The sequence below is a fragment of the Gossypium arboreum genome, chromosome 12 (genome assembly GCF_025698485.1).
Source record: "Gossypium arboreum isolate Shixiya-1 chromosome 12, ASM2569848v2, whole genome shotgun sequence".
NCBI classification, from domain to species: domain Eukaryota; kingdom Viridiplantae; phylum Streptophyta; class Magnoliopsida; order Malvales; family Malvaceae; genus Gossypium; species Gossypium arboreum.
In genome coordinates this window covers 91,395,103-91,467,191 of record NC_069081.1, presented here as the reverse complement: position 1 = coordinate 91,467,191, position 72,089 = coordinate 91,395,103, and the positions used below count along the sequence as shown (strand labels likewise).

The following is a 72,089-nucleotide window of genomic DNA, read 5'->3' as shown; positions in this document are numbered from 1 at the left end:
AATGCTGGTATTTTGAGGGCTTGCGAGTGTGCGAATACTCGTAAGAAAGACTGATTAACGTATTTGGTAAATTCAAGTGTTAAGACTATAGAATACGATATTTTGTGCATTATGACGTTTTGGGCTTAATGGGCCTAAACTGGGCCAATGGGCCAACAGGCCCACTTTGGTTAAAAGACGAGGTAAGTGCTTTTGAATACTTGGTGAATGCTAGAACGAGCATGAAACCCTAGCCATAGGTAATAATTACTGAAATACCCTTTTGCATGCAAAATTACCATTATACCCCTAGATGTAAATTGACCATTATACCCTTAGGGTTATTTTTGACTAAAAAGCATGATGACCTGATTCTGTATGATGTATGCCATGATTGTGAATCTGTTGCATGGGGACATGGGTTATATTATGGAGGAAGCGTCTTGGTGGCTATGCCACAAATTATCTGATCTGGTGGCTCTGCCACATATATCTGTTCCGGTGGCTTTGCCACGATTATCTCATATCTGGTGACTCTGTCACATTATACATTTTAGCGACCATCTTTGCATATTTTCGGCGTGTAGCGGTTGGGTGGGTCGGCGGTCTCCTACATAGTGAAAGGTTGGTAAGGGGTGTATGTGGTTGGTTATGGGTTGGGTTACGCATATACATGAAATATCGATCGATCATTATGGGCCTATGGGCTTAATTCTATATCTTGCTCAGGCTAAGGCCAATTTATTCTTTTTCTGTGGTTTAAGCAGATATGGGCTATGGTTGGGTTAATTTTACATACTGAGTTTCCCCAAACTCATCCCCTATCTTCATCCATGCAGGTAATCCCCAACCATAGTGGGCTTGGAGCTGCGAGGGATTCGAAGTGGCCACTCGTTCTGCAATATGGTTTTCTTCTGGTGAATTGGACTTCATTTTTCATTTACTTTGATGATTTGGGTTTTATTATGTAATAAGGCCGTTCTATTATTTTTTTTATGGGTTTGGTTTATATTTTATTATGATGAACTTATTTTGTATTAACTATCAAAATGGGCTAGATCTAGGGTTCGTTTTCAAAAACATAAATTGATTTCAAAGTAACACGATCTCAAACAAGGCTTCTACTTTGATAACGTTTCCAAAATTAATATGCTTTTTTATTAAAATGAACATAATTACAATGGTAACCTAAAGAAATACACAATGTTAAAGTGTGGCAATGGCGGTGTGCATGTCTAGGATTGGATCCGAAAGAGCTTGGTACTTAAGCAGTCTGATGGACTCACCTCCTCTTTTCCGGTTTTCTACCTGGTGCACAACTTTCATTCCCTTTAACCCTTAATGAATTAGCCCTTTGAACATCAAGTACGATTTCTTGGACTAAAAATGGATAAATGTTTTTTTACGTTTCGATGTGGAACGTCAGATCTGGTCATAACTTCTAGGCCGGGTTTGGGGTGTTATATTTAGTGGTATCAGAGCCATGTTGCAACAACTCGACTGTGGAATGGGTTTATAAAAACAAAGATTTTCAAAAAAAATTGAAAGAAATTCTCGGTTTTTAAATTTTGGATTTTCTGAAGGTGGCATTTCGAATCTCCATCCCAAGCCTGTAAGAATCATTTTGAATTTCTCTGAATATTTTCCTGGATTGTCTATCTGTACTAAAACTCTGCTAGGATACCCTAGATAGGGTGATACTAAAACCATAGGAAAATTTGATAAGAGACTGAAACTATAGCTAGACTTCGGTTCTGCGAAAAAAATATCTGAAATACTGTCTGATTCATAAAACATCTGTAATAAACATTAGAATGATATTAATGCATAAAATTCATAATTAGATAATACGATATGAGTACAAGAGCCACTCGTGGAAGAGGCCGTGGACATGACCGTGGAAGGGCTCAAGCGGGATCTTCGTCTTCGAGACATATGCTGGCAGCAGATGCACCGGTACCATCGGCAACGGAAGTGGAGTCTAATGATCGTGGTGCCGGGATGGCATACTGTCGCGAGCAATGCTTCGTGTTCGGAAAGGGTTAAAGGGCAAAATCTGAAGCGGAGTTCGGGATCCATTTACGAACGACTCCGCCAACGAGTGGAGATCTTTAGGGGTGTGTCGGTATCGCCCGAATGTGGCGAATATTGGTTGGAGGCCACAGAGCGAATTATGGATGACTTGGATTGCTCTATGAAGCGGAAGTGAAGGAGCCGTATCGTTACTTACGGGACGAGGCTTACCGGTGGTGGCTCCTTTGTGAGAGAAGGAACCTCGGTGATAGGGTAACTTGGGAAGCTATTTAAGACGACTTTTAAAGGCAAGTATGTTGGGGCAAGTTATGTGGACGCTCAGTGGAAGGAATTCTTGAATCGGTGCAAGGAGGTAAAAGCGATTCTTAGCACGAGGCCGAGTTTCTGAGGTTGAGCTGGTATGCCGTGGGCATAGTTGCTTCGGAATATGAGCGAAGTGTGCATTTCGAGGATGGCCTTAGGGATGACCTGAGGGTGTTGATTGCTTCGCAGAGAGAGCGGGACTTTGCGGTCTTGGTGGGGAAGGCAAAGATGGCAGAGGAGGTTAAGCGGGCTGAAAAGTAGAATCAGGAGAAGGATCAAAACCATTTTCGGAGGGATTCAGGACCCTCGGGTGGTGCTAATAGGAATGTTAAGAGAGCAAGAGTGGAGGAACCAGTTCAAGCAGTGCCGATGAATGTGGTTAGACCACCAATCTGTGGAGACTGTGGTAAGGTACATTTGGACGAGTGTAGGAAACACTCTGGTGCTTGATTCTGATGTGGATCTATGGAGCATAGAGTTAAGGACTGTCCTCAGAGAGCTGATCAGGCTCAGGTTGCTGTACAAAGGGTTGTTCAACCCATGAGAGGTGGACCACAACCACCGAGAGGACGTAGGCAAGGTAGGGATGGAAATGGAAATGGTCGAGGTCGAGGGGCACCTGGTCGGGGTACCGGAAATGCTGAAGCTCGACAACTAGCATTGGTGTATGCAACTCGACATCGAGAGGAGGCCGATGTACCTGACGTCATAACTGGTACGTTTTTGGTTTCTGGCATGCCATATACTGCTTTGGTGGATATTGGATCTACTTATTCCTATGTTGCATGTGCCATATCTGGGTCGTTGGGTGTGCACTCTGAGAAGATTGTGAGTGGGGTATCTGTGTTAAGTCCTTTAGGTCATTCGGTTAGGGTAGACAAACTGTATAGGGATGTACCCTTAGAAACTCAAGGTAGGATTTTCCTTGGAGATCTGATGGAGTTACCGTTTGGAGAGTTTGATCTCATTCTGGGAATGGACTGGCTTGTTAAGCATAAAGCGACTTTAGATTGTGCTGCTAAGCGAATGGTGTTAAGGACTACGGAAGATAAGAAGGTCACGGTGATAGGTGAGCGAAGGAATTACTTGTCCAATGTGGTGTCGGTATTAAGAGCCAAAAGGTGGATTCAGAAGGGTTGTAAGGCCTATTTGGCATTTGTAGCCAGTTGGAAGAGGAGGGATTGACAGTGGATAAGGTTAAGACCGTAAAGGAATTCCAAGATGTTTTTTTGGAGGAGTTCTCAGGATTGCCTCCGAACCGAGAGGTTGAGTTTGGAATTGACTTATTGCCTGGAACAGCACCAGTGTCCATCGCACCGTATAGATGGCACCGAAGGAGTTGGTGGAGCTGAAAGCTCAAATTTAAGAGTTGTTGGATAGGGGCTTCATTAGGCCAAGCGTGTCTCCATGGGGAGCACCGGTGCTATTCGTGAAGAAGAAGGATGGTACAATGCGGATGTGCATTGATTATCGCCAGTTGAACAAACTGACAATTAAGAATAAGTATCCACTACCAAGGATTGACAATCTGTTTGACCAACTTAGAGGGGCTTCTGTATTTTCCAAGATCGACCTTCGATCTAGATATCATCAGTTAAGGGTCAAGGAGGCAGATATCCATAAGACGGCGTTCAGGACTCGGTATGGTCATTACGAGTTTCTGGTTATGCCATTTGGGCTGACGACCGCTCCTGCAACATTTATGGATCTGATAAATTGTGTGTTCCAACCATTTTTGGATCAGTTCGTAGTCGTCTTTATTAACGATATTCTGGTATATTCTGAAACTGAAGCAAAGCATGATGAGCATCTCCGTGTAGTGCTACAGTTGTTAAGGGAGAAGGAACTTTATGCGAAGTTCAGCAAGTGTGAATTTTGGTTGAGGGAGGTAACTTTCTTAGGACATGTGGTCTCTGCCGAGGGGATTAAGGTCGACCCTTAAAAAATTGAAGCGGTTTTGGAGTGGAAACCGCCTAAGTCGATGTCAGAAATACGAAGTTTCCTAGGTTTGGCAGGATACTACAAAAGGTTTGTAGAAGGTTTTTCTGTGTTGGCTGCACCTCTGAAAAAACTCATAAGGAAAGGAGAACCGTTTGTATAGACTGAAAAGCAGCAGGAAGCTTTTGAGAAGTTGAAGAAAGTTACATTGAGCGCTGCGTTAATTGACTAGAGTGCAGGAAGGATTTTCTTGTGTGCAAGTGACGCATCACATGTAGGTTTGGGCTGCGTGTTAATGCAGGAGGGTAAGGTGGTTGCATATGTATCACGACAGCTTAAGCCTTATGAAGGGAACTATCCTACTCATGATTTGGAGTTGGCGGCAGTGATATTTGTACTTAAGATTTGGAGACATTACTTGTACGGGGAGATGTGTATTATATACACAGACCACAAGAGTCTTAAGTATTTGTTGACTCGAAGGAGCTGAACCTTAGGCAAAGGAGATGGATTGAGTTGCTTGAGATTATGGTATTCGATCGAGCATCACCCGAGCAAGGCTAATGTGGTAGCCGATACTTTGAGTCGTAGAAGCAGTATCTCGAACCGAGAGCAATGTTTGCTCGTTTGAGTCTCAGATGATGATGGCGGTTTGTTGGTGAATTGCAAGTAAGGCCAACCTGGTGGACCAGATTAAGGAAGCGGTTGGAAGATGAGTCTTTGGTCGCTCGTTTTCAACAAGTTAAGGAAGGGGAAACTTCTGAGTTCGGTTTAAATAGTGATGGAGTTCTGTGTTTCCGAGGAAGAATTTGTGCTCCGAAGGACTCTAATTTAAGGCAGACAATATTGAAGGAAACTCATGGGGGACTTTGTGCCATGCATCCTGGAGGGAATAAGTTGTATCACGACTTGCGAGAATTGTACTGGTGGCCTGGGCTTAAAGAAGAAGTAACGAAATTTGTGGGGAAATGTCTAACATGCCAGCAAGTGAAAGCTGAGCATCAATTACCTTCTGGATTGTTGCAGCCAGTGAAAATACCACTTTGGAAATGGGAGAGGGTAACCATGGACTTTGTGAGTGGGTTGCCTTTGACACCATCGAAGAAAGACTCGATTTGGGTGATTGTGGATAGGTTGACCAAATCGGCCCATTTCATACCAGTACGTACTGACTTTTTGCTTCAAAGGTTAGCCAAGTTGTATGTGGCAGAGATTGTACGACTTCATGGAGTCCCAGTTTCGATTATCTCTGACCGAGATCCCAGATTCACATCTCGGTTTTGGCAAAGGTTGCATGAGGCGTTGGGGATACGGTTGAACTTCAGTACGGCTTTTCATCCCCAAACTGATGGTCAGTTGGAAAGGGTCAATCAGATTCTGGATGACATGTTAAGGGGATGCGTGATTGACTTTTGAGGTAGTTGGGAGGATTACTTGCCATTGGAAAAATTTGCGTACAATAACAGTTATCAGGCAAGTATTCGAATGGCACCGTATGAAACACTGTATGGACGAAGGTGTCGTACACCTAGTTGTTGGACAGAGCTAGGGGAGAGACAAGTTCTTGGACCGAAATTGGTGGCAGATACTGAGGATAAGGTCAGAATAATTAGGGATCGTTTAAAAAAAGCATCTGATAGGCAAAAATCGTATGCAGATTTGAAGGCTAAGGAGATTGAGTACTCAGTAGGGGATATGGTCTTCTTAAAGGTTTCTCCTTGGAAGAAGATATTAAGGTTTCGTAAGAAAGGCAAGTTGAGTCCGCGGTTCATTGGGCCTTATCGGGTTTTGAAGCGAGTAGGCCCAGTGGCTTATCAGTTGGAATTACCTCCAGAACTAGACAGGATTCACGATGTTTTTCAAGTCTCCATGTTACGACGCTATCGTTCTGATCCTGCTCATATCGTGCCAGTTGCAGAAATCGACGTTCAAACTGATTTAACCTTTAAGGAGGAGCCTATGCAAATATTGGCTCGAGATGTTAAGGTCCTCAGAAGGAAATCTGTCCCATTAGTAAAAGTGCTTTGGCGTAATCATGGCAGAGAGGAAGCTACGTGGGAGCCAGAAGAGGCGATGCAACAGCAATACCTTCATCTGTTTGAACCAGGTAAAATTTCGAGGACGAAATTTCTTTAAGGAGGGTAGAGTTGTAATGCCCCAGTTTTCGAGATTTCTGGGATTTCTGTGGTTTTCAATGAATTTTGAAATTTTTGTGTTTTGACTGTTTGGCGTAGGTTTAATTATGTTAGTGGGCCTCTAGAAGGCCCAAGCTTAAGCTAAAACCCAGTAATTTTAAGTAATTTTAGTCTATAGGGAAAAGAGGTTTTGGTTAACTGGGCTTTTAAGTATTAACTGGGTAAAATAAGACATAAGGAAGCAAGTGGCAAAGTGGCATGTGGCGCCACTGGGAAGGCTATAAAAGTGGCGTGTAGAAGTGTAGGAAGAGCCCAAGTTCGGGCCGCAGGACAAGCAAATAAGGTGTTTATTTTTGTGTACAAAAAGGGGAGGTGATGGAACTTAAGGGGAAACTCTGTTAGGGAGAGTTTAAGATGATAAGGGGATTGAGTAAGGATAAAGATAAGGGAGGAAATCTAGGAGCTGATCAAGGAGCAAGAGGTGGCCAGCCAAGGGACATTAGCATGGGAAATTCGGCTAGGTATTGTAGTAGTAGGAATTTCGGCATTTGGGTATGTTGTGCCGTTTCTCTGACCATCCTTCCTTCTCCTTCTTTCTTTTCTTTTTCCCCCCATCTACCTTCTCCTCTTCTTTTCTCCATAGCCGAATCCTTCTACCACTTTACTCTTCACCACTTCTTTATTCTTTTTATTTTTAAGCCTTACAGCCGAATATCACAAAAGCCAAAAACCCGAAGGTTCATATTGTCTGTGCCGAATTCTCTTAGCAAACCTATTGATTTCTTTTCGTCTTTCTTCATCCTTTATGATCAATTCTTTCGTTTTCTGAACCCCAAACCTCTGTCGACAAAGCCACTACAAAACCCTCATCTCTTTTTCACTGTTACTAAAAGCAGAAAACCCTATATTTTAGGGGCATAGCCGAATTCTTAGATCATTAAAGGACCGACTTCTGCTAGGATTTGAGGGTTAGATCTACATCAGAATCAAAGAAAAGCTTAAGCGAAATCGTTGGCTGAAGAAACTGGCGGTAAGTTCTCGAATCTATTCTTTATTATGGGATTTAGAAAAGCCGAAATCCCTAAAGGCTTAGGGAGGCTGTCAATTGGGCTTTAAGGCTCTAAGGGTTTTGACAATTGTTTATTATGATAGTGCGATTCAGAGGCTGCTGATCAGAGGCTTGGACAAGGGGAAATGACTGAATCTAAAAACAAATTCTAGTTTCGGCAAAGGTAGGTTCGCTAGTGCCATGGTGCTTTGGGCCGAATGTGGTAAGGGGTTAGTTATAGTTCGTTTTTAGTAGTTAGATTAATGTGTTAATAATCTAATTGTAGGCAATTTGTGTGTGGATCTCGTCAGCATATCGTCACAAATCAGGTGTGTAACTGACACCCTCTCATAAACTAGATCGGCAAAAGCTGAAAAGCGAAATCTTAGAAATGAAAAATTCGGTATTTTGGGGGCTTGCGAGTGTACGAATGCTTGTAAGAAAGACTGATTAACGTATTTGGTAAATTCAAGTGTTAAGACTGTAGAATGCGATATTTTATGCATTATGACGTTTTGGGCTTAATGGGCCTAAACTGGGCTAATGGGCCAACAGACCCACTTTGGTTAAAAGACGAGGTAAGTGCTTCCGAATACTTGGTGAATGCTAAAACGAGCATGAAACCCTAGCCATAGGTTATAATTACTGAAATACCCTTATGCATGCAAAATTACCATTATACCCTTAGATGTAAATTGACCATTATACCCTTAGGGTTATTTTTGACTAAAAAGCATGATGACCTGATTCTGTATGATGTATGCAATGATTGTGAATCTGTTGCATGGGGACATGGGTTATGTTATGGAGGAAGCGTCCTGGTGGCTATGCCACAAATTATCGATCGGTGGCTCGCCACATATATCTGATACGGTGGCTCTGCAATGATTATCATGTCTGGTGACTCTGTCACATTATTCGATTCAGCGACCATCTTGCATATTTCGAGCGTGTAGCGGTTGGGTGGGTCGAGTAGTCTCCCACATGGTGAAAGGTTGGTAAGGGGTGTATGTGGTTGGTTATGGGTTGGGTTACGCATATACATGAAATATTTGATCGATCATTATGGGCCTATGGGCTTAATTTCATATCTTGTTCGGGCTAAGGCCAATTTATTACATTTACGTGGTTTGAGCGAATATGGGCTATGGTTGGGTTAATTTTACACTGATTTTCCCCAAACTCATCCCTATCTTCATCCATGCGGTAATCCCCAACCATAGTGGGCTTGGAGCTGCGAGGATTGAGTGGCCACTCATTACGCAATATGGTTTTCTTACGGTGAATTGGACTTCATTTTCATTTACTTTGATGATTTGGGTTTTATTATGTACTAAGGCCGCTCTATTATTTTTTTATGGGTTTGGTTTATATTTTATTATGATGAACTTATTTTGTATTAACTATCAAAATGGGCTAGATCTAGGGTTCGTTTTCAAAAACATAAATTGATTTCAAAGTAACACGATTTCAAACAAGGCTTCTACTTTGATAACATTTCCAAAATTAAATATGTTTTTTATTAAAATGAAAATAATTACAATGGTAACCTAAAGAAATACACGATGTTAGAGTGTGGAAATGGCGGTGTGCATGTCTAGGATTGGATCCGAAAGAGCTTGGTACTTAAGCAGTCCGATGGACTCACCTCCTCTTTTCTGGTTTCCTACCTAGTGCACAACTTCCATTCACTTTAACCCTTAATGAATTAGCCCTTTGAACATCACTTTAACCCTGGACTAAGAGTGGATAAATGGTTTTTCACGTTTCGATGTGGCACGTCGGATCCGGTCATAACGTCTAGGCCAGGTTTGGAGTGTTACACCCACACTTAAGCGTTTGCTTGTCCTCAAGCGAAATCCTCAACTCACAATTCAAATTAAACTTTCTCAATTCATAATTCTCATCAATAATGTTTTATCATAATTTACAGATAATCACACATCGGTAATTCAACTAAAAGAGCACTAAATGCACAAGCAATCCAAGTTGAGCATTTTTAAAGCATGAAAACATAGGCATTTCCCCTTATTTAAATATTTACCTTTAATTTGAAACTAACAAGATTTGACCTCCTCACTAAAGATTCACTCAAATCATTCAAAGTGTTTAAGGTTCAAAAATTAAGCATCAAAAGTCAAACAAGAAAAGTTATTACCATAGGCTTGCATGAAAATCAATTATCCACCACTGTAAAATGAGATGATATACAAATTAAAAGGTCTTTAAAGGGTTGTAATGGGGCTTGGGTTAAAGGTGTGGATAAAGGCTGGACAAGAAGGTTAGAATCAAGATTGAATTGATAAATTACCTAACTAGAAAAACTAAACTAATATTGAATAATTACATCAATCGAAATAATTCAAGAATAAAACGAGTTTCTTCTCAGAATATGAAATTAACTACTTAAGCTCAAACCAAAGAACTAAAAATAATCAACATAAATGTATAATAATTATTTTTTTGACGTTTTTTTGAATGAATAATAAGAGAAAATCAAACAACTGATGTAAAAGAACATAGTTAAGCAACTAACCATATCAAATCTCGACAAAAAAGGGAGTCAATAAAATAGGGAAAATTTTCAACAAATGAAAAATGAGTTATGGGTTAATATTAATGGTAAATGAAGAAACAGTTTGCTAGGCTCAAAGGGGTTAACTAAGGGTTAATTATGAAGGTAGGCTTTTTATAGGATAAGCGAGTTAAAACCTAGGTGCCTTTATCATCTTAGTATATCAAATCTAAGGTGTGGTCTCAACATGTATAATCGAAGCAAGATCTAGAATAACAATTCAATATTGACACACTCATAACCAATAATAAAGTGAGCAAGAAAAATGTATACTCTAAAGGCTCAAAATCTCACAAAAATTATGGTTTTTGATGTCAATCTTACAAATTTAAAACTTCAAGGTAATACCTCAATTTAGGGAAACAACTTAAAAATTTTACTTCTGAAAATAGACTTCTCATGCTTGATTCTCTAATGTCTTAAAGTTTAAATAATCAATGCACAATTACCTATCAATTTAATCTAAAACATATCAATGATAATCATAAATCGATAATAATTCATTCTAATAGTAATATGAGAAAATTACTTAAACACAAGGCATAATTCAGGGATTTTCAAATAATCATATAAATAACCTCCCCACACTAAAGATGTACATTGTCTCTAATGTACAAAAATAGATAATCATAATAGGAATAGAATATCATAATCTCCAATGTACAAAAATAGATAATCATAATAGGAATAGAATATCATAAGAGAGGGAGATAATTGAAACTGCCCTGACTGTTGGATGAAATTTCTAGAATAGTGAAAAGCAGAATTGTAGATGAGTGTAGGTGCAGTGCAAAATTCTGAGCAACTAATAAGAAAATAAACACAATGGTAAAGAGGATTAAAGGGTTACTAACTTGATTAGAACAACCATAAGAAATAATAAATAGTTCAAATATAAAAGCGGTAAAGAAGTCTAGAAAATAGAAATAAACAGAAAAATAAAAATAAAATAAAATAATGAAAAATAAAAGGAAATAAAATAAAATAGACTCAGTGGTCTTTATCATCAGAGAAGTCAGCATTGTGAGTCGTCAGTGCTGAAGATGAAATATGAAGGTGTTGACATATCGGCTACAGAGTGGCATCAATGTTGTCGAACCTTTAAAAATAGTGCTGCTCAAATCGAGTAAATTGCTCCGAGAGGTCCGCAAGGGTAGCAGCAGAATAAGTAGTGCGAAGAGTCGAAGGTTTGGTGGAGATGGATCCTCGTGGTAGGGAGGAACATCATCAGTGAAGTCCTCTAGGTCATGTTGAACGTTAGAATGAATTAGTCTGTATTGAGGGGTCCACTCCACGTCGCCACTCGATCATCCTCTTGTGGATCACGCTGGAGATGCCTTGAAGGGAAATCTGACTGATGAGAGTAAGTGCCAAGAACTGTTTTGGTGTGTCGAGTAAACCAAAATGTTGAGCGAGGCGAGTCACATAAGGGCTGAGATAGATGGGGCCCCTCCTATGACAGTCGGTCTGATGGCGGAAAGATAGCGCGATGAAGTACGCCAAATCAATAATATAGCCGCAGCTCATGCTCTAAAGATAATAGACATCATGACTGCTGATGACTCCGGTGCTCTCTCTCCGTCCTGTCAAGGTGTGAGCAAGGAGTGTGTGGATGTACCATAAAGCTGGAGGGAGAGAAGTCACCTTCGAGCGACTCGCGTCATATAGTGATTGGCGACTGGTAAGATCAGTCCAACAACACGAGGTCGAGTAGTGGATATGTTGATAAAGCTGAAAGAAGTCCTCAGCGCTCATGAACTCCTCTCTGTAAAGTCCCAACGTAACACCCCAAACCCGGCCCAGACGTTACGGCCGAATCCGACGTGCCACATTGAAGTTAAAAATCCACGTTTCGTTTTAGCGCTTTAAAACCAACTTTTGTTAAGCTTAACCAAGTGAATGGAAGCTGAGCACTAGGTAGGAATCCGTAACAGAGGAGGTGAGCCATGAAGGCTGCTTATGTACCAAGCTCTTCGATTGGATCCAATCCTAGACATGCCCACTACCATTGCCACACTTGGTTATAACGAGTTAGAATTTCTTTGAGTAGATATCTTTGATAAATCGAATAACCATGACGTTGTGTTATTTTGAAAACAAGTATCATTTGGAAAACGCGTCCTAAGTCTAGCCCATTTAAATTATTATCAATCGGATTAAAGTTATTAGAAATAAAATAGTTCCAGAAAAGAAAGAAAAAAATAATAAAGTTAAAATGGCCTTATTACAACCCAAAAGTAAGTAATAAATAAAATAAACTAAAGAAAACCAATTACTTGTTTTGAAAGCCCAGAAGCGATCACTGTGGCCACTCTGAATCCCCTCCGGCTCCAAGTCCCCAAATCAAGGCTCACCTGCAAGGTTAAGGAAGGGGGTGAGTTTGGAAACTCAGTGTGCAACAAGCCCTTTTCAGAGCCCAAAACAATATCAGCCTACTGGGCCTAAGCCCAAATTCAATCTCAGCATATACTGGGCCGAAGCCTTTACATTATTCATATCACTGGGCCGAAACCTTTTCACTATTCATATCACTAGGCCGAAGCCTTTTCATTATTCATATCACTGTGCTGAAGCCTTTACTGTAACAATATAGCCCATAGGCCCATTTCAATAATACATGCAGCATCAATGAACATATGCAAGCCCATTTGGGGAGACTACTCAACCCACCAACCGCTACTCTCCACTCGTACAAACCAAGCTCTCCATGTGGGGAATAACTCAACCCACCTAACCAAACTCTCCACTGGCAGCATAGCTGCTTTATCATACAACTGGAGGCCTAGCCTTTTTGATAAACTGGGGCAAAGCCCTTTTCGATAAACTGGGGCAAAGCCCTTTTCGGTAATTGGGGCATAGCCCTTTTGCACTTCCTCCATCCATATAAACCCAACCCATGCATAAATGAATACATCATGTGCATATCATACATATCATGTGCATATCATATCAAATCATATATACATCAAAATCTCATGCATCAAACTCATAATTAAACCTTAGGGGTAGAATGGTCATTTTTACCTAGGGGAAAAACAGTCATTTCCATATTATAAGGGTAATTTCATAATTGTACCAAATATTAGGGTTTTCCATGTTCATTATCAATTACTAACAATTTCATGCGTTTTGACAGCGATTTTAGCCCATTCTTAGCGAAACCGAGTTATTGGGCCAAAAACCCTTAATGGGCCCTACATAGCCGAATTAGTCATCTAGGCCCATTTATCCCATGTACCATAATGGTCTTAGCCGTATTAACGCGCAATCTGACAGGATTCCATTTTTTACCAAATTTAACCAAATGGGCCTGGAAGCCCATTGGGCTCGATTCCAGCCCCTCGAGGCCCAACTTACCATCGTGCACCAAGTCGTGCCATTACTTGTTCCAACAATCCCGATCATGGAACTTAGCGAATCTAACTAACCTAGGAGCGTTCGTATGCTCACGAGTCCTCGAAATGCCAGAATTTCGGTATTTCAGCTTTTCGGCAAATATCGAGTTAAGCTACGAAAGAGGGTTCGATACACATCTGATTTGCGATATTCCTCGACAAGATCTCCTACATGATTCCTCCTATAATCAACCGCTTATAGATTAGATCATGCTAGTGATTAAACCAAATCGAAGACCCCTATTACCAACACTTACATATTCGGCCACCATCCACAATGGCCTTAAAATTCATACCTTTGCCGAAATTGATGACTAGATTTAGTCACTCCGATGATCCAAGCTAATCCAAGTCGACACCCTTCGCCTTGCTGCTCCTCCACTATACAAACCATAAAAGATTAAAAGAAGAAACCCAATAAAGCCTATACCCACATTCGGCCACCTCTCTAAACTATAGGGGTTTCGGCTTTTGTCAATAGTTACTATAGAAATCGTTTTAGAGTTTGGGCACTTACCACAATCTCTCTTGTTAAATCCGTTTAAGCCTAGCAGATAAGGGAATTGGCCACCAAAAAGTGAAAAGAAAAAGAGGGTTGCTGGTCAATCAAGAAATCGGCACTATAGGTTTTGGCTTTTGTGACTTTTCGGCAAAAGTAACGATAAGGAAAAAGTGGTAGATGAACGGAAGGGAATAATGAACAGGTTACGAAAGAAAATAAGAAGGAAAGGTGGATGGAAGGGTGGTGGCTCGGCTAGAGGAGAAGAAAGAAAAAGAAGAAAAGAGTAAAACCAGGGTTACAGAAGAAAACGGCACAGCTAAACTCCTAAATGCCGAAATACCCACTTAATATCCTCTCTGCCGAAATCCCCTCTCCATACCCCCCAAACCGGTTAACTCTATCTCCTTCTCAATCCCTAAAATCCCTCCCCTTATCCCTCCTTAATCCATGCATTTGATTGATTCAAGCTCCCTCCCACAGAGTTCCATTCGGCTATAACTCCTACATGCTCAAAGCATAAAAATTAGCATCACATTTGCCATCACAGGGAATTGAACCCAGGTCTTCCCCCAACCACTTACACGCCACCTTTTTAACTCCTTAGTGGCGTCACTTAGCCATTTTACCAGAGGCTCATTCGTGATACATTTTATCCACAATTTTTAATAAGACCTCTTGTCCAAAACCCCTAACTTCTTAAGTCCAAAATTCAAAAATTCCACCAGGTTTTGCCAACACATGGGCCTTCCATAAGCCCATTTACACCCTTCAATTATGAATTTCACAACCAAATACCTAATTTTAAACACTTTACCAAAATTTTGAGAATCACGACAAAACCCAAAAATCAGGATATTATAACTCTACCCTCCTTAAAGAAATTTCGGCCTCAAAATTTTTACCTGCTCCAAACAGTTGAGGGTATTGCTGAGCATTACTTCTTTGGTCTCCCAAGTAGCTTCTTATTTGCCATGGTTTCTCCAAAGTACCTTCACTAATGGGGCTGACTTCCTTCTCAGCATCTTGACATCGTGATCAAGTATTTGCACAGGTTCTTCTTCGAAGGTCAAATCCGACTGCACTTCGATTTCTGCAATTGGCACAATATGAGTTAGGTCAGAACGATATCGCCTTAGCATGGACACATGAAAAATGTTGTGAATACGATCCAACTCTGGAGGTAACTCTACCTGATAAGCCACCGACCCTATCCGCTTAACAATTCGATAAGGCCCAATAAACCGTGGACTCAACTTGCCCTTCTTACCAAATCTCAATATCTTCTTCCAAGGCGAAACTTTCAAAAAGACCATGTCCCCAACCGCATATTCAATATCCTTACGCTTCAGATCGGCATAAGACTTTTGTCGATCCGCTGCCTCCTTTAACCGATTCTTGATCACCTTAATTTTGTCTTCAGTATCTGCTACCAACTCTGGACCAAGTACTTGCCTTTCCCCCAATTCTACCCAACACGTAGGCAAACGACACCTTCGTCTATATAGTGCCTCATAAGGAGCCATCTGAATACTTGCTTGGTAACTGTTGTTATACGCGAACTCCTACAATGGCAAATAGTCTTCCCAACTGCCTCTAAATTCAATTAAATAACACAACCTCTCAACATATCTTCTATGATCTGAATGACCCTCTCCGACTGCCTATCCGTCTGAGGGTGAAAGGCCGTACTGAAATCCAATCGTGTTCCCAATACCTCATGCAATTTCTACCAAAACCGAGATGTAAACCTTGGGTCTCGGTCAGAAATTATCGATACTGGCACCCCATGCAACCGCACTATCTCCGCCACATACAACTTGGCCAAGTGAGTAGTCAGTTCGGACAGGTATGAAATGGGCAGATTTCGTGAGCCTATCCACAATTACCCAAACTGAATCCTTCTTGGAAGGTGTCAATGGCAACCCACTTACAAAATCCATAGTTACCCTTTTCCACTTCCAAAGTGGTATCTTTACTGGCTGTAACAATTCTGAAGGCAGTTGATGCTCGGCCTTTACTTGTTGACACGTTAAACATTTCCCCACAAATTCGGCCACTTTTCGCTTAAGTCCAGGCCACCAATATAGCTCCCGCAAGTCTCGATACAACTTACTTCCTCCTGGATGCATAGCACAAGGTCCATTATGTACCTCTTTTAAAATCATTAATCTCAAGTCAGAGTCCCTCGGCATACAAATTCTTCCTCGAAAACAAAGAACCCCATCATTATTTAACCCAAAATCTGGATTCTCCCCTTCTCAACTTCTTCAAACCAGAAACCAACGACTCATCCTCCAACTTGCTTCTTAATCTGCTCCACCCAAGTCGGTCTCACTTGTAACTCTACCAATAAGCTTCCATCGTCATACAAACTTAAGCGAACAAACATTGCCTTCAATTCCGCTCTGATCCTTCGACTTAACGTATCGCCCACGACATTTGCCTTACGGATGGTACTCAATCGAACGATCATAGTCCTTTAACAACTCTATCCACCTTCATTGTCTAAGATTCAGCTCCTTTTGAGTTAACAAGTACTTAAGACTCTTGTGATCCGTATAAATAATGCATCTCTCCCCATACAAGTAGTGCCTCCATATTTTAAGCGCAAAAATCACTGCTGCCAACTCCAAGTCATGCGTAGGGTAGTTTACCTCGTAAGGCTTAAGCTGTCGTGAAGCATAAGCGACCATTTTACCCTCTTGCATCAACATGCAGCCCAAACCTACATGTGACGCATCACTGTACACAGTGAAATCCTTGCCAGACTCTGGCTGAATCAACACAGGCGCTTTTGTTAAAACCTTCTTCAGTTTCTCAAAAGCCTCTTGCTGCTTATTCATCCAAACAAAAGGTGCTCCCTTCCTTATAAGTTTCGTTAACGGTGCTGCCAACACAGAAAACCCCTCCACAAATCTCTGATAATAACCTGTCAACCTCAGAAAACTTTAGATTTCTGTTACTGACCTCGGTGGCATCCTTTCCAAAATTGCCTCAATCTTTCGAGGGTCCACCTTGATTCCCTCACCAGACACAACATGCCCCAAGAAAGTGACTTCCTTCAGCCAAAACTCGCACTTACTAAACTTTGCATAAAGTTGCTTTTCACTTAGCACTTGCAGCACAACATGAAGATGCTCATCGTGCTTCTCTTCCGTTTTCGAATACACCAAGATATCATCGATAAAAACGACCACAAACCGATCCAAGTACGGCTGAAACACTCGATTCATTAAATCCATGAATGCTGCCGGTGCATTAGTAAAACCAAAGGGCATAACCAGAAACTCGTAATGACCATATCGAGTCCTAAATGCAGTCTTACGAATATCCACTTCTTTAACTCTCAACTAATGATATCCTGATCGAAGGTCGATTTTAAAAAATACCGAGGCTCCTCTTACTTGGTCGAACAAATCGTTGATTCTTGGCAGAGGATACTTGTTCTTGATCGTCAATTTATTCAACTGTCGATAGTCAATACACATTCGCATGGTCCCATCTTTCTTCTTTACGAACAACACTAGTGCGCCCCATGGGGAAACACTTGGTCTTATAAACCCTCTATCCAACTGTTCCTGAATCTGAGCTTTCAATTCTACCAACTCCTTTGGTGCCATCCTATAAGGCGCAATGGACATAGGAGCCGTTCCAGGTAACAAGTCGATTCCAAACTTGACTTCTCTGTTCGGAGGTAAGCCAGGAAGTTCCTCCGAAAATATATCTTGAAACTCTTTAATGGTCCTAACCGACTCCACAGTTATCCCTTCAGGTTCAACTTGACTTACAAATGCCAAGTACGCCTCACAACCTTTCCGAATCAACTTCTCGGCTCTTAAAGCCGAAACAATATTGGACAAATAATTCCTTCGTTCCCCTGTGACCATTATCTCCTAATCTTCGGCAGTTCTTAGTACCATTCTCTTAGCAGCACAATCCAACGTCGCCCTATGCTTAGCTAGCCAGTCCATTCCCAAGATAAGATCAAAATCCCCAAATGGTAGCTCCATCAAATCTCCCACAAATATCTTATCTTGTGTCTCTAAAGGCACCGGTCTAAAGAGTTTATCTACCTTAACTGAGTGTCCTAAAGGGCTTATCACCGATACCCCACTCACCGTCTCCTCGGGAAGCACCCCCAAAGCCCCAGATACATCACAAGCAACATACGATTGAGTGGAACCCACATCAATCAAAGCTGTGTAAGGCGTGCTATGAATGAAGAACGTATCGGTTATAACATTAGGAGCGTCACTCTTTTCACGGCGTCGTGCAGCATAAACCAACGCCAGCTATCGAGCTTCAGCATTCCCAGCACCCCTACCAAGTGCCCCATGTCCTTGTCCATTTCTATTGCCACCTCTACCTTGCCCACGACCTCTCTGTGGTGGTGGTTCTCCTCGCTATGGTTGAACATCCCTTTGTTCCGCAGCTAGTTCCTGAGCTGCTCTCTGAGGACATTCCTTGAACTTATGCTCCTTTTACCCACATCGAAAACATGCTCTAGTACGTTTCTAGCACTCCCCCATATGCACCCTACCATAGTCCCTGCAAGCCTGCGGTCTAAAAGTATTCACTGGAACTGTTCGAATCGGTCCCTCCATTCTAGCTCTTTTAACATACCTACTTGCAGCACTCGAGGGTCCAGAATCCCTCCTAAGTCTGGGTCGATCCTTCTCACGATTCTGCCATTCAGTTCTCTTTACTTCCTCGGCTATCTTAGCCTTTTCTACCAACGCAGCGAAATCACGCTCCCTCTGTGGAGCTATCAGTATCCTAAACTCATCACGGAGGCCATCCTCAAATTGAACACTGCGCTCATATTTAGTCGCAACTATTCCGCTAGCGTATCGACTCAGCCTGAAGAATTCCACCTCATACTCCGCAACAGTCTTATTTCCCTGAGTCAGATTCAAAAATTCCTTTCGACGGGCATCCACATAACTAGCTCCAACATACTTCCCTTTAAAAGCAGTCTTGAATAATTCCCTGGTTACTCGTTCAATCGGGGTACTCTCCCTCACGATGATCCACTACCGGTATTCCTCGTCTCGTAGCAACAACACAGCCCCCTTCAACTTTTGCTCCACAGAGCAATCTAAATCATCTATAATCCGCTCTGTTGCCTCTAGCCAATATTCGGCCACATTTGGTGCTACTCTAGATACGCCCCTAAAAACTTCTGCTCCGTTAGCCCGGAGTTGCTCCGAGATGGATCCCCTATTTACTGTCCCGATGCTAGCTCCAACAACTCTTTCTAAAACCGAAAACATTGCTTGGGATAAAGCATCATCCCCCGCAGCCCGATCATAAGACCCAATCTCTGTTGCTTGTGGCACGGATGCCTCCTCAACTGGCCTATGCCTTGAGAGTGAAGATTCAGCTTGCACCCTTCCGTGACCACATCCATGGCCTCGTCCACGAGTTCCTCTTGTACTCATATCGAATTATATGATTACGAATTTTATGATATTAGTATAATGTTCAATTATTTATTGCGAGATGTCTTATAGAAATATAACAGTTGAAGGATTGTTTTCGCAATGTCGTAGCCTAGCTACAGTTCTTACTCCTACCGTTTTACAGTTCTACCCTATCTAAAGTATCATAGTAGGGTCTCAATTCTATTCATAACAGCATATAAATATCACATAACGTAAAAGAGAGTATACTTACAGACTTGGTGCTAGGGATTCAGTGTGCCACTTCTTTCTCCAAACCATTTGAAACCACAAACCATGTATTTAGTCACGAAAAATAGAACTTCTTAAAATTTGAAAAAATACCTTTGTTTTGAAATTCTCGATTTTAGACTCGTAAAAAAATAGAAAAAACCTAAACCATTTTATCATAAATACCTTGTAAAATATTTTTGAAAAGAACTTTTCAAAACCATTTCCAAAAATACCCTTCTTGGTCTAAGTTTGAATTTTTTTCGAAAAGTTTTTCGGACCCGATCCATAGCTGAGTTGTTGCAACCGAGCTCTGATACCATTAAATGTAACACCCCAAACCTGGCCCAGACGTTACGGCCGAATCCGACTGCCACATTGAAGTTAAAAATCTATGTTTCGTTTTAGCGCTTTAAAACCAACTTTTGTTAAGCTTAACCAAGTGAATGGAAGCTGAGCACCAGGTAGGAATCCGTAACAGAGGAGGTGAGCCATGAAGGCTGCTTAAGTACCAAGCTCTTCGATTGGATCCAATCCTAGACATGCCCACTACCATTGCCACACTTGGATATAACGAGTTAGAATTTCTTTGAGTAGATATCTTTGATAAATCGAATAACCGTGACGTTGTCTTATTTTGAAAACAAGTATCGTTTTGAAAATGCGTCCTAAGTCTAGCCCATTTAAATTATTATCAATCGGATTAAAATTATTAGAAATAAAATAGTTCCAGAAAAGAAAGAAAAAAATAATAAAGTTAAAATGGCCTTATTACAACCCAAAAGTAAGTAATAAATAAAATAAACTAAAGAAAACCAATCACTTATTTCGAAAGCCCAGAAGTGATCATTGTGGCCACTCAAAATCCCCTTCGGCTCTAAGTCCCCAAATCAAGGCTAACCTGCAAGGTTAAGGAAGGGGGTGAGTTTGGAAACTCAGTGTGCAACAAGCCCCTTTCAGAGCCCAAAACAATATCAGCCTTCTAGGCCTAAGCCCAAATTCAATCTCAGCATATACTAGGTCGAAGCCTTTACATTATTCATATCACTGGGCCGAAGCCTTTTCATTATTCATATCACTGGGCCAAAGCCTTTTTATTATTCATATCACTGGGCCGAAGCCTTTACTGTAACAATATGGCCCATAGGTCCATTTCAATAATACATGCAACATCAATGAACATATGCAAGCCCATTTGAGGAGACTACTCAACCCACCAACCGCTACTCTCCACCCGTACCAACCAAGCTCTCCATGTGAGGAATAACTCAACCCACCCAACCAAACTCTCCACTGGCAGCATAGCTATTTTATCATATAACTGGAGGCCTAGCCTCTTTTAATAACTGGGGCAAAAGCCCTTTTTGATAAACTGGGCCAAAGCCCTTTTCGGTAAACTGGGGCAAAGCCCTTTTCGGTAACTAGGGCATAGCCCTTTTGCACTTCTTCCATCCATATAAACCCAACCCATGCATAAATGAATACATCATGTGCATATCATACATATCATGTGCATATCGTATCAAATCATATATACATCAAAATCTCATGCATCAAACTCATAATTAAACCCTAGGGGTAGAATGGTCATTTTTACATATGGGCAAAATAGTCATTTCCATATTATAAGGGTAATTTTGTAATTGTACCAAATATTAGGGTATTAGTTACTAACAATTTCATGCGTTTTGACAGCGATTCTAGCCCATTCTTACCGAAACCGAGTTATTGGGCCAAAAACCTCTAATAGGCCCTACATAGCTGAATTAGTCATCTAGGCCCATTTAGCCCATCTACCATAACGGTCTTAGCCATATTAACGCACAATCTGATAGGATTCCATTTTCTACCAAATTTACCCAAATGGGCCCGGAAGCCCATTGGGCCCGATTTTAGCCCCTCGAGGCCCAACTTACCATCGTGTACCAAATCGTGTCCTTACCTGTTCCAACGATCCCGATCATCGAACTTAGCGAATCTAACTAACATAGGAGCATTCGCATGCTCACGAGTCCTCGAAATGCCAGAATTTCGGCATTTCGGCTTATCGACAAATATCGAGTTAAGCTACGAAAGAGGGTTCGTTACACACCTGATTTGCGATATTCCTCGACAAGATCTCCTACACGATTCCTCCTATAATCAACCGCTTATAGATTAGATCATGCTAGTAATTAAACCAAATCGAAGACCCCTATTACCAACACTTACATATTCGGCCACCATCCACAATGGCCTTAAAATTCATACCTTTGCCAAAATTGATGACTAGATTTAGTCACTCCGATGATCCAAGCTAATCCAAGTCGACACCCTTCGCCTTGCTGCTCCTTCACTATACAAACCATAAAAGATTAAAAGAAGAAACCCAATAAAGCCTATACCCACATTCGACCACCTCCCTAAACTATAGGGGTTTCGACTTTTGTCAATAGTTACTATAGAAATCATTTTAGAGTTCGAGCACTTACCACAATCTCTCTTCTTGAATCCGTTTAAGACTAGCAGATAAGGGAACTGGCCACCAAAAAGTGAAAAGAAAAAGAGGGTTGCTGGTCAATCAAGAAATCGGCACCACAGGTTTCGGCTTTTGTGACTTTTCGGCAAAAGTAACGATAAGGAAAAAGTGGTAGATGAACGAAAGGGAATAGTAAATAGGTTACGAAAGAGAATAGGAAGGAAAGATGGATGGAAGGGTGGTGGTTCGGCTAGAGGAGAAGAAAGAAAAAGAGGAAAAGAGTAAAACCAGGGTTACAGAAGAAAACGGCATAGCTAAACTCCTAAATGCCGAAATACCCACCTAATATCCTCTCTACCGAAATTCCCTCTCCATACCCCCCAAACCGGCTAACTCTATCTCCTTCTCAATCCCTAAAATGTCTCCCTTTATCCCTTCTTAATCCATGCATTTGACTGATTCAAACTCCCTTCCACAGAGTTCCATTCGGCTACAACTCCTACATGCTCAAAGCATAAAAATTAGCATCACATTTGCCATCATAGGGAATCGAACCCAGGTTTTCCTCCAACCACTTACACGCCACCTTTTTAAATCCCTAGTGGCGTTACTTAGCCACTTTACCAGAGGCTCATTTGTGATACATTTTACCCACAATTTTTAATAAGACCTCCTGTCCAAAACCCCTAACTTCTTAAGTCCAAAATTTAAAAATTCCATCGGGTTTTGGCCAACACACGGGCCTTCCATAAGCCCATTTACACCCTCCAATTATGAATTTCACAACCAAATACCTAATTTTAAACACTTTACCAAAATTTTGAGAATCACGAAAAAACCCGAAAATCAGGATATTACACCCAAAGTAGCATCGAACTCTGGGACGCTCATATGTCGCACCAGCTCGCTAAGGCGAAAGGTGATGGTGCCTGGCTCGTCATGGACCGACATGACCTGCTGGACCGAAAATGTGGCGCCGAACTCTAAGGTGAGCTCCGTATAGGTGGGCTCGATGATGGTGAAAAATCGATCCCATGGGGCTGTAGTAATAATCACGTGTACAATATCAGCCAAATGGACTTGCTCCAACGTGACTTAATTAATACAGCGGCCCAAACCGAGTGGTCGCACTCGATGAAGCTGGTATAGATCCTCCTAAGGGCCTGCTGAAAATCGAAGATAAGGATGGCAAGCCTCGGCAGATGTGCTCGAAAAAAAGGTCCCACCGAGGCCCTTTTGCTTTTTCGAAGCTGGAACGGCGATTCTAGTCTTCCCCTGAGTGTTTGTTATGGTGTGCCTGAAAAATAAAATATTCTAATATCAGTAAAATAGGAACAAAAATATCACCAATAAAATACATTGTGAACCTGTAAGTAAATATGTGAATAAGACAGGAATATGACTTGAAAGATCCTAGTGTAATTAAATAGAAATGGCTAAGATGTAGAATCTATTCCTATATTCACTAATACCTAAACATGCAAAGACTAATAGTATGAATCAAAATTAACAGCATATTAAATGAATTAACAATAATAGTAGTAAAAAGGGACAAGCCAATGCACCCAATAATGAAAATAAATAAATATGGAAGACAATCCTAACATAGTTAAAGACTAACTAAATCCATAAAACTACCAAAAGGAGCTAGGTTCAGCAACGAAATAAAATAAAAATAAAAAAATGGCAAGAAGCAGTATGGCAAAAACGAATCAAAGATAATTCAATCATGTTCCTAACAAAAAATAGTAAGACTAAGAATAATGAAAGTACCAATAGAATCAAATAATAATAATAAATCTAAAACAAAATAATAATAATCAATAGTGAAATAGAAAATGCCAAGAGTCAAAAGAATTATAAAATAAAATAAAATAAAATAATAATAAATAAGTTAATTGAAAATCGATTGCTATGGTTGAGTAGACGGCGAGTAATGGTGGCCGATCGGTGAGGATGGCGGTGGAGTGGGGGTAGTTTCGGTTGGGGTTATAAAGGTGAGGGAGATGGGAGGTGGGTCTTGGGTGTTGTAGGTGAATGGGGAAAGAAAGGGAAGAAAGAAAAGAGAGGGGAGGGTGAAAAGGGCGTGCGAAGGGGGCGTGAGAGGGTCGGAGGATGCGGATGGGGAGAGGGAAAAAAGAAATGGGGTGGTGGTCTTGGTTGTTGCAGATGGGTGGAGAGGGTAGGAAGGGCTAGGGGACGGGGTTGGTGCGGTTTGGGTGCAAAAGAAAAGAGGAGAAGGGTGAAAGGAAAAAGGTTATGCGACGAGGCTAGGGTTGGGATCGGTGGCTGGAGAAGGGGTGAGCGGCGGCTGGTTGGGGGAAGTTTAGAGAAGAAGAGAAAATAAAATAGAAACTTAGGGTTTGATGGTTAAAAGGGACACAATTGTGTGAGGCCTGTGTTGGGCCACACGGCCGTGTTACACGCCCGTGTAGCCTCTGTTCAGCCCATGTGCGATTTAAAATTTCAACCCAATCTTCACACGGCCTAGGACACGCCTGTGTGTCCAGGCTGTGTGGTTCACACGGATGTATCGTTTGGCCGTGTGTAATGTCGTTCGTTTCTCTCACGCCCGTGTGGCCTTCCAAATACCCGTGTGTCTGAACACACGACCGTGTGCCACGCCTGTGTACCTCTCTGACTTGTTTTAAAAATTGAAAAATTTAGCTCCCGGTTCCGCACAGCCAAGGACACGTCCGTGTGGTCCACACAGCTGTGTCATACGCCTGTATGGACTATGTTAGGCCATGTCTCTATCGATTTTTGGAAAAATTAAGTCCCAAGATCAACACAGCCAAGGACAGGCCCATGTGTCTAGGCCGTGTGGGGTACATGGCCATATTGCACGGCCATGTAACTCATTATCATGCTTATGTTAAGTCACACAGCCTAGAACATGCCTGTGTGTCTTAGTAGTACTGATGGAGAGACTGACATGGGAATTTTTACAAGAGGAGTTTCGAAAAAAGTATATCAATAAGAGATTTATGGATTAGAAAAGAAAGAGTTCATTGAGTTTGAAGTAAGGTAGAATGATCGTAACTGAATAGAATGTGAGTTTGTGAGACTCAGCAAATAGCTCAGGAATGTGTGTCTACTGAAGCCATTATGTGCAAAAGGTTTGAGGGCAGATCAAACGAAGATATTCAGATGTTTGTTAGATTAGTTGAGTTGAGAGAGTTTGTTATACTCGTTGAGAGAGCTTGTAAGGTCGAGGAATTCACCAAAGAGAAGAGAAAGGTCGAGTTTGATGCTAGGGATTCAAAGAAAAGATCTATGGGTAAGTCATTTTAGTCCACACCAAAGAAGTCTAGGGACTTCAATCCTGGTTCCAATGCTTCTATTGAGTTTTCAAATAGAAATAGAGGTAAACAGTATTCGGGTGCTGAGGCCCAGACCACCTCGATTGCTAATGTTGGTAATGCTTGACCAAGTAGACCAAAATGTCCCTAATGTGGTAGACGTCACCCGGTTGTACCACCTCTTACCTGTATCCGAAGCTGGGACAGGGTTCGAGGCGTTACCAGACTTAAACATTCACAAACATGCAAAACCGGGCCATAAAATTTCATCCAAATTAAAACTTTTCAAACACATGTAAATCGTTCCTTATACAGGCCTTCGAGGCCTAAAACATACATCGGGGTGGTTCAAGACTAAATCGAGAACTTTAGAAAGTTTCAGGGAAACTTAGAAAAATTTTCCTGAAACAAGGTCACACGGCCGTGTGGACAGGGACACGACTGTGTGTCTCCAACACGCTCGTGTCCTCAGGCTGTGTAACTCTTCGTTTATGACGTCAGCAAAACAAATTGAACCATATGGCCAATCCATACACCCGTGTGCTAGGCCGTGTCCTCCACACGGTTGAGACACATGGCCGTGTCTTTGTCCGTGTGACTAGTAGATAGGCTATTTTCCAAGCCTTTTGTTACCATTAATCCCTTACATCTTTACACACATCAAAGATATACATCATGGTATCATTTTAATGATTTAACGTACTTCACTAAAGTATATTCTTAACTTTAACATGCTATCATTCACTTATTACATGTACTCATATAATATCAAACCTAGACACAACAATTCTATATTCATTGACCTTGTCATTTGATGACCACTTTTACCAAACTTTCAGTACCATCAATTTATCAAGTAGCTTCAATCAACATCAAGTATTCATGTTCAAACATTATCAACTTATTTCCATATCATACATTTACTATGTGGCTATGACCATTTCGATCAGTCAAGAAGCACCCGTCATGTATATATGTCATAATACCAACTATACATATCCCATAAGCATAAACATATCATCGCATGACAAGCATTAGAACTTATCATGGATAATTAGGCTTACTAGCCACAATCATTATAAGCCACATCTCATGACTATATACAATGAATCAATATAAGCCAATACATAAGGCTAATCATGATAGCATCTATCATAAAACTAAGTCCCTATACATGCCACTCACTTGAAAACATTAAGATTCATCAATACTCCAAAGGAGGTAGCTTGATAGTGTGAGGTTGCCTCCGATGATCTCCAACCCTGAGCTAACCTGTCAACACTAAAGAAATGAAAGTGGGGGAGTAAATGTAAAGCTTAGTAAGTCCATATGAAAATAATAAGCAAATTATCAACATGATTCCATGGAAATATAATCATAATTACACTTTTACTTATTTTCTAGTCATGCTATTTTCTCAAGTCATAGTTACTAAATTATTTATATCTAGAGCTACGAAACTCCAAATGAAGATCCGTAAATTTTCCCTGAAACTAGACTCATATATATTTTACCATAAAATTTCCATAATTTTTGGTCGGCCAATAAGTACAGTTTATTCTTTAAAGTTACCCCTATTCTGCTGTTTGACAGCTTCGACCTTTCTTTACTAAAAATTGATTATGTCATAGTACGGGTTTTGATTAATGTTTCCATATATTTCTATTGAAATTATACTCATTAAGGATTTATTAATATAAATTCTAACCCATAATAATTTTTTTACAATTTTTAGCAATTTTCCAAATTTGAGACAAGGGAGCCCAAAAGCACTCTGAATCTGTCTCACAAAACTTCAAATATCTCATAATATGAAACTCTTTTGCTTACATTGTTTCTTATATGTGAAACTAGATTAAATAAGATTTAATCTAATATCTTATTCAGTCTCTAATTCAGTTTCCAAAATTTTTGGTGGATTTTCAAAGTCATACAACTGCTAATGTCCAACACTGTCTTAGTGCAATATAATGGTAACTATCATAAGTTCATTTTCAACTAATCATGAACTTACCATTTCATGGATTTCATGTTCAATTTCACAAAGACATAATAACATAACCATAAAGATTATATATCATTCATACCCTTTTGGCTTACTTATCATATACACATATATACTTGCTCATCATAAATCGATCTTTACCACGGCATTATTCATAAGTTTAGCAGACGTACCTGTACTCATAGTAGTGTATCATATAACCATAACTCTTTAACATTCCCTCCTCAGGACTTTCATCACATTCATTACATTACCCGTTGAACACTAGGAATACTATTAGATACGCGAAAACTTGCACCTAAGTGTAATAGCCCAAAATTGGGTCTAGTTGGAACAGAGGTTTCGGGACCACAAAATTCGAGATATAAATAATTATTTTATGATTATTTTGAGGTCTATGATATGATTTCATGATTGTGTGAAAGTTTCGTGAAGAAATTCTATGCATAAAGTGCTCAATTTGAAGTTAGGGACTAAATTGAATAAGTTGCAAAACTTGCATTCTAGAAGTTTCTAGTATGAAATTGCTTTGAAATATTAATTAGGAGGTATTAAATAGAAATTTGACCAATTTCTAAGTGATGGACAAAAAATGGACATGGATGGAATTTTTTAAAGTTTAGTAAGGAAGGGCATTTTGGTCATTTGGTAATTAAAAGAAACAAAAAGGGAAAATAAAGCCAAAATTGACTCATCTTTTTCATGGAGGCCGAAATTAGCATGGGGAAAGTCATGGCTAGGGTTTTCAAGCTTTCCAAGCTCAATAGTAAGTCCGTTCTAACCCCGTTTTTCAAGTTCTTTACGTTTTTGAAATCCCGGTAATTTGATTAAGCTTATTCTAGAAATAATTTAAGCTAGGGTTCATATTTGGAAAAATACCCATAGCTGAAATGTGTTTATTTTGATGTTTTATGGTATAATATGAGGTTTTAACTTATGTTAGACAACTTGTGCTACTCGGTTTTGAGTGAAAACGAGTAAAAGGGCTTAATCGGTAAAAATACCTAATAGTCATAAGTATATGTTAGAGTGAGAATTTGATGTTTCCATAGAATATAAAAGTGATCAGCATGTCATAAAACATAAGAATAAGGGATGAAGTTTAATTCCCGAGCCTAGGGGCAAAAGTGTAAATATGCAAAAGTTTAGGGGCAAAATTGTAAATTTTCCAAAGTTTGAGTTAAGGACTGTTTTGAATAGTACATTAATTAAATAAGTAAAATATGATGTTTTAGATCCCGGAAAACGAGATTTGAACCTAGAATGAGAGAAAAATCGAAAATTGGGAAAGTTGGTTAAATGGCCGTTTTAGTATCGAGGTGAGTTCATATGTATAATAAGCATTAATTTATACATGTTTCAATGTAAAATTGATATATTTACTATGATTTCTGAGGTGTTGAAAGTATGTAAGTTGGTATATAATTATCAAACAATAATCTTTGTAATTTATATTTGAAAGTTAAATTTAGTAAATTAATTGAATTATGTTAAATTAAATGATTATGGTGCCAAGTTTATGAATTGATTTAAAAATATGTCTATGGTACATGAAGTGCATTGAATTATCATACATAAATGTGATTTCTATGATTATAAATATTATGGGAAATTGTAAGTTCATATGATTTTTAATAAGGTAATGTGTAATTTAATGTTATTGCCTTGATATTAAATGAGATGTAAGTTTATATGTAAGTAATACATCAATATTACTTGTATTATGATGTTTTATAATAATATTGGAAATATGTTTGTGGATAATTACTTGATTGGTGAAATTGTTGGAAAATAGAGAGAAATCCCGGTTGAACCTTCGGAAAGTTTGGATGATACAGATAGTATGTAGCTAGGTCACATGTATGGTGCTAAGTGCACATCATGTGTACAAGAGAGCTACAAGACATTATGATGTAGCTAGGTCGCATGTGTAGTACTAAGTGCAGGCTACTATGTGTACCTGATAACTTCGATCACGTGTGTAGTACTAAGTGCAGGCTACTACGTGTATCAAATAGTTAGGTCATATGTGTAGTACTAAGTGCAGGCTACTACGTGTACCAGATAATTGGTCGCATGTGTAGTACTAAGTGCAGGCTACTATGCGTACCAAATAGTTTGGCTACATATGTGGCACTTATGTGCAAACTTTCCATGTATTCGAATTATATTCCGAAGTGTTCAACGGGAGACTCTCTATGTATTGCTTTGTGAGTGTTGTGATGAATAAGTGTAGGAACTTGGTTATGTGAATGATGTGTTCATTAAGTGACCAGGATCTGGTAAGATTATAAACAAGTAAGTTATACATGAGGATGATTTTATGGTGATCTGATGATCATGGGCCTATACTTGTGATGTATGAAATGTGGTGAAAATGATTTGTGATATGTATGTTAAAATGAGGTTAATTCAAAGAAAGTGTGAAAGAGTGAATTAGCAATAAAAGCTGTTTTGGACAAGAGTGTGACGTGATTCGAAAAATCACCAAAAATAGTATAAATTGAATCAGAGACTGAATGAGATATAAAATTAAATATTAATAAGTCTATTTTCATATAAAAGAAACAGAACAAGCAAAGGAGTTCTATAATTTGATATATTTATGTTTTTGTGAGACTGGTTCAGAATGATTACGTGATCCCCTGTTCTGACTTTGGAAAATCACACAAATTTGGATAAAAATAATTAGAGGCTCAAACTTATATTTTTAAAATCCCTAATGAGTATATTTTCAAGATAAATCAACAAGAACATTATCCGAGTTCTATACTGTAAGATAATTAATTTTTAGTGAAGAGAGGTCAGAATTATCAGAAAGTGAAACAGGGGAAATTTTAATGAATAAACTGTACTAATAGGCTAAACAAAAAATTATGAAAATTTTATGGTGGAAAGATATTTGAGTCTAGTTTCAGGGGAAATTTACAGATCTTAATTTGGAACTCTGTAGCTCGAATTATAAATAAGTAAATTGTGAGCATTTATTAGTAAATTGTGAAATCGTACTTACAAGAATACTATATACATTAAGGATGTGGAATGGAGAGGAGGAGGAGGAAAATAAATATATGTGGAATACATGGAAACTATGGTATATGAAATATTGATATAATGAAATAAATTATATGTGTTTATAAGAAAACAGAAAGAGAATGATATGTATCATGACATATATATATATATATACATATATGTGTGTGTGACTAGTCTCAATGTAATGCTTGTTGGGTATGGAGTGGAATTGAAATGTTTCAGGCAAACATGTTATTCTGCGCATCTAAATTGTGGTATTTTATAAAGATATGATCTAGCTTTAAATATGAATGCTTGATGATTAAGCTGAAGATACTTGGTAAGATGATAATCTTGGTATAAATGTATAAGTGGTACTATAATAGACAAGGTAAAATGAGTATGAGAGACACATGTATGATGACATACAAATGCTATGTTTGTGGTTTAATTGAGAATGTTTAATCATTAAATGAATACCATGTTATATGCTTTTGATTTTGTATAAGTGTGTAAGAGATTAAGGTTGACCAAAGCTTGGAAAATAGCCTAGGTATATTCCACACAGGCAGAGACACAAGCATGTGTCTCAGCCGTGTATGGAATACGACTTGGGACACGGGCGTGTGGAGCCTTAAAATATGAAATTTCTAAGATTTTTATAAGTTCTCGTTTAGTCCCGAACCCTTTCTAAAGTATGTTTTGGGCTCCATAGACTCAAATAAGGGACTATGTGTAAGTAAATGAACGTTTTGAAATATGAATGAAATTTTATGGCCCGTATTTTAATTTAATGTTTGTATGTTTATCCGGTAACGCCTCGTACCTTATCCCGACCTCGGGAACGGGTAAGGGGTGTTACACTAAGTGCCACATATACATACGTAGCCAAAGCTACCTCATAACATGTATACATCCATAATGAACTCGGACCTCTCAACGAGCTCAGATGTTACATGAATCGCATCCATTATGAACTTAGACCACTCAACGAGCTCAGATGCTCGCATCCATAATGAACTCAGACCTCTCAATGAGCTCCGATGCCACATAGATCACGAACTTGGACCACTCAACAAGTTCAAATTCTCACATATATCATGAACTCGGACCGCTCAACGAGCTCGGATTTCTAAATTCTTAGTGACATGTCACTTGTATCCTAAACTATTCCTAAGGTTCAAACGGGATTTTCCACGGGATTTTCCACACTTGCACATAGCATCTTTGTCGTACTTGCTTGTCATGTCATGAATAATGACCATAATATCATTCATGTTTACAAATTCACCATTTTCCCATTCATAGCATAATAAGGCATAACTCAAATAGCAAATAAGCTTTTAAGAATTTACATAACATATATCGCATATTTCATATGTCACTTATCATTTATAATCATTTTCTTGCATTTCATGTAATATTCCGTTTGTTTGCCAGAAGCTCCTTTAAAAATTTAACTGAGTTGGGCATCTGCGAAAGAGCTTCAATAAACGGTAGATTAATATGTAATTTTTTCAAAAGGTTAAGAAATTTACAAAATTTTTCATTTGTGCCGCCTTTCTTTGTCGCATTGGGGTATGGCCCACGAGGTGTATACTCTTTACTCACTGGTTTTTGTTTATTATGGCTTACCTCAACCTTATTTTCACTTACCACAATTTCTTGTTTCGATTTTGGTTCAAATTCAACTAACCCTTCTTCATTTCGAACCGTAATTGCATGAAGTTTCTCTCTTGGATTAGTTTCGGTGTTGCTCGGCAAGCTTCCTTGTGGTCTTTCTGAAATCATCTTAGCAAGCTGTCCAATTTGATTTTTGAGCCCATGAATTGATACTTGCTGATTTTTCAAGGCTGTTTCGATATTTTGAAAACGAGTCTCTGACACCATAATAAAATTTTCCAATATCTTTGCAAGACTCATTTTCTTTTCCTACTGATAAGGTTGCTGATGGATGCCTGGAGTGACGACCCCAAGAGAAGTTGGGATGGTTTCTCCAACCTGCATTGTAAGTATTACTATATGGATTATTCTGAGGTCTAGAATTGTTACCCATATAGTTGGCTTGTTCTGTCTCTGTGCTGCAATTGAAGGCTAAGCATTCTGGATTGTGCATCCCTCCTCCACTTGTATCACATTGCATCACCAGATGTACTTGTGTAGAACCATATAAACCATCAATTTTCTTATTTAAGAGCTCTACCTAGTTTGATAAGATGGTGGCCACGTCAAGGTTAAAAACACCAGCGGCTTTTGTAGGCTTTGTCCTTCTGACTTGCCATTGATAATTATTCAGTAACATCTCGTCAATGAACTCATAAGCCTCCTCAGGTGTTTTGTTATTTAGGGTACCGCTGGCACCTGCGTCGATCAGTTGTCTAGTTGAGGGGTTCAAACCATTGTAGAAAGTCTGAACCTATAACCATAAGGGTAACCCATGGTGAGGGCACCTTCTCAATTAATCCTTATACCTCTCCTATGCATCGTATAGGGTTTCTAAGTCTATTTGCATAAAGGAAGAGGTATCATTCCTCAACTTTGCTGTCTTGGCCGGCGAAAAAATATTTCAACAGAAACTTTTCGGTCATTTGCTCCCATGTAGTGATGGACCTTTGTGGTGGAGAGTTCAACCATTGTTTAGCTTTATTCCTCAATGAGAAGGGAAATAACCGAAGGTGAATGACATTATCAAAAATGCCATGAATTTTAAAAGTATCACAGTACTCTAGAAAGTTAGTCAAATGAGTATTTGGATCCTCATCTTGCAAACCATCTAACTGAATGGTGTTTGGCTTCAGTTTGAAGTTATTTGCAGCAATAGCAGGTCTCGTAATACTCGATTCATCCCCCGCTAAATTAGGCTTGGCATAGTCGTACCTAGTACGAGGAGCAGGATTTTGATTTACAGGATTCATGACAACCACAGGAGGTAGGGGATTATTCTAATTTTCAGCCATCTCCTCGGTAGTATTGGTATCGTCCTCTCACTCTTCCTCTATATACTGTAGACTCCGCCTTATTTCTTTACGATTTCTACGAGCTGTGCTTTCAATTTCACTATCAAATAAAAGAAAGACAATATCCAAGGAAAAATCCATCTAGACTTCACTTATTATTCTGATTCTAAATTAAACGATTTATTCACTTGTCTTGATGCGTAGAAATCCCTAAATTATGTTAATATCTCTTTCGAGACTAAGAACAACTAACTCTAGGTTGATTAATTGAAATCACTTTTTAATTAAAATCCCTATTGTCGCATTAACTTGATCTATAGATTCCCCTATTAGATTTGACTCTCATCCGGCATATTTATGTCATCTTATTTCTAAAATTGCATGCAACTCCGCTTAATTATGCTAGATCTACTTTTAAACAGGGACTTTTGCTCCACTGAATAAGCATATCAAACTTGGAGTAATAGCCTAAAAATATTAAAGAAAGGATTAAGAACACATAATTAAGAACATGTGATACTATTTCATACATATTAATGATGTTTTCTTGATTTATATGATTTGAATTGGGTGAGAAATAGGGCTAGGAAATGACCTTATTTTGTCCATACAGGTAGGCACACGGCCTGACACATGGGCATATAGTTTGGCCGTGTGTCCCTGCATCTTAAAATTGAGAAACAGAATGCTCAGAATTAGGCATACAGGCGTGTGGCTCAGCCGGGTGTGCTACAGGGCCTAGAACACGGGTGTGTGTCTTGGCCGTGTGAGACTTGCACCTAATTTTTAAAAATTAAATTGACTACAATGCCTAGCACACGGGCGTGTGGCAGGACGTGTGGCACAAGTCATAAAGTTACACGAGTAATGACACGAGCTAGGAAACGGTCGTATGCCTCACATCAAATGTCCACACGGCCTGAGACATGGGCATGTCACTTGGCCGTGTGAGCCACACGGCCTACTCACATAGGCATGTGACCCCTGTGTTAAAGAAAAGTTTTTAAATTTTATGAAAAATTCTCTAAAATCCCGATTTAGTCCCAACTTGATTCTAATGATTAAATTGGGCTTCGAGGGATGAATCAAGGGATGATATGAATAGTTTTAGATATGAATAGAAAAAGACATGAATTATTTGTAATTGTTCTGTAAATTCCGATAATATTCCATAACCTTGTTCTAGCGATGGATACAGGTTAGGGTTGTTACATTTATTGGTATCAGAGCTACGATTTAGTCGATTCTTGGACTAACGTAGCAAGTATAAGTTTAGCTATACATGCCATTATATAATTTGTGATAGTGTGATATCTCCTGGCCATTTTAAATGTATTTTTCATATATTAATTTCAACCAACCAAGCTAGAGTTGAATCTGAAAAAGTTGAGAGTAATGCTCCAGGTTCAGTTCAAAGAGCTGTATCTAGTAGTAGAAGGCCCGAATCTGAGGGTCGAGCTAAGGAGGTAAAAGAAGCCTTCTTCCAAATGATGAATGAGTGGTTTACAGAATTCATAAGAACAAATCCTACTGTACAACAGACTCACCCTTCTGCTCCTCAACCAGTTCCTAAGATGCCACAAGGTGCTGAACCTGTTAGAACTGGTAAGCCTCCGGTAAATAAAATCCATAAATATGGGGCAGAAGAATTTAGGGCTACTACTAAAGATGATCCCGAGAGGGCTGAGTTTTAGTTGGAAAATACCATCAGGGTTCTAGATGAATTATCATGCACACCGGTTGAATGTTTGAAATGTGTAGTATCTTTACTAAAAGACACAGCCTACAATTGGTGGTATACCATAACTTCTGTTGTACCAAGAGAAGATATTATTGGGGATTCTTTCAGACAGAATTCAGAAATAAGTACATTAGTCAGATATTTCTAGATCAGAAAAAGAAAGAATTTTTAGAGCTCAAACAGGAAAACATGACTGTATCTGAATAAGAGTGAGAATTTGTTCAGTTGAGCAAGTATGCCAGAGGATGGGTTCTGACTTAGGCTGATATGTGTAAATGTTTCGAAGAGGGTTTAAATGAAGATATCAAGCTGCTTATTGGAATTCCAGAAATAGGAGAATTTGTGGTGTTGGTCGGTCGAGCACTGATTGCGTTATTTCGTGATAGGTTTTAAATATTTATAATTACTCGTTCTTGAACTAACTATTATCGCGATGTAAGTAAGTGTACCTATCGAACAGTAGTATAGTTTTAGCAAGACTGGATTGTCGAACCCAAAGGAACTAAAAGTACTCGTAATGACTGTCTTTTTATTATCTAGCCTAAGAATAAAGAGGTTTTGTTTTAATTGACTAATTATCTAAACTAAGAATGCAAAGAGAAAAGAATTGGGAAATTGCTTTTGGGAAAAATCGATTGACTTAAGACAATACCTAAGGAAAAATCCACCTAGACTTTACTTGCTATTCTGGCTCCGAATCGGACGATTTATTCATTCAACTTGTTCCGTAGAGATCCCTAAGTTATGTTATTATCCCTATTTAAGACTAATAACGTCTAATCCCTAGATTGAATAACTGAGACTTTTCTCTAATTAACACTCTAGGGTTGCATTAACTCGATCTATGGATCCCCTTATTAGGTTTCACCTTAATCCGACAAAATCTTGTCACCCTATGTCTAGGTGCGCAATCAACTCTGTTTAATTATGACAAATGTACTCTTAGACAGGGTCTATTCCTCCTCTAAATAAGAGTTTGTCTTGATACATTATCCTAGGATATCAAAACAAGAATTAAGAGCACATAATTAAGAACAAGTTAAATATTTATCATATGATTCAAAAAATAAAAAAAAGATTCGTCTTAGGTTTCATTCCCCTTAGGTATTTAGCAGTTTTAGTTCATAACTGAATAAGAAAACATCTCAGAATAATAAAGAATACAAAACATAAAGAAAACCCAAAACTCCTGAAGGAAAATTGAGGAGAGATCTTTAGTCTTGATGCTGAATCTGGCTTCTGAGATGAATCAATCGGCTTCCTTGGAGTAATTCCTTACCCCCTATTCTCTGTCTCCCGTTTTCTCCTCTTCTAGGGTGTATTTATAGGCTTTGAAATGCCTATGAGCCCTCAAAATTAACCTTTTCCAAATTGGACTCAACTTAGGCTCGGTAGGGACACGCCAACGTGACATGCTGTGTGCGATTACTTCAGGTCGTGCTCGAGCCTGTTAGAATTGCACGGCCATGTGGGATGCCCGTGTGAGGAAGTCTAGGTCGTGTTGAGTTCATACTTTGGCTCATTTTCTCTGTTTTTGGCCTGTTTCTCGTTCCTTTCGCTCTCCTATGCTCTCCTAAGTATAAAACATGAAATTAAAGCATTAGGAGTATCGAATTCACCAATTCTAATGGAAAATCATCCATAAAATGCTTTAAAGATGGTGTAAAAATATGTATAAATTACGGTTTATCAAATACCCCCACACTTAAGTATTTGCTTGTCCTCAAGCAAAATTCTCAACTCATAATCAAAATAAATTCTTTTCAACTTATAATTTCTATCGATAATATCTAAAATTAATCCATAAGTAAACATACATTGAGAATTTCAACTAAAAGAACATAAAAGTTTCAAACATTCTGAGTTGAGTATTTAATCATGCAAACATAGGTGTCTCCTCATCTGAGTAATTGCCTTTGATTTAGAATATCACAGAGTTTCACATCCTCACTAAAGATTCACTCAAATCACTCGAGGTGTTTAAGGACAATAAATGAAGCACTCAATAGTCAATAATGAAAAGTCATTACCATAGGCTTACATGAAAATCAAATCTCCACCACTATAATTTAAGATGATACATCAATCAAAAGGTCTTTAGAGGGTTGTAGTGAGGCTTGGTTAGGGGGTGTGGTCACAAGCTGAAAGAAAGGTTTAGAATCGAGATTGAATTGAAAAATTGCCCAACTAGAAAAAGTGTTAATCTTCACTTGCATACACAGAGCTTCTTCTCAAAATATGAAATTACAGATATGTATACATAGTTTTTTTTTTGTTTTTTTTAATAACAATTTAAATAATCATAGACTAACTTATTACGAACAAGACATAGCTAAGCAATTTCTTCAACTCAAATATCAACAAAAATAGGAATCAAATTACTTTAGGGGATTTCAACAATAATAGGTTAAGGGTTAATATTGAGGTTAATACAAGGAATGGCTTGTTAGGCTCAAGGGGGTTTACTAGGGGTTAATCGTGGAGGTAGGTTTTTCAGGGCATAAGTGGGTTAATCCTAAGTGCCTTAATCATTTTGATATATTAAATCAAATAGTGTGGTCTTGACATGCATAATCAAGCAAGTTCTAGAATAACAGTTCAATACTGATGCACTCAAAGCAATAATAAAAGTGAACATGAAAGGATTAATAGATGCCCCAAAGGCTCAAAAATCTCACAAAAATTATGGCTTTTTGATGTTTAGACTCGTGAATTCCAATTCAAGGTAATACCTAGACTTGGGGAAACAACCTATAATTTTAAATTCTTAAAAATCAACTTATCATGCTTGATTCTAATGTTTTAAAGTTTAAACAATCAATGCATAATTCCCTATGTTTTAATTTAAGATATATCAATCAAAATCATAAATCAGTTAAAATTTATCTTAAATATGATATGAGAGCTTTTCAAGAGAACAAGGTAATCATTCAGGGATTTTTCTGATAATGACATGAATGCCCTCCCCACACTTAAGATGTACATTGCCCTCAATGTACAAAGATAGGTATTATAGAATATAAAAATAAGATAGGGAGAGAAGTGAAACTTCCTGTATGATGAATTCCTCGAACTAGAGTTTTGGAGAGTAATCGGTTCGAAAGTAGAGGAGGATACTCCGGCAGTCGTAGAGGTTCATTAGTCCATAAGTCCTGAGCCAAAAGAATATTATATCTAGTGGTAGATATGGTCGTGTCATTCAGGACATAGCAGTCGTGGAGAACCTTTTCCGGTGGAGAACCTTTCCCGGTAGAGTTTTAGTTCCTATGTAACGATGAGCTTAAGAGCTCTATATAACTGTGATAAAATCAGGACCTTTTTAGGGGATATTAGGAAGAATAATTACTCAAAAAGAAATAATATAAATTAATCATTAAAAATAAAATTTCTAAAATCTAATAAAAATAAAAAGTAGTTTCAATAAAAATTAAAAACATAAAATAATAAATAAATATTTTTAAACATCTTCATTACCGGATTGTTCACGAGGTGGAACTGGCGATGAGATGTGGAGGTGCTGACAAATCTGCTGTAGAGTAGCATCAATGTTGTCAAATCATTGAAAATACTGCTGCTCGAATAGGGTGAGGCACTCAGAGATGTCAGCATATGAAGCCGCCGCATGAACTGGACGAGAGGGTGGTGGTGGCTGAGTCAGTGGGTCCTCGTGCTATGGGGGGACATCATCAGGGATGTCCTTGTAGGCCTCCTCCTCGGTAGATTGGGTGAGATGATACTAGGGATGGTAGGTTCCTCGGCGCCTCTCGATTATCCTCATGCTAAGCATTCTCGAGATGCCTTGTGGAGACATCTGGCCGATGAGGGTGAGGGATGATTCTTAGGCCGCAGTGTTGAGGAGCCCGAAGTGTCGCGCCAGTCGAGTCACGTAGGGGCCAATGGAGATTACCTCCTTCCAATGCCACTCCGTCTGGTACTAAGTCGCAAGGGCGATGAAATAGGCAAAGCCAATGATGTGCCCTTACGACATACACCATAAGAAGTAGGCGTCGTGAGTGTTGACGACGCCTATGCTTTCTGACCTCCCTATAATCGTGTGAGCCAAAATGACTTGTAGGTTCCTCAGGGATGGTGGGAGAACTAATGCCTTGGAGGGGCTAGGATTGTAGGAGGTTGCGCTAGGGGCCAAAGTGTGCCAGCACTTCGAGGGAGAAAAATGTATGTTGCGATTGAAAGCATGTAGTTCATTTTCCTCCTTGAACTCCTCCGTATATAAGCCTAGTGCAGCACCAAACTCTGGGACGCTTAACTGGTGGACTAACCCACCTAAGAGAAACTAGACCGTGCCGAGATCATCGTAATTTGTCATTACGGTCTGAAGATGGAACGTTGAGCATGGTTCCATCGTGAGCTCGAGATACGTCGGCTCAATAATCCCAAAGAATAGCTCCCAAGGGTCGGTGGTTAGGAGGGCCCAAATCGCATTAGCCAACTGAACTTGTTCTACGATAGCTCAGTCGATGCAGTGACCCGTAATTAAAGGTCGGGCTTGAAGTATCTGGAAAAGTTCCTCCCAGGGCCCTCGGAGAAACTGTAGGAGAGTGTGACGAATTTTTGCGATTGGACCTGTGGAAGAGGACGCTCCCTTCCTCTTCTTTGAAGCAGGTACGGCTATTTTATTTCCTCTTGAAGGCGACATTGTGTACCTGCAAGTGGAAACGTTCATCTTTTGATGAGTGGACAGTTTATAATATATAAAAGGAATGCGACTAAATTTGAAAAGGAAAATGCATAAATATATTCAGCCACAATTACTAAATTCAATTAAAACAATAAGTTCAATGACCCATTTCTTTGTGGCATGAGCATGGTAATATAAGTAAAAATGGCAAGGAATGGAATGCAAAATACTATATGAACGAAAAGAGATGTCAACACAATATGCATGATTATTTCAACTATCCTAGCCATGAATATTCACTTCTAACTAATTAAATGGAGTGTAGGAATCATATAATGAGTAAGATTTTAAACATGAGAAAGATGATAACTTGTTTGATAAATGAAGTTTATGTGATTATCAATATGGAAAAAACATGAAAAATATAGATTAATATGATAAATAGCATTATAAATCAATGAAATAAAAGAAAAAAGAGTAAACAAACGCCAACGGAAGAGATTGGGCTTCGAGAATGGAGTTGTAGGCGGCGCACGGGCATGGCAGGGAGGCCATGTGAACTTGCAGCGGCTAGGGTTAGGGTTTTTGAATGGGGAAGAAAGTGAATAGTGCAGGGTATTTATAGATTTTGGGCCACACGGCCATGGCACACGCCCTTGTTCCCTAATTTTTGCCCGTGTGTTTCGCATTTTTCCTATATGGGCGCGTTTGAAATTCATCCCACGCCCGTGTACCTCGGGCGTGTGGGTTTACACGGCCGTGTCACATGATTGTGTCTAGCTTCGTTCGCTTCTCCCACGCCCGTGTGTGCAAGCCTCACGCCCATGTCAGTCTAACAGGTTCTACCACGGGTGTTAGACATGGGCATGTCACACGTCCGTGCTGTTTTAATAGGTTCGTCCACGGTTCTTCCACATGGGCGTGTCACACCCCCGTGTTGTTTTGGTAGGCTCGACACAGCCATGTTGCACAGCCGTGGCATTTGATCGTAACCCGTTTTTGGGGAAATCTTTGCCCTGTTTTCACATGGCCCTTAGCACGCCCGTGCTCGTGGCCGTGTCCCTGTGGAAAACTTGTATTAAAGAGCTCCGTTAGTAAGTTAGATGTTGAAGACTAAATTTTGGAAGAAGTAAATACAGTTAGTGCTCGGGTTGCCTCCCGAGAAGCGCTTATTTATAGTCTAAACTTGACTTACCTCTCCGTTGAATGATCATGGTGGTTCGAGGAGTTTATACTCCTCATTCCTACTATCAATCTTAAAATAAGGATTAAAACGGGTATTGTTTACCTTGAAAGTGCCGAACTTGGGATGACTCACCTCCACCGTACCGAATGGAAAATACTGAGTACCGTAAGAGGGATTTCCTCATTCTGTGTGGTAGTGACAATGTAGGGATCTGCGGCATTTAATAAGACTTTATCACCAACCTTAAGTTGATTTGAAGAGGTATCGGGCTCGTTTTGGCGTAGTTTCGATTTATCGTGTGTTCTCGATTTATGTGTTCGCCATTCATCTAGCTCCTCTATTTGCAGCCTTCGTTCTTCATGAATAGAGCCTCTACTTTTGTTTGAGAGTGGCTCATGTACTTCCTTCAGACTTATCTCCTGCAAAGTGGGTTGTATCATATGGTTAATTTTAACAGAATGGTTTAGACGATCACCTTCAATTTCCGATGTGTTGTCAGAATTGCGAGCTTTAAGGGTGAGTGTTTCGTTTCCTATGCGAAGCGTGAGCTCACCTGTGCCAACATCAATAATTGTTTTAGCAGTTGCTAAAAAGGGCCTTCCCAGGATTAAAGGAGTATTACTATCCTCCTCTATGTCTAAAGCAATGAAGTCAACGGGAAATATAAATTTATCGATTTTGACTAGCACATCTTCAATAATACCCCTAGGGAATCTTATAGTTTTATCTGCTAATTGAATGCTCATCCTAGTCTGTTTGGGTTTCCGAGACCTAGTTGCTTAAACATTTTGTAAGGCATGACGTTAATACTAGCCCCTAGATCAGCTAATGCATGATTAACATCTAAACTACCAATTAAGCAACGAATAGTAAAGCTCACTGGGTCTTTTAGTTTGTTGGGTAGTTTATTTTGGAGAATGGCAGAGCAAACTACGTTCAACTCCACTTGCAACGCCTCATCCAACTTCTGCTTATCTGCTAAAAGCTCCTTTAAAAATTTCATTGCGTTTGGCATCTGCGATAGAGCTTCAATAAACGGTAAGCTAATATGTAATTTTTTTAAGAGTTTAAGGAATTTACCAAATTGTTCATCGAGTGGTCTTTCCTTTGCTTACCATAGTTTCTTGCCTCGGTTCTGGTTCAGGCTCAACAACTTCTTCGTCATCTTGAATATTAATTGCGTTGAGTTGTTCCCTTGGGTTAGGTTCGATATTACTTGGAAAACTACCTTGTTGTCATTCGGAGATTAGTTTGGACAGCTGGCCTATCTGAGTTTCGAGCCCTTAGATCGACGCTTGTTGATTTTTAAGTGCTGTCTCGGTGTTCTGAAAATGGGTTTCTGACACTGATATAAACTTTGAGAGCATCTCTTCAAGGTTTGGCTTCTTTTCCTGTTGGTAGGGTGGTTGTTGGTAGCTGGAGGATGTTGTGGTCTTTGATTTCCTTGACCGTTCCACGAGAAATTAGGGTGGTTCCTCCAACCTGCATTATAAGTGTTACTATATGGATAGGATTATTACCCATGTAGTTTAATTGCTTGTTATCCATATTATGGCCATAAGGTTGGCATTCCAAATGGTTCGTTCCACCTTCACTTGCTTCGCACTGCATTACTAGGTGAACCTGTGAAGAATTAAGAAAACCATTAATCTTTTTATTTAAGAGTTCTACTTGATTAGAGAGCATGGTGACTGAATCAATGTTATAAACTCCAGCTGTTTTCGTTAGCTTTATCCTCATGACTTGCCACTGATAGTTATTCAGTGACATCTCCTCTATAAACTCATAGGCATCTTCCGGTGTTTTATTGTTGATGGTTCCGCTAGCAACTGCGTCAACCATATAGCGAGTCGAAGGATTCAGACCATTATGAAATGTTTGTACCTGGAGCCAAAGCGGTAACCCATGGTAGGGGCATCTTCTCAAAAGGTCCTTGTATCTCTCCCATGCATCGTAGAGTGTTTCTAAATCCATCTGTACAAAAGAAGAGATATCATTACGTAATTTAGCCGTTTTAGCCGGCGAAAAATATTTTAGTAAATTTTTCGGTCATTTGTTCCCAAGTAGTAATTGACCCTCGTGGTAACGAGTTCAACCACTGTTTAGCTTTGTTCCTCAATGAAACGGGAAACAACCGAAGATGTATGGCATCATCAGAAGTGGCATTAATTTTAAATGTATCGCATAGTTCTAAGAAGTTGGCTAAATGAGTGTTGGGATCCTCATCCTGCAAACCATCAAACTGAAAAAATTGTTGTGTCATTTGAATAGTGTTAGGTTTTAATTCAAAAGTATTTGTAGTTACAGCAGGCCTAACTATGCTTGATTCAGTTCCTGTTAAAAAAAGGTTTAGCATAATCATACATAGTGCGTGGAGCAGGATTTTGATTAACCGCAATTGCAGGAGGTAGCTGATTGCCTTGGTTTTCAGCCATCTCTTCGGTTGGGGGTTGAGTATCGCCTTCTTACTCGTTCTCCGTGTATCTTAAGCTTCGTCAAAAAGTAGTGGCCCTGACGGGTTTCTTCTAGTCATAAACTATAAAAACCTGTCAAGAGAAGGAAACAGTAAATAAGTAAGTAAGTCAGTAATAATAATAATAATATAAAATTAAATTGCAAGAAAAAAAATGGCTAAAGTAATAAAAATTGAGCGTTCCTAATATCTTAATTCCCCGGTAACGACGCCAAAAACTTGATCGCGTTATTTCGTGATAGGTTTTAACTATTTATAATTACTCATTCTTGAACTAACTATTATCGCGATGTAGGCAAGTGTACCTATCGAACAGTAGTATAGTTTTAGCAAGACCGGATTGTCGAACCCAAAGGAACTAAAAGTACTAGTAATGACTGTCTTTTTATTATCTAGCCTAAGAATAAAGAGGTTTTGTTTTAATAGACTAATTATATAAACTAAGAACGCACAGAGAAAAGAATTGCGGAATTCCTTTTGGGAAAAATCGATTGACTTAAGACAATACCTAAGGAAAAATCTACCTAGACTTTACTTGTTATTCTGGCTCTGAATCGGACGATTTATTCATTCAACTTGTTCCGTAGAGATCCGTAAGTTATGTTATTATCCCTATTCAAGACTAATAACATCTAATCCCTAGATTGAATAACCGAGACTTTTCTCTAATTAACACTCTAGGGTTGTATTAACTCGATCTATGGATCCCCTTATTAGGTTTCATCCTAATCCGGCAAAATCTTGTCACCCTATGTCTAGGCGTAGAATCAACTCCGCTTAATTATGACAAATGTACTTTTAGGCAGGGTCTATTCCTCATCTGAATAAAAGCTTGTCTTGAATCAATATCCTGGGATATCAAAACAAGCATTAAGAACACATAATTAAGAACAAGTTAAATATTTATCATACGATTCAGAAAATAATAAAAAGATTCGTATTAGGTTTCATTCCCCTTAGGTATTTAGGGGTTTTAGTTCATAACTAAATATGAAAACATCTTAGAATAATAAACAATACAAAACATAAAGAAAACCCAAAACTCCTGAAGGGAAATTGAGGAGAGATATTCAGTCTTAATGATGAATCCGGCTTCTAAAATGAATCAATCGGCTTCCTTAGAGTAATTCTTTACCCCCTATTCTCTGTCTCCCATTTTCTCCTATTCTAGGGTGTATTTATAGGCTTTGAAATGCCTATGAGCCCTCAAAATTAACCTTTTCCGAATTGGACTCAAATTGGGCTCGTCAGGGACACACCCGTGTGCGATTACTTCAGGCCATGCTCGAGCCTGTTAGAATGGCACGGCGTGTGGGATGCCCATGTGAGGAAGTCTAGGCCGTGTTGAGTTCATACTTTGGCCCATTTTCTCCATTTTTTGCCCCTTTCTCGTTCCTTTCGCTCTTCTATACTCTCCTAAGTATAAAACCTAAAATTAAAGCAGTAGGAGCATCGAATTCACCAATTCTAATGGAAAATCATCCATAAAATGCTTTAAACATGGGGTAAAAATATGTATAAATTACGGTTTATCAAGCACAAAAAGTTGAGAAATTAAGTAAAGAAAAGAAACAAGCAAAGAGGGAAGCCCAGATTTCTGGTAAAAGATTTGTGAGCAAATCACAATCATCTATTTCAAAGAAATTAAAGAAGTACTATGATCATTTTACTGCATCTTTGGGATATTATGAAAAAGAACGAGGCTCCCAATGCTCTAATTCGAGATCTCCATCTCCATCCGTTTCAAGTGTAAGGAGTGTTGGAAGTCCTAAACCAAGATGCAAACATTGCAATAAATTGCATTTTGGTGAATGCCACATAAAAAGTGGAGCTGGTTTTAGATGTGGTTCTTTTGACCACTATCTTAGAGACTGCCCGGAAAAGCTTGTAAAGATACTGTTCAAGCCTCTAGGTTGAGCAATCCTGTCTCGAGAAGCAAACCACCTCGACACCCCAGCAATGTTAGTGGTAGCTGAGGTGTGATAAAAGATTCAACAGACAAATCTAAAACCAGAGCACCGACAAGAAGATATGCTATCGTGCAAGAGAGGTTGCTTCTACATCTGATGTCATTACGGGTACATTTTCTCTTCTTGACACTGACATTACTACTTTGATTGATCCTGGTTCCACGCATTCATACATGCACAAATTTATTGTCTGTTAAAAATTTACCTATTGAATTCACTGAATTTATGGTTAAATTTTCGAACCCCCTGAGCCAGTATGTTATGGTGGATAAAATTTGTAAAAATTGCCCGTTGATGGTAAAAGGGTTATTGTTTCTCGGCTGATCTGATGTTGTTGCCTTTTGATAAATTTGATGTGATTTTGGGAACGGGCTGGTAAACTCAACATGATGCAGTGGTAAATTTTAAACAGAAATATATTTCGTTATTGTGTCAGAATGGTGAATTACTCCATGTTGAATCTAATAAATTGGATGAGTTATCTAATGTAATTTCAATTATATCGGCACAGAAATATATCAAAAAGGGATATGATACTTATCTTGCATAAGTGTTAGATACTAAAGCATCTGAGCCGAAAATACAATCAGTGTCGGTCGTTTGTGTGTGTGTGTGTTATTATCATCTTACAATGCATAAAAGCATACTTATAATCATGTTAGAACAACTTATTCAACATTGCATAACCATGACCAACTCCATTTACTCGTAAATTATAAATCCATGAATATATATACCAATTCAATATCATTCATAAATCAAACACATATATCTATTTACCTTTATTATTAGACATCTAATGTCATATTCAATTAACAACATCTACCTGGTTAACCACCTTTCAATCTCTTTTCTGGAGTCGTTAGACTTATTCGCATTTATTTTGACCCCTAGGGCTCGTTTTGAATTGATTTGTACATTAAATCACTTGCTTTATCTATCACAATTTAGATATGCACACAAACCATCTCATATCATCAAGTCATTTCATTTATATGCCATTTACCAAGTCTACCAATTACAAATCCCTATTAATGTAACTCAAACTCGAATGGATACAAGGATCGTCCAACCAACACACCAAATTGGCATCAAATTGCATCATCGGATACACCGAAGTAAGGTAAATTGGCACGTAAAGTGCATACTACCGCACGAAGCGCATCTTGGCACACGTAGTGCATCATGACACCCAAGATGCATAATGGAGCACGAAGTGCATCATGGGACACGAGGTGCATTCTGGCACATGAAATGCCTTCTGGCACATAAGCGCATAATCCTGTACAGAAACCAATCCTATGGCATGCCAACTATATTCGATAGAGCCTGAACAACTAATAGGGTACCAATATTCAATTTCATTTTACAATTCAATCCATATTATATCTCATATAATTTTCATAACCACAATCCTATTTCATCATCAAATACATATATTTCATATTATATAACTTATTTCATTTCAATTTCTATACCATATATCACAATTCAAGTATTTCATGCCATTTTCCATTTTATTCATTTTAGCCCTCATATCAATATTCTATATTAACCCAAATAAAAACCATTCACAACATCACCATGTACTCACCTTGACATATAATCATCTAATTAACACATATAGGCAATAAATTAATCTATCCAAAATCATAAAAATACAAATTGTGGTCTCGCGTCACTCGTCGACAACTCTCGATTTTTCCTTTCCCTCTCAAAGGTTCTGCATCAACATTAGCTACAAATATTCAAAAAGTATATCACACAATCAATTATCAGCCAATTCATAACAAAATATCAATTTATGCATATTTATCAATTATTCAATTTAGTCCTTAAAATTGGGACAAGAATAACTCTCAATTTAAAGTTTCAGATTAAAATCCGATTTCATATATATTCATTAGAGACCCTCTACTTTCTATGTTTAACAGAATTTCATAACATTTTTTCATTTTTTAATTTGGTCCCTAATGTACAAAACTAACAATTAAGCTATACAATTTAGTCATTTCTTAATCTAAGCTTCATTTCTAAAAAATTCACACCTAATTCATTCAATTCTCAACAATGGTAACTTTCAAAAACTTTACTAGTTTCACAAATTGGTACATGGGCTCACTAAAACAAGCTCTTATGATTCAATTTTCATAAAAATCAAAGAAAAATGGATAAGGACTTACTTGGAATTAATGGTCGAATATCTGATTATGTTGGAAAACTTTTCTTAACTTTCAGTGGGAAAGTTAATTATGTTGGAAAGATCTTATTAAGAAAATAGTTATTTAGTTACAGGGAAATTTTAAAATTTTCTTAAATCGAGTCGTGTTATTTATATCAATAAAACTAAACCAAAATTACATATATGCTTTGTGTGAGGTGGACTCAAGTCGATCTTGACTCTCAACCGAACGACCTTCTCCACTATCCTCGAACCAGGAATTGCAAAGAATGTGGTGTTGAGTAACACGAACCAAGCCATAGAAATAAAAGCAATTTACTTACTTTCAGTAGGAAAGTAAGTTCTCTCTATAAACTAGTAACTATTCTTAATTAAATTATTTATCACAAAGAAAAATGACTCGTGACCACATTTACTTTTCATATATTATGTAATGAAAATGAGAGGATATCATTTAACATTGATTGGCCTATGAATTCCATTGTTGTGGAGTGATACTGCATACTTTGAAGTCATATACCCAACATACTAGCTTCGGGTTCATTATCTATTTAAACTTAGGCTTTCATTTACATCAAAGTACACGAGTCACACATACATAGTCCATCATCCATTCAGAATTAAGCTATGCCACACTATGAATGTCACTAGTGAATAAATCCACAAACGAATCTAGGATATATTCTACTTGGTCCTGTCTGATATTCTGTTAGTCTATTCTGTCACATCTACGTCGCTATCTTTTGGGAGTCTGTAACACCCCAAATTTGGTGGATCCAAAGTTTTAGCTTATAGCAGTAAAAGTATGTCTGGTGTAGCGTTATCCACCCAAAAGATTATTTTCGCGTATACGTGTGGGCGTGTACTAACTGCTATGAAAGAAAGTAAGAATTTGATTTTCTAATGTTTTTTCATATATTAAGGAGACGTCCGTGTTAAGGGATAAAAGGAAAATATAGGATGAGCATTCGCCAAAGGTAGAGTACGTCTAGATTGTATTGAATAATATGCTAGTTAGAATTTAAGTAATCTGGTTAGAAACTAACTGTATAGTTTATCCTGATAAGTAATCCATTGAAAACATTTGTTTGAACTAACTTTAAAAGTACTAAAAATAATTAAATGTCCATATTGTCCATTTACAAACCATTAATTGTTCAAGCCTAAAACCCTCTAGATTAGTCCCCTATTACTTTCTTTATTGAGTTGGAAACACATCAAACATACTCAAGGTAAATTTCCTCGATTTAGCTATATCTCTGAATTGTTAAACATATAAGAGTGTGAGCTTTTCAAACTTAGTGAGTGTTCAAAGATTGCCACAAGTAATCACAATATCCAAAGTTAAATGAAAGAATACAATCACAATTAATCATGGTAAGTAATCAATCATAATTCATAGAATTCACATTGATATGTTGGCATAATGTAATTATGAAGCATATATACAAAATATATTACAATGAATAACTGGATTTCCAAATACAACCAATATAATGTGTAGAAAAAATCTATCACCCACTAAACATAACCAATTTACCCTCCAAACACAACCATATATACCATCCGAACACAACCAAATATACCTTTCAAACACAACCATATGTATAACCTCCGAACACAACCAAGTATACCCTCCAAACACAACCAGTATACCTTTCAACATATCCACTTAAACATGTATACCTACTATTTTATACACACATTGGTAAACCGTAATTTATACATATTTTTACCCCATGCTTAACGCATTTTATGGATAATTTTCCATTAGAATTGATGAATTCGATGCTCCTAATGCTTTAATTTCATGTTTTATACTTAAGAAAGCATAGGAGAGCAAAAGGAACGAGAAATGGGCCAAAAAAGGAGAAAATGGGCCAAAGTACAAAATCAACACGGCTGGACCTCCTCACACGAGCAAACCAAGCGACCATGTCAATTTGGCAGGCTCGAGCACGGCCTGAAGTAATCGCACACGGGCGTGTCCCTACCGAGCCCAAGTTGAGTCCAATTCGAAAAAGGCTAATTTTGAGGGCTCTTGGGCATTCCAAAACCTATAAATACACCCTAGAGGAGGAAGAAAAGGGGACAGAGGATAGGGAGTAAAGAATTACTCCAAGAAAGCCGACTGATCCATCTCAGAAGCCGGATTCACCATCAAGATTGAAGATCTCTCCTCAGTTTCCCCTTCAGGAGTTTTAGGTTTTCTTTATGTTTTGTATTCTTTATTATTCTGAGATGTTTTCTTATTTAGTTATGAACTAAATCCACTAAATACCTAAGGGGGATGAAACCTAAGATGAATCTTGTTATTATTTTCTGAATTGTATGATAAATATTTAACTTGTTCTTAATTATGCGTCCTTAATTCTTGTTTTGATATCCCAGGATACTGATTCAAGATAAGCTCTTATTCAGAGGAGGAATGACCCTGTCTAAGAGTACATTTGTCATAATTAAGTGGAGTTGATTGCGTGCCTAGACATAGGGTGACAAGATTTTGCCGGATTAGAGTGAAACCTAATAAGGGGATCCATAGATCGAGTTAATGCAACCCTAAGGTGTTAATTAGAGAAAGGTCTTAATTATTCAATCTAGGGATTAGACGTTATTAGTCTTGAATAGGGATAATAACATAACTTAGGGATCTCTACGGAACAAGGTAAATGAATAAATCATCCGATTCAGAGCCAGAATAACAAGTACAGTCTAGGTGGATTTTTCCTTAGGTATTGTCTTAATTCAATCGATTTTCTCAAAAGCAATTCCCCAATTCGATTCTCTATGAATTCTTAGTTTAGATAATTAGTTAGCTAAAACAAAAAGCTCTTTATTCTTAGGTTAGATAATAAAAAGACAGTCATTACTAGTACTTTTAGTTCCTTTGGGTTTGACAATCCGGTCTTGCTAAAACTATACTGCTTTTTGATAGGTACACTTGCCTACATCACGATAATAGTTAGTTTTAAGAACGATTAATTATAAATATTTAAAACCTATCACAAAATTACACGATCACACCTTCACATGCAATACAACTCATGTTCATATCACATATTCTAGTCTCATATCATGTACTTACAAGTACTCACATTATGCTCAAATAGCCACAACATATACATCCCATATACTGTACATAAAATCAGCAAGACTCGTATCATATTCGGTCAAAAACATATAATATTTTCATTGTCATTTCAATATACATCACACAACATATCACATTTAAGCATCACTTGCAAATCATCATTAGTTTAAATAGAAACACTTACTCATGGAACTTAGGATAGGTGATTAGGCAACCTAAGTTCCCCTTTATCACTTTGAATTGTGCTTAATTGTAGCACACCAAACCACTAACCTTGTCAATACCTCTTGCACAACAATGCCAACCAAGCTTTTCTTTCCCTTTCGCCTTACTCGTGGAATCTCCCGACGAGTCTATCAATGTAACACCCCTAACCCATCTCTGTCATCGGATTAAGGTTACGGAGCATTACCGATCAATCAAGAATTATTTAACATCATATCATTAAATAGATTAATCTCATTCAAAATCATATTAATCATATACATTTTTTCCCTAAATCGAGTCTTCGATGCCCTAAAAATAACTTAGAAGTATTTCGGGACTAAATCAAAACAAAATAGAAGCTTTAAGAAAAAGATGCATAAATGTGCAAACAAGGGACACACGTCCGTGTGGTCAGGCCGTGTTACATTTGAACAAAGAGATACATAACCGTGTCCTAGCCCATGAAACTCTCTGAGTTGCCACACACAGCTGTGTGCCAAGCCGTGTAACTCTTTGAGTTGCCACACACGGTTGTGTGCCAGGCTGTGTGACAGTCCATCTCCCAAGTCGTGTGAACCCAAAAATTTACCTAAAATCAAGCCATTTCAAGTCCACATTCAAGGGATTTAAATATCATTCAAACACACATAAACATGCCATTTTAAAGGTACCAAAATTATATCAAAACATCATTTACCAAAACAAATCAATATTGCATATTTCCAAGCATAATAAACTAGTTCAATTAACTACCACATGATACCATACATGACCATTTGCAAGCCATCAAAACATACTGAAAGAACCTTATTTACAAGCACTTAAAAGTGACCAATATTACATAACTTGGTAAGGCATTAAAGTTCACCAAACCAAACCTAACTTTAAAATCTTAAACATAGCAAAACCTATATTACAAAGATCCTATACATGCCATTTTTTAACCGTGGCCAAAATACTAAAAAACTACCGAAATGGTTGTTGGATAGTGTGATAAGTCTCTGAAAAATTTCCAACCGATCAAGCTTCCAATAATATATAAAACAAAGGAAAGTAACTACTTAAGCAACGAGTGCTTAGTAAGCTCATATAAACTTAAACATAACTTACCATTTCATTAATACAATTCATTGATTAAGTGTAACACTACACAACCGAGCCCTATGTTAGGACGAAATACGAGGCGTTACCACACTTAAACACATGCATACAAATGTTCTAACTCACCAAGGCTTGCTCAAAATTTAAAACTTTTTCGAATTATGTCTAAACTTCTTTAACATGGGCTTACGAGAACCCAAACATCCATTAGAAACCACTTGGAACCAACTCAGGTCTTTAAACTGACTAAATAAAAATAACTCTTGAAACAGGGCATATGCCCCTTATGGAAGATCAACACACCCATGTGGTCATTATAACATGGCCGTGCTAACGGCCCATGTGACACACACGGCCTAATCATCTAGGGACACGCCCGTGTCCCATGCCCGTGTGAATTAAATTCTAAATTTGAACCTACAAGGGTTTTCCCACAGCCTGACACACACTCTTGTCTATGGCCCGTGTCCCTTACACGGCCATGACACGCCCGTGTCTAAAAACCTTGACATTCTGTTTCTGACGTCAACACCCAATTTGGGGCACACAGCCAAGGCACACGCCCATAGCCAGAGGTCGTGTCCTTCATATGGCTGAGACACATGATCGTGTCTCTACCCGTGTGTTTACTACCATGCATTCTGACTTACAAATTTTACATGTAGGGGACACACGACTGAATGACACACCCATAGGACTGACCGTGTGCCACACACGGCCTAGACACACGCCCGTGTGTCTAATCATGTAGACAATATAAGGCTATCTACCAAGCCTTTACCACACTGAAACAAAATCTAACATCAACCAACCCATCAAAGATTAACTTAATATGATTTCTCAACCAAACAACCATAGTTAGGACCTATATACATTACATATATTCAACCATGCCAACAATTTCACATTCATGAAAGGCTAGCTTGCATTCACATAATAACTTTCAATATTAGCCATTTTCCATGGCCTTATACAAAATGAATCAAATGTTAAAGTAAGCCAACATATTGGCCAATTAACAATGACAAAAAACTCAAAACTCAGAGTCCTATACATGCCATAATCAAAATAAAAGATCTAACTATACCAAGTGCTTCGATTGATAGTGTGATCGATGCCTCCGACATTTGTTGATCCACGAGCTAATTAGGCGACACTACAAGAAAATGGAAAGAAATAGGTTAAGCATAAAGCTTAGTAAGTTGCATGATAATAAACAATAACTACTTATCATAAAGAAATATGCTCATAACCTTTCATAGTTTATTCATGAGTACCATAAATAAATGTAAGTACAACTTACTCATCACCATCCAATACAACTCATATTGCATACATTGAGCCCATATCTCATCCATTTCAATTAGGTACCTGTACCACTCCTAGCATGATCATAACTTTCCTCATTTTGATATAAATCATAAACCTTTTTGTTGAACCATTTGGAATACTACCGGATACTCAATAGCCCTAACATGGGTTAAGATGCTGATGCCATGTCCCAGACATGGTCTTACACTGGCTTTCATATAGCGGGGCCAATGTCATGTCTCAGACATGGTCTTACACTGGCTTTCATATAGCGAGGCCAATGCCATGTCCCAGACAGGTCTTACACTGGCTCTCATCTATCAATGTCGATGCCATGTCTCAAACAGGTTTTACACTGATACACCACAAGCTGACGCCATGTCCCAGACAAGTCTTACACTAGCTTGTATATCGCGAGGCCGATGCATGTCCCGGACATGTTTGACATTGGCTCTCATGCTGTGGCTGATGCATGTCCCAGACATGTCTTACACTAGCACACATATCACTCATTATCACGGTACAAATACCCAAGTCTATTCCAAATTTTCAATGAAAGTCTTGGCTACATAAATTTCTCAACATGTATTCTCATATTAAAAATCAAGACAATTTAGGCCATATCAACTCAATTACACATCATAAAGTTATAGTTGTATTATTAACATACAACTTACCTCGGTATTCAAAATATGGCGACTATTTCGGCTTAGTCCACTAGCTTTGCTTTTCCTCGGTCTAGGCCCGGATTTTGTAATTCTTAATCTATAATGATGAAAATTCACACATTTAATCATTTTATTAATCTAGGTACTCAACAATTCATAATTAGGCAAAATGGCCATTTTGTCCTTAGACATTCACAAAATGACCATTTTACCCCTAGACCCGAAAATAATTTTTTATTAAATTTCCTTGTTATTCAAGCCTAACCGACCATTTATTACTCTTATGACAACCCCAAATTCCTAATATTTCACAACATTATTATCTATTTAACAAACTTTACAAAATGGTCCTATTAGGGTTTTCATGAGAAGTCCATTTACAAAAGTTGTTTATTTTACAACCATGATTCATTTTCTTCCATAAAATTGCAGAAAACAACATGAACACTCTCATGGTAAAACCCTAGACTTTCAATCATTTTACAAAATAGTTCCCTCATTTGAAAGCTCATGCAACAAGGGTTCTAAAAATACAAAAATCATCAAGAAAGACCATCAAAATCACTTACTTGAGAGGGTTACAAGTTGCTGAAAATTTAAAGCTTTCAAACCCCAACAATAGCTGAATTTTTAGTGGATAAGAAATGGTAAAAAGGGATGATGTCATCTTTCTTTTATTTTATTTCTATTTTAGTCAAATAAGCTACCAAAACCCACCAAATTTGACTTTTTGACCATTCTTGTCCACATGGCCGGCCAAACACTCTATTTAGGGTATATTTTACATTTAAATACCCCAAATTTTGGTTCTTTAGCTATTTCACACCTTTACCTATCAAAATAGGACTTTTGCACTTTATGCGATTTAGTCCTTTTTCGCGATTAAGCTCTGAAACGCTAAAATTAATTCACCAAATTTTTCATGCACCTTTATAATCATGTCATCACACATAAAATAATATTAAAATAATTTATATAGCTTCAGAATAGTGGTTTCATAACCACTGTTCTGACTAGCCCCAAAATCGGGCTGTTACATTAAGTATAAAACCATTACCAATGTCATAAGCTTAGTATAAGCCTATACAATATCATCAAACTCACAAGTTAGTACACTTGTCCATCATACAAATGAATTCAACCATAAGATAAGTAGATTTCCATATGTAGATACATCATTTAGCTCATAAATCTTTTCATAAGATCATGATTCATTCCATTTGCATACTTACCATTTCATTTCCTTTTCTTACCCATTGAACCATCTAGAATTACATCAGATACCCGGGAATGCTCACATTCAAGACTAGCACCCGAAACATGAAATCCCTAATGACATGTCATTTGTATCCTAAGAATTCTTAAGGTTCAAACGGGGCTCGTTATCCGTCAATTCATCATAGCATTGATACATATATGTTCAAATCCAATTTCATCTAACACAATATAATATCTGGTCAATTTAACTAACATCAACACAATTACAATTTATACGAACTTACCTCGATAACTATTGTCGTAGTAGTCGAGTCGAATTAATTCGAAGCTTTAGCTTTTTCTCGATTTAAGTCTGATTGTGGTTATCTTGATCTAAATAAATAATTTCATTCAATTAAGTACTTTTAGTATTAAAGTTAATATATAATTCATATTTATGAATAATTATGAAATTACCTCTAACATTTTAACTTTTCATAATTTAGTCCTTAAGCTCATAACTTAAATATAACTCATTTTACCCTAAATCCAACTTAACCAATGTTACAAGGGATCTTGAAACTCATAGATTTACATTTTTAATAATTTAACCCCTAATTGCAATTTCACCAAAAATCACTTAACAAAACATGTTTATTTTACAACCAAGATTAATAATCTATCAAATAACTTCAAAACCTATTCAAAATATCGATGGAAAATCCCTCAACCTTTAACATTTTTGCAAATTAACCCCCGGGCTAGCTAGATTAAGCTAAAACGGACTCAAAAACATAAAAATCATTAAAAACAGGACACGAAATCATACCATGCAGTGGATTTTGACCTAACCGAACTTCAAGCTTCTCCTTCCATGGAGAATTCAATTGAAACAAAAATAATAGAAGGAAGATGCTAGTATTTTGACATTTGTTTTGTTTCTATTTAACTAATTACCAATTTACCCTTACTAATTTAACTTTTAAAAAAACTAAATCATGTTCCCATTTTTCCACTAATATTAAGAATGGTATAATTACTATCTAGATCCTTTGGATTTCCTTTCCTAGCCATTTAGTCCTTTTTACCTAATTAACCATGTAAACTTCAAAATTTCTTAACGAAACTTTAATACGACTGTAGAGGGCCCATTTGGCCCGGGCCTTTAGACTTATAAACCAAATGTAAAAACCAAAACAAAAAAATAATAAAATCATAAAAAATCATAAAACAGTCCATGAACCAATAAACTTAACCCCTTAGCCCATTACATTTAACCCAAATTAAAGTCAAACATAACCCAATATCCAATAATAAAATTAAGCCCAAAATTTTACAAACAGACCCAAAAGAATACTAAACCCAAAGCCCAAAGCCTAAACCATGCTTGCAGCAAACCCTAGCCCCATCTCCCCTCGCACTGCAAGCAGCCACCAGTGGCTTCACGTTCCACCTCTACAACAGCCTCCACACGCGCCACCCTCCAGCTGTACCTGCAACAGACTAACAAACGAAAAAGCAAACAAGCAATGGACAGCAAATAACAACAAATTACAGTAAGGAAATTTGTATTTCTTATTTATTTTATTTTTATTTTTTTGGCTATAAAACCGAATAGAATCGAATGTAAATAGGGATCTTTTTCACGGAAATAAAAAACAGATACAGAGAAATAGAGACCAGAATCTGAATCTTTCAAATACAAGTAGATTTTTTATTAAATCAAAATGATTTTCCTTCTTTTCGAAAGGTGATTAGCCACTTTGATTTCATTATTTAAGTTTTTACAACGAAAGAAAAAGAAAAAAGAAAAGAGGAGAAGGAAAGAAGGTACCTGAGTGGTCTCCGTTGTCGAGAGCCCATCGCCGGCATCGGAACCAAGCCTACTGGGTCAGACTTCGTTTTTTCCTTTCGCTTCCCAAGTCACGAAGGCTAAGTCTTCGATTCTTTTTCAAAACGGGGGTTAAACACCCCATTTATGAGGCTCGGGCCATCGTCTGTGGCCATGGCGAGTCGGATCTCCAACGGAAGCGGCACCGGCCGAATAGGGGAGAATATCTCAAAGTTTTTAGGGTTTTTTTTAAAAAAACAAAGGTTAAAATATTTTTTTAAACAAAAATTTGATTTAAAATGGTTAATAAAACGGCGCCATTTGGAAAGAGGGGATCTGCGCATTGACCTGTTTCGTGGCCCGGATCTACGCCTTTTCACCTAAAATGGTCGATTTGCGCGCGTGGTCCTCTTTCTTTGTTGAGCCATTCAATCGAGCCCTATTTATGTTTTCTTTGATTCTTTTAAATTATCTCTGGAATTTGCACGTATGCTCATTTCAGTCCGTGTTGAAACGATTTGTTTTGAGGTTTGGTTTATTTGCTTTTTTAATTCCTATTGGTTTATGCGCATTGTATTTTAGTCCTCCATGTTGCTTAACAGTTTTTATTTGTTTACAAATAATCCTTTTGATTTTATTTTTATTTCAATTAGGTTTTTTAGTACATGTTTTATATTCTTTATAATTTATTTATTATTCATCTTTTTAACATATTATTTTGTACTATTTTAATTAATTACATATTGTTTACTTTTTTTATTTCCTTTTGTATATTTTTACATTGATTTATTATATAATTTATTGATTTTAAAATTCTCTTATATAATTCTATATTTTAGAGATTTATATGATATTTATTCTCGTACATTGATATATATATATATACACATTGTTATGTGTATTATTCATTTTAACTTTCTTCTCACATGACATTTATTCTAAAATAAATTTATATATTATTATTTCACATATTATTAATTTTGATTTTTTGTGGATTATTTCAGACTTTTACATGCATTATTTACTTTAAATTTCTTTGTACATATAATTTATTCTTAAATTGTTTTTATATTGTTAATTTCAAATTCCTTTTCCTTTTCATCACTTGTTTTAGCATTGTTCATTATTATTTAGGAAACTTAGTACATTTTATTTTTCTTATTTTAGTTTATTTGGCTTTAAATTTTTTAAATCGTCATACTTTTATTCATTAATTTTAAATTAAATGTTAGTTCTTTAAATAGGGTGGTTGCTATATTATTGCTATCAAGTATTTTGATTCAGTATATTCATATTTTTCTCATTGTTATTCATTTGTATAAGGTTGAACTCACATGATGTTATTTCATGCTCAATACTACGTTTGTTTTTTTCATCGCATCGCGATTCAATTTCTAAGGGATTTAGGCAAATTTTAATTGTTCTACTTTCATCCCAAACACACCAAATAAATGCATTTTGATTTGGTTTTATAATTGCCTGTTTGAAAATTTCTTAAAATAAATGCAACGTTTGATGTTTAGAAATTCAGGAAATCGTGCCCTAACGTGTTGGTTTTCGATTTTCTGTTTAACCAAATAATCAAACGTCCTTTTAAGATTTCGCTGATGTTTTCTTAACTTCAAAACAAGGCAATGTTCCATGTTTGGAAATCCGAGGAATCGTGCCCTAACGTGTTGGGTTTCAGTTTTTTGTTGGACTAAATAACCGAATATCCTTTCATAATTTTTAAATGTATGAGCTTCTGGAAATCAAGAATTGATCGTGGTTTCGAGGGTTAAAAAGACCATGTCCTAACGTACTCGATGTGATATTGTATTCCCTCGAAACAAGAGTTCTTTAACATCCAATTTGAGTTATTCAAATGTTTTAAAAGAAATCGTGTTTCAAAATATTTTTAAAATTCTAGACATAAGGACATTATTTAATCGATTTGGTACCAATTTTGGTCGTAACGAGGGTGCTAATCCTTCTTCGTACGTAACCAACTCCCGAACCTGTTTTCTTGAATTTCGTAGGCCAAAATTGATATTTTAATAAAATAAAATGTTTTATTAGGTGATCCGATCCCAGCTAAACAAAAAGGATTGGTGGCGACTCCATACCTCGTTTTAAACTCGATCCCTATTTTTCCAAATAAAAAAATAGTTTCGACAGCTTGGCGACTCCACTGGGGACCAATAAGAGAGTTAAGCTGTAAAATTGATTATTTTCTATCCTTTTGTCGAAAATTGAAAATTTGATTTGAAAAATCATGATTCTTTTGTTGCATTTGTTTGTGATATCCATGATTGCTGTTGTTTGAATCTAGTAGAATACTCTTGTATTACATTGCATAACTGTTGTGGTCGTACCTTTAAGTAGGAGTGAGAAACTACGCCTTCGTGAGGTTTTCACCTCCGCATGGTCTAGTTGATTACTTCCAGGATAAACCCGTACCTATGTCTTCGTGAGATTTTCATCTCCGCATGGTCATAGGGAAATGTATTCCCCTGAATTGAACTTGATCTATATGAGCTTATAATGGGTGAACATCGAGGAATCTGCTGGTTCAGGTACACTTTTTTTAGAACTGAACTGCATATAGTGAACCTTGAGAGTCCACCTTAGGTAAAACCGTGCCCAAATTTAGTGGTCACCCGAATAGGTGCTTTATTTATTATTTATTTATTCTGTACTAACGTGTTTTTTTTTTGTTTATGACTGCATTGCATTACATCATCATAGAAAGAAGGTGTTGATTCATATTTGGTTGCTAAATAGAACAGGTTGTCATAGAAAACAAATTTCTTGATAAAGTGAATTATAATACAGTTGTCTGAATATAGTCCAAGTAAACACAACGAACGAAAGATGATAGTTCGTGGAGGAAAACAAGACTTTGTTTTATTGCCCGAGAATTCAAGCCGATAAAAAGCTGTCACGTCCCGACTTTCTTAAAGGAGCTAACAAGCATCGCGAGGATGAGTGAGTAATAAGTTGCGGCCCGGATCAAGCAAAAAGGAGCTGGTGGAGGCATCTATTGAAAGTTTATGAGATTTGACTTTTACAAAGAAACGAGATCGGTGTCTTCGCTTGGAATATGAAGGCAAGGCTGCATATGTAATCCGTTTTACGTTAAGGAATTTGTTTTCTAGAAAAGTTTTTGTAATATAATTGAATTCATAATTAACGCCTTTCTTTCTTTTGCATTCATTCCATGCATTTGTATTGTATTGCATCATTTGCATTAGATTTTCACAAAAGGATACTAATTAATTGAAATCATTTCAGTTAATCTGGAAACAGATAAAAACTTACCAACCAAGTATCGTTACGGTACCCGTGCTAAGACAAAAGATATGGACCAAAGATTGGAAAGACATGAACAACTTTAAAGAGAGATACAAGACCAATTACAAATGTAATTGAAAGAGCAACTAGTAAAGATCCAACAAGATATGAGGGACCATGTGCTAGAGTCTCAAAGGATTATGATGAATCAGTTGTCCCAATTGCCGACTAAGGGCCTAGAAAAAAGGAAAAACTCCATGATCAATGCTGGGGAGGACAATAAGGAGCCTCTCTACCCTCCGGGTTTCACCCCGAAAAATACTCAGACATGTCCGCAAGGTGTACCTATTATCAGAACCCAGCAATATTAGGTCGGTACCTCTGCACCAGTGGATTACCCGATAGGCTCTGGCTCCAATCTGGGTGGCAATCCTATCAATCCTGTAGTTCCTGATCTGGATGAAATGAGACTGCCAAAACAACTCGATGATCGGTATAGGTGGCTGGATGAAAAATTTAAGGAAATGGACAATGTTGACTTCTACTATTGGATTGACGGCAAGGATCTGAGTTTGGTCCCCGATCTAGTATTCTCGCCAAAATTTAAGACTCCAGAGTTTAAAAAGTACAATGGGACTAGTTGTCCTAAAGCACACATCACAATGTTCTGTCGAAGGATGACAGGATATGTTAATAACGACCAACTATTAATCCATTGCTTTCAAGACAGTCTGATTGGGTTAGTAGCTAAATGGTATAATCAATTGAGTCGTGCTAAAATCAATTCATGGAAGGACTTAGCACAAGATTTTATGAAGCAATATAGCTATGTAACAGACATGGCACCCGACAAAATTACTCTGCAGAATATGGAAAAGAAGCAAAATGAGAGCTTTAGGCAATATGCCCAAAGATGGAGAGTGGTAGCAATACAAGTCCAGCCGCCTCTTTTGGAAAAGGAGACCATGATACTTTTCATCAATACTCTGAAAGCTCCGTTCATTAACCATACATTGGGAAGTGCTACTCTGAACTTTTTAGATATAGTAATGTCTGGTGAGATGATTGAAAATGCGATAAGAAGTGGGAAAATAGATACAGAAGAAAGCGCTAAAAGGTCAACCCTAAGAAACAAGAAAAATAAAGTGAACATCGTGAGCATGCCTTCCAAATTGGTCAACATAGGCCAGCCGAGGGCTGTAACCACAGCTATCAAGGTTCTTCAAAGCAAGAATCCAACTCGAGGCCAAATACAGAAAGGCTCCAGTTTACATCCATCTCAATGTCATATAAAGAGTTGTATTAGAATCTTTTTGATGTGCATGTGGTGTCTCCGTTCTACTCGAAACCAGTGCAACCTCCATTCTCAAAATGGTATGATGAGAATGCTCAATGCGAGCACCATGTGGGAATAAAGGGACACTCAATCAAAAACTGCACTACATTTAAAAAGTTGGTCGAAAGTTTTGTTGAAATGGGAATTGTGAAGTTTGACGATTCCTCAGAACCTAATCGCTCTGATAATGAAGTAAATGCGACATTTAGAAGTGGGGGCAAAAGAGTTGTGATGCCTTGAACAAATCAAAAGCCTGAAAGGAATACCGAGGAATTTGAATGACATATTCGAAGAGGGAACCGAGGAATAAAAGTTTCTACACCCTTATGTACTTGGGGGTGTTTTGAAAAATGGGACTGTGGAAGATATCCTTATATTTTTAGAGCTGATCTAAAGTAATGTTCAAAACGCGCTTGTTGCTTTAAGCCTAGGGGCAATAAGAACCCTTTTGTGAAATAGGTTTGTGTCCAAAATCTTTATTTCAATAAAATGCATCTTTTTGAGTAAATATTCTTTTATTCTTTATATATATTTTTTCTTCTTTGGACTCTCTTTTAAATATGCTTTCATCCTTCATTTATGATCATACCATACAAATAATCATCATCATTTATTCTTTGGAATCTACCTTCATACCTACAACAGGTCCCCAGATATCAATGATGTGAGCGACGTTGTCACTAACTCAGAGTCTCCTTTTAGGTGAGATATGTGTTTAGGGGGATCTCAGGACTTTGAAGATGACAGAGATTGTGACTTATTTCCTGATTTGTTAAGGACGATAGAACAAGATGAAAAATAGATCCTACTTTACAAAGGGTCAGTGAACATTGTGAGCAAGAGGCAAAGATCGAAGCTTGAACCACCACAAAGACAAAGCGAATTGTCATTGAGTTATTCCAAAAACACAAAGATGTTTTCGCATAATCATGTCAGGATATACCTAGGATACTAAGACCCATGGACGTAAAAAATGTCTATACGAGTGTCAGAAGGACACATGTTAATGGTTTCATGGTAGCCATGCTAATAATGAGATTCGGGTACTGTTGATCCACCATGGAAGGGGATTGTATCAGTTAGGCTGCATTTAGGGAGACAAGATTCATGTGCTTCTTTCATTTCTTCACAGACTTTCTCTATGTGGGGCATGGATGTTATCAAGCCATTCTTGTCTAATATATATCGATTCATCTTGGCAGTCATCGATTACTTCATGAAGAGGGTGAAGGTACTTTATATGCCAATATTACAAGGTCGACAGTCATAAAAAAAAATGTGCCGACAAGTAATGTCAGAGAAGATCATGTCTAATACAACTGCACAATGTCAAAAGTTTACAGTTTGTTCAAAGATCGGGTGCCATATCACAGTGCAGCAAAGGCAGCCAAAAAGAAAAACAAAAAAAGTACAAAAAGAAAATAAAAAAAAGGAAAGAAAAAGAAGAATAAAAAAAAGGTCATAGTGAAAGGCAACCGGTGACTTGTAAAGATTGGCATAAAGAAGTTACCATTTACCTTCTATACTTATCGAACGTCGGCCAAGACCTTCATCGGGGCAACGCCCTTCTCATTAGTTTATGGAATGAAAGTGTTTTGTCCATTAAAGTCGAGATTCTTTTTTGTCAGTATTAAAGTCAGATGAGTCAGAATGGGTCCAACCTCGTTATGATCAGTTGAATTTGAACGATATCCATCACGGTTAGATGATGCGGGCTTATGACAAAGACGTTTATCCTAGAGAATTCCACAGGAGGGACTTGTCATTAAAGAAGATTCTTCCTACACAAAAAGACTTCAGAGGAAAGTGGATGCCAAATTAGGAAAGACCTTGTGTAGTAAAGAAGGCCTATTCTGGAGGAGCATTGATATTGACCTAGATGGATGGCAAATCTAGTTAAGGAGTATTCTGCCTAAAAGGGGAGAAGCCAAGGTGAAAACCCGCAACGGGCGCCTTGAGACCTTAAAAAATAAAAATAAAAATAAAAAAACAAAAAAATCATCAATCAAAAAAAGAGAAAAAGAAAAAGAAGAGGCCAAGGCGAAAACCTGCAAAGGGTGCCTTGAGACCAAAGGGGATTTGAGTTGAAAACCCGAAAAAAGCGGCTCAAATTTGGATAAAAGTGGGGTATACAGTAGTCTTGCTATGCCTGAATTAACAATGAAGAAGTATGCTACGTCTTGGGGCATCGACAAAGTACTCTAGATCCCCTAAACACATATTAAGCTCAAAATGGTCCTCAAGAAGTTGGTACAAAGAAGCTCAAACTACGATATCCGGGGCACCTAGTTTTCCATTTTACCCATTTTTGAATTTTCTATCTTTGATTACCTTATTCTCTTCAAGATACATCCTAATAAATTTCATTTCTAATTGCATTTTCTCTCTTTGATTAACTTACTTGCTTCGAGCTATGCTCCTAATTAACTTCCTTCTGATCCACTGTTATGATCTTTTTCAAGCATTTTGCATTGACATAATGATTAGTGGACTAATAATACTTTCATAAAAGGAGTTTTCACATATTACTCTAGAAGCTTCTAAATATTGCAAGAACCTGAAGCAGGACTATTGTTTAAAACTCACCAAGCTTAAAGGTTGGAAATATTTAAGCCCACATTGAGATTGTCTCTTTACAATTTCTGTCAAAGATATTGGTTGAACAAAAAGAAATTACATCGGTGTTATAATCCCAACGAAGAACGAGCAATGGGATTATTCTCGAGAAAATAAAAAATGGTATTTTGTATTCATGCAGATATTAGGCATATACATTTGGTCATTACACCTAGGGAATGGTGTAACAAATCAAATTGATTGAAGATGATGCAAATTCTATACCTCTGAGCTGCAGCAGAATGGATAGAAGAAACCAAATATTATTCCCCTGAAGTTGTAGTGGGAAGTACAAACTTTATGTCCCAGAAGGTACAGTGGAAGGGACTCTGAAATTACAGCGGGGCAAGCTTGCTGAGCAGAATGTGATTGTTTCTTTGGGTTTTCTATCAAGAATACCAGCTGAACAAGATGGCAACGTAATACGTCAGTGATAAGGCACTGATGAACAACGAGCGATGATACCTTAAGCATTTAAAAAAAAGATCATTCTTATTTCCACATTCATTTATCGTTCATAATACATCTAGTTAGGAGTATTTGATTCATTTTGATCATAGCATCCTAATTATTTGACATAAGCATCACATCTAGTTAGGAGCATTTGATTCATTTCAATCATAGCATCCTACTTATTTGGCATAAGCATAGATACATGAAACCGATTCTACAGATCATGTCCCTAGAGGACGGTGTAGCAACATTGGTGAATTTACAACCTTATCTCTCTGAAGTAGCAAGAGAGCAGGCCGAATTGAAGTCTTATCTTTCTGAGGTAGCAAGGAAGCAGACTGAAGATTGAAGATCTTATCTCTCTAAGCAGTAGTGGAATAGATCGAAGATGGCAAATATTATCTTCTCGAGGTAGCAGGGAGCAGATTTAAGCCACTAGCCTTATCTCTCTGAGGTAGCAAGGGAGCAGGTTGACGATTGTAGTCTTATCTTCCTGAAGTAGCAAGGAAGCAGACTAAAGATTGAAGATCTTATCTCCCTAAGTAGTAGTGGAGCAGATCGAAAATGGTAAGTCTTATCTTCCCAAGGTAGCAGGGGAGCAGATTTAAGCCACCAGCCTTATCTCTCTGAGGTAGCAAGAGAGCAGGTTGAAGATTGTAGTCTTATCTTTCTGAGGTAGCAAGAAAACAGACTGAACATTAAATATCTTATCTCCCTAAGCAGTAGTGAAGCAGATCGAAGATGGAGAATCTTATCCTTTCGAGGTAGCAGGGGAGCATATTTTAGCCACTAGCCTTATCTCTCTGAGGTAGCAAGAGAGCAGGTTGAAAATTGTAGTATTATCTTACTGGGGTAGCAAGGAAGTAAACTGAAGATTGAAGATCTTATCTCCCTAAGCAGTAGTGGAGCAGATCGAAGATGGTGAACTTATCTTTCTGAGGTAGCAGGGGAGCAGATTTTAGCCACTAGCCTTATCTCTCTAAGGTAGCAAGAGAGCAGGTTGAAGATTGTAGTCTTATCTTTCTGAGGTAGCAAGGAACCAGACTGAGGATTAAAGATCTTATCTCCCTAAGTAGTAATGGAGCAGATCAAAGATGGTGAATCTCATCTTCCCGAAGTAGTAGGGGAGCAGATTTTAGCCACTAGCCTTATCTCCCTGGGGTAGCAAGGGAGCAGGCTGAAGATTGTAGTCTTATCTTCCTAAGGTAGCAAGGAAGCAGACTAAAGATTGAAGACCTTATCTCCCTAAAGTTGCAGTGGAACAGGTTGAAGTAGTAAGTCTTATCTCCTTAAAGTTGCAGTGGAGTGTTGCAGTGGAGTAGACTGAAGATAGCAAGTCTTATCTCCCTGAAGTTGTAGTGGAGCAGACTAAAGATGGCAGATCTTATCTCCCTGAAGTTGCAGTGGAGCAGATCAAAGCCATAATCCTTATCTCTCTGAAGTTGAACTGGAGCAGGTTGAAGTCACAAAACTTATCTTCCTGAAGTTGCTGTAAGACTACTTGAAGAAGAGGAGCACCAAAGAAGTTGAGATTCAGCAAGACCGAGAAAAATCTGTCCTTTTAAAGTCTTTGCTCCATCCCGTTACACGAAATAAGCAAAGAGGGGCAGTTGTAGATGGCCCATTTCGCCCAGGCCTTTAGACTTATAAACCAAATGTAAAAACCAAAACAAAAAATAATAAAATCATAAAAAAAATCATAAAACAGTCCATGACCTAATAAACTTAACCCCTTAGCCCATTACATTAAACCTAAATTAAAGTCAAATATAACCCAATTCCCAATAATAAAATTAAGCCCAAAATTTTACAAACAGACCCAAAAGAATACTAAACCCTAATCCTAAAGCCTAAACCATGCTTGCAGCAAACCCTAGCCCCATCTCCCCTCACGCTGCAAGCAGCCACCAGTGGCTTCATGCTCCACCTCCATAACGGCCTCCACACACGCCACCCTCCAGCTGTACCTGCAACAAACTAACAAACGAAAACAGCAAACAAGCAATGGACAGCGAATAACAACAAGGAAATTTGTATTTCTTATTTATTTTATTTTTATTTTTTTCGACTATATAACTGAATGGAATCGAATATAAATAGGGATCTTTTTCACAGAAATACAATACAGATACAGAGAAATAGAGAGTAGAATTCGAATCTTTCAATTACAAGTAGATTTTCGATTAAATCAAGTAGATTTTCCTTCTTTTTGAAAGGTGATTAGCAGCTTTGATTTCATTATTTAAGTTTTTACAATAAAAGAAAAAGAAAAAAGAAAATAGGAGAAGGAGTGGTCTTCGTTTTCGAGAGCCCATTGCCGGCATCGGAACCAACCTGATTGGGTCAAACTTCATTTTTTCCTTTCGCTTCCCGAGTCATGAAGGCTAAGACTTCGGTTTTTTTTCAAAATGGGGGTTAAACACCCTATTTACGAGGCTCGGGCCATCGTCTGCGGCCGTGGCGCGTCGGATCTCCGACGGAAGCGGCGCCAGCCTAATAGGGGACAAAATGAGAGAATATCTCAAAGTTTTTAGGTTTTTTTTTTTTAAAAAACAAAGGTTAAAATGTTTTTTTTAAAAAAAATTGATTTAAAATGGTTAATTAAACGGCGCCGTTTGGAAAGGGGGGATCCGCGAGTTGACCCGTTTTGTGGCCCAAATCCGCACCTTTTCACCTAAAAGGGTCGATTTGTTTACGTGGTCCTCTTTCTTTGTTGAGCCATTCAATCGAGCCTTATTTATATTTTCTTTGATTCTTTTAAATTATCCCTGGAATTTGCGCATATGATCATTTCAGTCCGCGTTGAAATGATTCGTTTTCGGGTTTGGTTTATTTGCTTTTTTAATCCCTATTGGTTTATGTGCATTGTATTTTAGTCCTCCATGTTGCTTAATAGTTTTTATTTGTTGGATCCACGCCTTTTCACCTAAAAGGGTCGATTTGCTCGCGTGGTCATCTTTCTTTGTTGAGCCATTCAATTGAGCCCTATTTATGTTTCCTTTGATTCTTTTAAATTATCCCTGGAATTTGCACATTTGCTCATTTCAGTCCACGTTGAAACGATTCGTTTTGAGGTTTGGTTTATTTACTTTTTTAATCCCTATTGGTTTATGCGCATTGTATTTTAGTCCTCCATGTTGCTTAACAGTTTTTATTTCTTTACAAATTATCCTTTTGATTTTATTTTTATTTCAATTAAGTTTTCAATTACATGTTTTATATTCTTTATAATTTATTTATTATTCATCTTTTAACATATTATTTTGTACTATTTTCATTAATTACATATTGTTTAGTTTTTTTATTTCCTTTTGTATATTTTTACATTGATTTATTATATAATTTATTGATTTTAAAATTCTCTTATATAATTCTACACTTTAGAGATTTATATGATATTTATTCTCGTACATTGATATATATATACATTGTTATTAGAGGTGCTCATGGGTCGGGCTAGGCCGGGCTCAACTAAAAATTTAGGCCCATTCATTGGGTTCGGGCCGGGCCGAGCCCAAAAATGGGCCTAAACTTTTGCCCAAGCCCGACCCAAATAAAAATACTAAAATTTGAGCCTGGCCCAGCCCACCCACAGTATTTATTTTTATATTATTTTATAAAATTTTTAAATATATATAATACTAAAAAAACTAAAAAATCAAAATAAATATTTTCCAACAAATTGAAAATAAATTTTAAAAAATATGTAGACTTAAATAGCACTAAGATAGATACAACTTAACAAGCAAATACCTCTAAAATAATAATAAAATTAACAAATGCCTTTAAAATAATAACAAAATTAATAATAAAATAAGTTTTATACAATATCCAAATAATAACAACAAAATAGGAGCAACTAATAGTAATATGGTAGTAAAATAAGGAGAAAACAATAAGAAAATAACATTCAAAAAAAAAAGCAATTTTTTTTTGTCATTTAGTGAATTCAGGCGGGCCGGGCTGGGCCGGGCTCGGGCCAATAATACCTTACCCGAGGCCCAACCCATTTTTTAAACGGGCCTCATTTTTTTGTTCAAGCCCATTTTTCGGGCCTATATTTTTGCCCAAACCCTCCCACATTTCGGGCAAGCCTTCGGGCCAGGCCGGGTAGCCCGACCCATGAGCAGGTCTAATTGTTATATGTATTATTCATTTTAACTTTCTTCTCACATGACATTTATTCTAAAATAAATTTATATATTATTATTTTACATATTATTAATTTTTATTTTTGTGGATTATTTCATACTTTTACATGCATTACTTACTTTAAATTTCTTTGTACATATAATTTATTCTTAATTTTTTTATATTGTTAATTTCAAATTCCTTTTCTTTTTCATCACTTGTTTTAGCATTCTTCATTATTATTTAGGAAACTTAGTACATTTTATTTTTCTTATTTTAGTTTATTTGGCTTTATATTTTTTAAATCGTCATACTTTTATTCATTAATTTTAAATTAAATGTTAGTTCTTTAAATAGGGTGATTGCTATACTGTTGCTATCAAGTATTTTGATTCATATATTCATATTTTTCTCATTGTTATTCATTTGTATAAGGTTGAACTCACATGATGTTATTTCATGCGCAATACAACGTTTGTTTTTTTTATCGCATCGCGATTCAAATTCTAAGGGATTTAGGCAAATTTTAATTGTTCTATTTTCATCCCAAACACACCAAATAAATGCATTTTGATCCGGTTTTATAATTGCCTATTTGAAAATTTCTTAAAACAAAGGCAACGTTTGATGTTTGGAAATTTGGGAAATCATGCCCTAATGTGTTGGGTTTCTATTTTCCGTTTAACCAAATAATCAAGTGTCCTTTTAAGATTTCGCTCATGTTTTCTTAACTTCAAAACAAGGCAATGTTCTATGTTTGGAAATCCGAAGAATCGTACCCTAACGTGTTGGGTTTCGATTTTTCGTTGGCCCAAATAACCAAATATCCTTTTGTAATTTTTAAATGTATGAGCTTTTGGAAATCAAGAATTGATCGTGGTTTCGAAGGTTAAAAAATCATGTCCTAACGTGCTAGATGTGATAGTGTATTCCCTCGAAACAAGAGTTTTTTAACGTCCAATTTGAGTTATTCAAATGTTTTAAAAGAAATCGTGTTTCAAAATATTTTTTAAATTTTAGACATAAGAACATTATTTAATCGATTTGTTACCAATTTTGGGCATAATGAGGGTGCTAATCCTTCCTCGTACGTAACCGACTCCCGAACCCATTTTCTTGAATTTCGTAGGTCAAAATTGATATTTTAATAAAATAAAACGTTTTATTAGCTGATCCGATCTCACCTAAACAAAAAGGATTGGTGGTGACTCCATACCTCGTTTTAAAGTCGATCTCCATTTTTCCAAATAAAAAAAATGGTTTCGACAACGACCTTATAATCCCGTAGACATTAAATAAATATTAAAATAATAACTCACTCGTTAGAATTGTGGTCTCAAAACCACTATTTCTGACATCACTAAAAATGGGCTGTTACAGACACTTTGCATTCACATTAAATACATTACAAACACATTATGAAAAGCCTCAAACACATTTAAATCATATCAAAAATACAAACCACAACTCACCTATCATACTTACCGAAAACTAGCTAGTTTTGCCAAAAATGCAATTTCACCACTCAAATCTAGTTTCTAAACCTTAATTTTGATTCCAAACATTATAAATATTATCTGATTACATATTTAAACCTTCAATTTAGGCCACTTACATGGATTTCATTTTTCTGGAAAAATCAAGCTAAACATGTTCATCAAAAAGGGGAAAACATCCAAATCCTTTGAATTCCTTAAAGATATTTAAAATTGACTTTAAAAACCTTTTAATAAGATCAAAATAAGTTGAAAATAGCATTGGAACCACAACTTACCTTAGTAAAACGAGATCCACCATTTTCAAGCTTAAAATCAACTTAAAATCAAATGATTTATTGTTATCTTGATTTAATCTATTAAACTCAATTTGGAAGCTAACACACTTATTTTGATCATGAAAAGTCAAAATGTTACCTCAATTTTGTAAAATCAACGAGCTACAAAGCTAATTCAAGTTTTGAATGCGTAAAGAACTTTAGAGAAATTGAGGTTGAAAACATGAGTATTCTTCAAAATTGAAGAGAGATTTTCTGTTTGGAGAGCTTAAAAATCAAAGAGGATGAATAATTTCCAGAGAAAAGCTTTGATTTGGTGTTTGGCAAATTTTTGAATATGATGAAAAATGGGAGGGAAGGAGATGGTGGGGGTTGTTAAAGAAGAAAGATGAGCATTTTTTTTTAAATTAAGGGAAAATTGCATTTTAAAAACTCCAAATTTTTCCTTACTTTTCAATTCAATTCTTAGTTTAATTAAAATATATTTTTCTCAATTATTTTCAAACCTGATTTTTTTTAAAAAATTGTTTTAACCAAATTAATTATCGACACTCAATTTTAATTTTTAACCTAAAACTATTAATTGTATTTATTTTAATATTTTATTTCTTAACCTAAAACTATTACGGTTTTTTATTCACTAACCTTCGATTTACCATCTCGATTCTACTAGTCCGTTTTTTGGGATGTGACAATATGGCTTTAGATTGTAACTTGGAGTCCTCCTGAAGCTTAGCAACAACGAGATCCAACTTCGCTAAACGAGTACCATCAACCATAGAAAGGAGAGTAAAAGCAAAAGTAAATTAGATCCAACCAATAACATATAAATATCAACTAGAAATTAGCATAAAAGAAGAGAAGAAATAGAAGAAGATGATAGAATTAAGAGAAAAAAAGGATGGTAGTACAAGAATATCAACCTAAGAAAGAGGTTACAACATATTTAAATCTTAGAATTCTTTCATACCATTTTTCTTAGGTCAATACCTTATTTATACTATAACATATTACCCATCAATTACATTCCTCTGCCCTTGCGTAACAAAATCCTTGTGGATAACAAATTTTGTCTTCTTTCATGGGACCCTTCTGACAGCTAATGGTATATCATCATTTGCTCCCAACAATGTCTGCTCACAATGGTTTTGAGCTCTCTCAACTGCATGATGCATCACAAATTTCCCCTTTCTTTCAAAGCTATCCCATTTTGACCGTGCCACAGCATACGAACGCCGAGTAGAGAATTAGCACAAAATATATCAATTTAAAATTGACTTTTACTGCAAGTGCAACAAGTCAATTATGATATTTTTAAATGTTACAATGGAACAGTCCGTGTATTTCAATGATTGTACCCAAGAGCGATCGGGCAATAAGATGAATGAAAATGATCAAGCATGCAATTAAGAAGTCTAGCTAGCTAATGACTAAGTGTTATATTTCGAAAATTCACAATTCAAGGTTAATTAAGTTAAACTATACCTAGGAGGACTAAATTGAACAACAGTCAAAAGTACAAAAAATATCAATTAAATGAAATAGAGTGGTCAATTGATATCCATGTTGCAAATTAATTCTTGGATTAGGG

General features: G+C 37.4%; 2 non-coding genes across 2 annotated transcripts; both read left to right on the top strand.

The window, feature by feature from the left end:
• Positions 1–32,793: 32,793 nt before the first annotated feature.
• LOC128286063 (small nucleolar RNA R71) lies at positions 32,794–32,900 on the top strand. The gene has a single exon (XR_008276609.1). It is a non-coding gene; the product is annotated as a small nucleolar RNA R71 (small nucleolar RNA).
• Positions 32,901–42,784: 9,884 nt separating this feature from the next.
• On the top strand, positions 42,785–42,891 carry LOC128286204 (small nucleolar RNA R71). Its single transcript, XR_008276749.1, has one exon. It is a non-coding gene; the product is annotated as a small nucleolar RNA R71 (small nucleolar RNA).
• The last annotated feature ends 29,198 nt before the right edge of the window (positions 42,892–72,089 follow it).